Genomic DNA, 59,441 nt, shown 5'->3' with positions numbered 1-59,441 from the left:
TGGAGGCTCTTAGTCTGCAAAGACCCCAACACAAAAGTAGGAAGAGCCCATAGTGGGACCTCTGTCCTCCTCCCTCTTCGGGGTCTCTTCTGTATTAACAGTTGCTGTTACATACAAAGGCTGATTTTAAGGCTTCAAGGGGTTTAAAAGTAACTCCTCTTTATCAAGTGGTTGGAGATCCCTAAACTTGGCAATTCCAATTCAGATAACATAATGAAAATAAATCAAAAGGTTATCACCGAAGTTACTGGATGGATATTTCCTGCTTTCACATCCATGTTATAAGCTTGAGGGCTGAAGAGAGATTTCTTAGGTTTTGATTTGTCCAAGTCATGTATCTGTAATCAGATTAAGGAATCACATTTTTAATGACTCAACTGTATATACTTGGTAGTTATGTTAGGGCACATTTTCCCAATGTGTTTCTAGATGATCTTGGGAAAATCCCTTAAATCTTTATTTAGGAGTTTTAAAGATCTATAATATGATAAATATCCCCAGATTAAAATGTTTTCTTACCTGGTTCATAGAAGAACTGGATTGTCCACAGTGGACATTATTGGAATGAGGCTGCTTTGCAGGTTTTGAAGATTCCTGACATAGTTTTCTGTTAGGCCTGTGGGCTGTCCTACCTGATATCAGTCTGTGGTCACTGATATCAACTTCTTTAGTTTTATTGACTGATTGTTGAAGTAGTTGGGAACCTTCCATTTCTGTGTCTGATTCAAAAATGTGTGGTCTTTTCACTTTTAGTGACTCATGTCCCTTTTCTGAAAGTTGTGCTTTATGTTTGCTTGTTAAAGTTTCTTTTCCATTCACTTGGCAGTCAATGGCACTTTTTAGCACACCTAAACTCTTATTTGACATCTGCAATCCTGAACTGTTAGGTAATCGCTTATTTCCATTCATACTCAAAGCTGACGATTTTCCGTTTGAAGGGAGATATTTTGTCACACTTTCTTTTACTTGCAGAGGTCTAGAAGTCTTCTGGTTTAAATCTCTAACTTCCATCTGAATGTTATAATTAGATCTTTTTTCTATAGCTGGATCTAAATTCAGTTTGTCATCCCGGATCACATTGGTTTTAAGTGAAAACAACTTGGATTCTGTAACAAGTGGTTTTCTTTTCAGGTTGCCAGGCTCTAAGACATTTTTATTCATCTGTAATGATCGAGTTTTGAAAATTGGTATGAATTTAGGGGCCATGTTACTTTGGGAGCTAAAATTAGTATCTTGAACTTGAGTATTTCCTCTGGTGGGCTTTGGTACTTCCAAATGTACTTGTGGTGCCTTGCCAGAGAGGGACTTCTTTCTGCTCTGAGCAGATTCTGGCTGGAGGTTCAGAGCTGAGAACATGCAGGTATTCTGCTGGCTGACCCAAGGCTCCACCTTGTGGTCTATGGCCACTGATCGTGATAAAGGATGGTGAGCCAGAGAAGGTCCTATGGAAGGGGCCTGAGTCAGAGAGGTCCTGAACATTTGTTTAGAGGTCAGATTTGGTGGCTTGACTTTGTTTCCCTGAAAGGATACAGATTAAGAATTTTAAAAAATATAATAATGTCTTTAATGGAAAAGAAATGATATGAAATACCATCAAAATAAGCACATAAAGTAACACTACAATAGCTACACTAATAAAAGAGAAACATGCAAATTAACTGTCACTCCACTATGCCCACAAGCCATGCCCACAAGCCAATCAGGAGTGAGTATGCAAATTAACCCAACCAAGATGGCGGCCGGCCATGGAGCTGGAGCAAGCAGGAGGCTTGGGTTGCCCCGGCTATGGAGGAAGCCAAGCTTTCCACCCACCCTGGCTGGCCCTGGCCTCCACTCAAGAGTACAAAGTTTCAATTACAGAAGATAAATAAACCCCAACAAAAATGGTGGCGGCCACAGAGCCGGAGCAAGCAGGAGGCTTGAGTTGCCCCAGCAATGGAGGAAACCAAGCTTCCCGCCCACCCTGGCCGGCCCTGGCCTCCGCTCAAGGCTACAAAGTTTCAATTATAGAAGATAAATAAATCCTAGATACTTGCCTCCAGCCCGCCCCGGCCTCTGCTCAAGGAGGCGCAGAAAAAGAAAAAAAGAAAAAGAAAAACAGGAGGGGCTGGGACCTTGGGTCGCCAGGGGGTGATCAGGCCAGGATGGGACAGCAGGGGCCGTTGGGGGTAAGCAGACCAGCAGGGGGGCCAGTTGGGGGTGAGCAGGCCGTCAGTGGGGGTCAGTTGGAGGTGATCAGGACAGCGGGGGTGGGGGCAGTTTTGAGTGAGCACACCAGCAGGGGGGCAGTTGGGGGTGAGCAGGCCAGTGGGGAGGGAAGGTAGGGGCGAGCAGACCAGCAGAGGGGGCAGTTGGGGGTGAGCAGGCTGGCATGGGAGGCAGTTGGGGGTGATTAGGCTGGCAGGGGGGGCATTTGGGGGCAAGCAGGCCAGCGGTGGGGGGCAGTTGGGGGAGAGCAGGCCGGCAGGCAGAGTGGTTAGGGGCAATCAGGCAGGCAGGCAGGTGAGCGGCTGGAGCCAGCAGTCCTGGACTGTGAGAGGGATGTCTGACTGCCAGTTTAGGCCAAATCCCTGTAAACCGGCAGTAGGTCATCCTTATGGGGTCCCAGATTGGAGAGGGTGCAGGCCGGGCTGAGGAACACTCCCACCCCCCATGCACAAATTTCGTGCACTGGGCCATTAGTATAAAATAATAGCACATTAAATACAATAATAGCAAATGGCAGTGAGAAATGGTTAAGTATAATCATAGTAAATAGTATTAAAGAAACAGTGACCTGAGAGAAAAATAATTATATCACAACAGATTAGGTGGTTCACCAGAGGAGGCAAGAGATCAAGTAAGACAGGTGCACAGTATGTCTCAGAGAACTTCAGAGGACACGAATGTCTTACCTGTATACTTGGTTTAGTTAGTTCTTGTGTGGAATAGCACGGTTTTGTTGTCATCTTTATGGGAAACCCACATATATGGGGCAGTTTAGATTTTAAATCTGAAAGAAAACTTTTCAACACATCTTCCAAATTTACCCTTGGAAAGTACTGTATGGGCTGACTTCTGATGCAACTGAGAGGGTATGTGAACAATGTTAAAGAACAATGGAACAGTTTTATGGAATAAAAAAAAGGATTAAATCGTTACTGTTAAAAAGACACAACTAAATCCTAGCTATTTTATATGGTGCTTATTTATTCCAAGATAAATAATTCCAACTTCATAATCCAAACCTAAAAAGCATGTTTTCTCACAGGGATAGTAATTACTTCTATCTTAATATCCACAATCAAAAGAGCTCATTGGATCCTTATGACATGGCTTTCCTTACAGGCTGGCAAACTAAGACATTCTAGAAATGATTCATAAGGAAGACACTATGACCTTTGTGGATTTAAAATAAGTATTTATAGTAAACAATAAGCAGGTTGCAGCTCCAAAAAGCAGTAAAGACTCAGTACAAAGAAACAAAACAGATTTCATTTAAGCTCCAAAAGCAGTTCTTTGAAAAAAGCAGTTAATTTTCCGATAAAAGGTATTCTGAAGATTCAGAATAATGACTTGGCATCTAATGAAAGGGAATAATGGATATCTATGATCTTTAATTTTATATTAAGATTTTGGTTAGGAAACAAAATACAGAAAGAACATTATGGCTCTTCTCTCTTCATTTTGAAACTCCAGCTCATCAGAATACAAAGGCCCAGGAGATCCGTATTAAAACTGAAGAGTTTCACCACAGCACTTGTACTCTTGTGTGTGTAGATTTTAAAAAAGAATGTTAAGATATTTTTTAAAATCAATGGGGTGCATTAAGTGCAAGTTAAATCCTCTAAATTTTGCCTGTAAAGCAATCTTCCAAAAATAAAATTCTTTGTTAAACTAAATCTAATTCCACCCTTTCAGTTATATCCAAAATGCCACTGGAGGGAGCCCTTGACTAAGGAAACTCATGACTTTTTCTTTATACTAGAGATCATATAAACATATTTTTCTATCTACTGTAAAGTTTCTTTCCTGTCTAATTGTTGCAGAAGAGTTTAAGGAGAGAAATGCCATTACTAAATTAATTCTCAAGTAAAAATGGGAAGAAAAACAAAATACTCATGCAGATAAAAAGTAGAGAGGAAAGTAGTTACATTTAGACAGAGAAGGTTGAAAATGATGATGACATCAGGGCAGGAGAGAGACTGGGTCATAAGGTGGGCAGAGAGCACCCATTAAAGGTGGTGTGTAAAGGATATGTAAAGATCCTTTCTCTTATCATTTTGAAGTAGATGTTGCAGTATATTTTAATATTTCCACCATCTTCTGGAAGTTTGTAGCCATACTAAAAATTAAGAACAAAGCTGAAATTCTCTTGAGAGACAGCTAAACTTAGGTTAAATTATAAGTAGTAAAATCAAGTAACTTCCTACATAATATATATTTCTATTCCTTACCAGGTCGTCCCATTGCATCTGGAAATCTTTATAGGAGTGAAAAGGACAGTCAGGAGGTATGGTATGAAGAATACTTAATATCTGCCCCATTTTCATACTATGAAAAATAAGAATTTGGTAAAATATCATGAGCCAGTGCTTAGATATGTTAACTATGGTATTTAGAAAGCATTAAAAAAAGATTTAACAACTATCTACACATAAGTAATAAACTAATCATTTGTTCCTAGTTCCAAGCATTGTATTAAATCTTAACAACTAGAATTGTTAATAATAATTGAATTGATGCAAACAACGTGCCAGTTATAAAGATAAAATAATGACTAATGTTGCCAAACATAGGTATTCCCGGTAACTGTTATACTTTAGGGAAAAGTTTAAGAGTTGAATGAATCTGAGTCATATCTATGTTTCCCATCTAAGCTGTATCCTTTCCTGCATGGTTAAATTATTATGCATATGCTTACTAAAGTTCTTTTTTTGTAAAACAAGTTAAAATTTCATCCCGCTGAAACCGGTTTGGCTCAATGGATAGAGCGTCGGTCTGCGGACTGAAAGGTCCCAGGTTCGATTCCGGTCAAGGGCATGTACATTGGCTGCGGGCACATCCCCAGTAGGGGGTGTGCAGGAGGCAGCTGGTCGATGATTCTCTCTCATCGATGTTTCTAGCTCTCTATCCCTCTCCCTTCCTCTCTGTAAAAAATCAATAAAATATATTAAAAAAAAATTTCATCCCAAGAGTCCTATTTATGTTATTAACAAGCCATAATTTACTGAATATAGTATAAACTTAAAATTTAGCTCATATCAAATAATGAATCATTAATTATGAGTTTACAAAATTTTAAGATTATAATAGTTGTAATCTCATGAGACCTAGAAATTTACTTAAAAATAGATCTAATAAATATGTCTAATAAATATATATTATACATTTAATGTATAATAAATTTATTTTCATCTGATAGAGGAAGTTGACAGTTTCTGTAAATCTGACAATATTGCTGCAGTATGTTTTTGAAGTTATAATTCAGTTTCAAAAGTTCACAAAATGATTTATACTTTTGCACATCTCAATGTTGAAGCAAAATTAGAAAAAAAATGGTATATTTGAACGTCCCCTAGTTACTAGAAATTGAAATCTCACCTTGGCAAAACGTAGCACCAGTTGCTTAAAATTGAATGACCCTCTATGACAGCATTCTTGTGAGTATCAAAGTCCTTTATAATACTTTGAGAAATATCAAATTCTTTTAGCTTTCAATAGAAATAAGATTTTAATCTGTAAGTCCTCAAAAGAATTTCACAAACAAAAGACACATACTGTGTTTGTTAGACACATACACATACACACACAGTTATAAAGTAATTTTAAAGGCTCCAGTTATATTGGACCAACTACGTTCCATGATGTAAGTGATGTTTCAGCTCACCCTGTCTCTTCTCTATACAGTATAGCAACAGCTTTACTACTTTCCTTCTTAACTCCCAAATGAAAACTCCTATTCTGTACCATTTTATAGACATATTTGAATTGCTATAGTAGTCAGGTTGTGAAAATGTCCTATCAAAGTGTAAGAAAAGTGAGATTTAGAGGAGCTGATGACAAATTATAATTTAGAAACTTAATTTAAATGAACTGAACAAGTATGTACTGAGTGTATAGTATTGAGTAGAAAAGAGAAGAGCATCTTCTGACTTGTGTTTGCTCCCATGTTGATAAAAGCTCTGCTATCCTGATGTCACTGTGCCCCTCATTCACTCCTCTCTAGAGCAGATGAGGTGACTTAAAATTAGGACAACTCCTTCCTCTTCCTCTTGGGAGCTGGCCTGCTGGCAAAAAGTGGTGGTGTGTATTCTCTCTGTCATTCTGGGACTGGTGCCTGATCTCCCAAGGCAGCCTGTGGATTTCCATCACTGTCATTCATGGGTGTGTCAATCTACCAAATTCTAGGTTCAGATAGGCCACATTCCCCAGTAATAAATAGTGTGACCATATGTCTGTTAAAATAAAATGGAGACCAAACCTGAAAATTCTTAACTCAGACAAAACCAATTAAGGCACATAAGCAAAACTTAATTTACCTTATCCTGCAATGCAAGCAAAATTTAACTTAGATTATTTTTGTAAATGCCTCAAGAATCCATAAGTGAAACTTAAACTGTTTTCCAAAATGGTGTAACAAATTTTCTATGTAAACTGTCCTGGAACAACACACCTCTGAGCTTCATTCCACTGTTGGCTTTAAGACTCCTGGTTCACGAATTGTTCTTTTATGTACCATAAACTTTTAACCACCCATTTTTAATTAATCTGATTTTATTTTTAACGTATTGTAGTTCATACATGTTGGACTAGTATCCGATTAGGCAAGTGTCCCTTTCACTCTCAAAAGTGTCCATTTTGGATAGTTACATTCTCATCCTATTAATAAAGGTGGTATATTGATCTCTATGTCTTACTCTTCTTTGTCAATCTCTAATTGGTTCAAATCTCAGGTATTTAAAACAGAAGTATCGTCTGTAAGAAATCAAAGGGCAGGTAAGGTACAATAATTAGTCCTCAAGAAGCTTATAGGGGATATACTAATGAGGAGTATAACTCTAGAAATACAAGTAAGTATGTGAGCATGGTGTAGAATAGCATGGAGGTTTAAAAGAGGCTGGAGATCACACTGGGTTTGGAGCCTTGTGAAGGTTCCTCATCATTACAAGATACTGAATTAACACCATGCAGCCCATTCCAGTTATTTATTTATATGCAGGTCAGCTTCCCTACCGGCTCACATAATTCTTGAGGATCAGAAAGTAGATCCTATTCCTCTTTGATTTGTTCTTCATAATAAAAAAAGTTAAACAGAAAAGTGAATGGAGAAGCATTTGAGCTGGCTCTTAAAGGATTAGCAGCATGTGTAGCCAATTGGGGTGCTCCCACCAAAGGCAGAGTCATCTATCCCATGCCTGGGGTTTCTCTTGACACTTTAGGCTGGATAAGTCTTTGTTGTGGCAGCTGTGGGGTTTTGTCCTGTGTGCTGTGCACTGTAGGATATTAAGCAGTATTTCTGGCTTCTATCCACTAAATGTCAGTAGCAACACACCCCTTCCCCTTTGTGATAACCAAAATTGTCTCAAGACATTACAAAATGTCTTAGGAGGAACAAAAGCACTCATTTCCCCCTTCACCTGTCTCTGTTGAGAACCACTGGCACAGGAGAAGGCACATCACACTTATTGAGTTAGCATTAGTAAGGTTCTATACTGGGTGCTATGAAAATAGCAAAATAAAAGACATATCCTTCAATTAAGAAGGCAAAAAGTATTACATGTAAAAAGTAGGCACGCACACACAAGCTACCAGAATGTCAATGGGGGAATATTACATTTACTATGGGATGAAACATTGCTTTGAATATTTGAAGGTATAAGAAGAGGAAAGAACTGGGCACTGAGGCAGGAGAGGGTTGTGGGTAGTCTTGAATGTCATTAAAAAGATTTTTGAGCAAGGGAATAATATAATTGGACCTGTGCTGAACTGACAATATTTTCTTTGGGTAACCAGATTTAGAACAATATCAATATACCAAGAATTTAATATGAATTTTGAAAATAAAAAATCTTATCACCCTTCTTATTAAAAATTAAAACCTACTGGCATGCTAGTAATAATAATAAGTATATTAAGTATGTAGTAAATAAAGTTAATTATGGAAATCAAATTTTGTGGTACCTCAGGTTGTGGCAGTCTGATTGTATAAGCTTCTATACTTAGACAAACTTGAGTTTCTGTTACATTGATGTCTAATGCTGAAAATAAAATATTTAATTATAAAATTTCTGGAATTACTACTCCATCCTATCAAATTAAGTATTTTAGAAACAAAAGAAATTAACTTAATTTATTCAAGTTAGAAACTCAAAATGGCTTTTTTTCTCGCACATGGTAAAAGTCAATCAACATTTTATCTGACAGTCACAGATGGCACATCTACAAGAAGACAAAGGCTGAATGAAGCAATGTGGATATGTGGGTGTGTATGTGTTGGGAGATGTCATAGGGCAGGGTTGCAATAAGAAAAATGAGGTATCTCACAGTTGAGAGGGAAACTCAACAAGTACCTTTTACAAGTCTGACATCTATTATATGTAAAAATGGAGACTGTCTTCTTAAATCAGGTGGTATCATGCCATGATTCTGACTTCAGTAGTCATTCACTAACGAATGCCCTAAAATATTCTGGCAGATATACACTGGATCTTATAGAGCCCCAAGGCTTCTACCTTGCTTTTTCGTAATTAAAAGTACTTAACAAGTCAGATACTGATTATCTTGGGAAGGGGTAATACCTGGAAGAAAGTAGGAGGAAGCTTGTGAGGTATTGGTAAATTTTCTGTTTCTTGATTTGATAACTGGTTATAAAAGTTTAGTTCGTGAAAATCCAATGAGCTATACCCTTCCAATTTGTCACCTTTGCTGTAGAATATTACATTCAGTAAACTAAGAGAAAAATTCTAACACAGAAGTAAAGAATTTTGCTCTCCTAAACGGTTATCTTTAATCTCTGATAGCTGTAGTCTACTGATAGTGTTTAGGGATTAAACTAAATTTAGGATCGAACCCATTTGTCCATAGCTAGAGTATAATGATTACCACTGTTCAACTTAAACATAAAACTAGTGCAAGGAGGGCAGATGAGCTCAAAGAGCTGTGGATTGATTAGTAATGCCTACCTGGGCTTAGGATTTCCACCTATCTGCTTTATCTGGACTATTGCTTAGAAATTTGTCTAACTGCAAATAGCTATACATATCATTGAAAGAATTAAAGTATATAATAAACTGTTATTTTAGATCATCTGTGTCTTTTCAGACTTTAAGGAGAAAAAGAATCATGTTTTCATAAGAAATAAAGCTTTTACTTGCAACAATACTGAAGAATTTCTTATGATATAATTCTGGAAACTATACATTAGAAATTCCTGTAAGAATTAAACTCCTTTATAATCATAATTTTCTTTAAGTAGAGAAGTAAAAAACATAGATTTTATTCCAATAAAGATAAGTGAATTTTTCTCAATTAGGTAGGCTAAATATTTTGAACCAGAGTTATTTTCCCAGGTGAAATTGTGATTATAACAGCTGATTAAACTTCAATATAACCTAATCACCAAGAGTACAACTCAATAATTTGTAACAGCTTAACTGTTGACTAGATTAATGTTTTTATCTATTGACTTAGGCATTTTTACTTACCAACAGCATTTTGCTTTCCCATCTGAGAAAGAAATTCTCTTCCTTAAAAAATTGATAGAATATGCCATGTTATTATAATCTATAAATCATGCTATTATCAAAGCTACAGAAAATGCTTTAAAATGCAGTTTTATACAAAAGAGTATCTGATGTCAGCTCAGAGAAAAAATATAACCACTCAAAAAGTATCTCTTCAATTAAAAGAACAGAAATACTCAATTATACCCTCAAATATTTATTTCCTAGTATAAAATGGTTATAAAAGGTCAGACCTCAACACAAAATTCAGAATAGCCCTTTGGTACCAGCAATATTGATAAATTCTGTTCATTTTACATTAAGACTCCTCACTTATATTTATTTCTAAACATCAAGTGTTATAATATAATAAACATATTTTCTTTTCCTTTGTTAAAAAAACATACTTTGTTTAAAGAAACATCAGCAGGCTTTGGATATAATCCCAAAGTAAGGAGATGACATTTATGTTGTTGTGGACTTGCTTGAGAATGCTTGGTTGGGGCTATGCTTTAAAAACTATTTCCTAAATATATATTGAAATTAAAAACAGATGCAAATAGTAGACGTAATGAAGTCAGAAAGCTACAGTGCTGAAAAACATAGTGTTACCTTGCACCAAGAGATGGCCAGTTTTATTCCAGGCTGGAGCAAGTCTGGCTGTGAGTGAATATGAAAGGCAATTTTGAAGAATTACAGGAATTACTCTTCGTGGTGCCTCCACCTAAAAAGATCAAAGGATAAAATATAAGCAAATTACACCAATCAGTATGTCCCTATAAGCTACCAGAACAAGTCTGTCTTTAAATCACCACCTAGCAAACTGGGCTATTCTGGGTGATAGTTCTAGTCACCATAATCCCATCTAGTTCTAAAGTTAAAGAAGTATTGGGAGAAATCAAGATGGTGGCATAGGTAAACACCTAAATTGCTACCTTGCACAACAACTTTAAAATTACAACTAAAAGACAAAACGGACATCATCCAGAACCACAGGAAGGCTGGCTGAGTGGAAATTCTACAACAAGAAGGAAAGAGAAAAGCACACTGAGACTCAGAGGAGCTGCAGAAGTTAAGGCAGAGGTATGGAGGCACATGCGCTGAAGGGCTGGCAACTGAGTACGCTGCTGTCTATTTCAAGCAGGAGGGAGACACAAGCTCCCGACTGCTCTGAACTCCAGTTCCTGGTGAGACTCTGGGAACCCAGACTCATATGGGGAGAAACTGGACTGTCTGGCAGCAGGCAGAACTCGAGGGCAGCTTTCTCTCAGAGGTGCTTGTGGCTATTACCAAGGGACACTTAGATCCGGGGGCCTCTTAGGACAGGGCTCAGGGCTGATGGGAAGCCATTGCTGTTTGCTCTGCCCTGAGACTCTGCCCCACTCCAGCTGTGCACAGAGGCTTTTGCATATGAATGACCTGGTCTTTGAAATCTAAACTTACCTAACAAACTGCAGCTGAGTCAGTGAGACCCAGAACATTCAAAAGAAGGCCCAAGGCCCCACAGCAGCTTGCATTGCTTCACAGCTGGGCCTCATCTGGGCACCTCCAAAACCCAAACAAAGAACAGGAATCTGCAGATCTCTCCATAGCTCCTGCTGGGTGGCCTCAGGCAGAGGCTAAATTAGCACCTCCCTGGAGATCCAAGAGCCAGTGTACCCAGGAGGCAAAGTAGGACCATCCAGATTACAACTCCTCAGATCCATAAGGGACACACTCAGGGGGCAGACTCAGTGAGCACCAAAGCTCCACTGAAGCAAGCCTTGCCTCATAAGGGTGTTTCCAGCACAGAAGTTCTCACATCGTAGACACAGCTGATTTTCACAGCCAATTGGCCTGGAGGTCAATTCCTCCCAGTGATACCAACAACAATCAAGGCTTAACTACAACAAGACTGTGCACACAGCCCACAAGGGGGTGCACCAAGAGTATCCACCTCAGGTAACTAGGGAGGCTGAACCACTGGGCCCTATAGGACAGCTAGCACACAAAGCCACTCTATCAACTCAGGGAAGCAGCCAAAATGCAGAGACAAAGAAACAGGTCACAAATGACAGAAATGGAGCAAAGCAAATGACTGGATATAGAGTTCAAAACCACAGTTACAAGGTTTTTCAAGAATTTTCTAGAAAAGGCTGATAAATTTAGTAAGACCCTCGAGGATATGAAAAAGGACCAACTAGAAATTAAACATACACTGACTGAAATAAAGAATAATATATAGAGATCTAACAGCAGACTAGAGGATCGCAAGAATCAAGTCAAAGATTTGAAATACAAAGAAGCAAAAAACACTCAACCGGAAAAGCAAAAAGAGAAAAGAATCGAAAAATATGAAGATAGTGTAAGGAGCCTCTGGGATAACTTCAAGCGTACCAACATCAGAATTATGGGGGTGCCAGAAGAAGAGAGAGAGCAAGATACTGAAAACCTATTTGAAGAAATAATGACAGAAAACTTCCCCCACCTGGTGAAAGAAATAGACTTACAAGTCCAGGAAGCACAGAGAACCCCAAACAAAAGGAATCCAAAGAGGACCACACCAAGACACATCATAATTAAAATGCCAGAGCTAAAGACAAAGAGAGAATACTAAAAGCAGCAAGAGAAAAACAGTTATCTACAAGGGAGCACCCATAAGATTGTCAGCTGATTTCTCAACAGAAACTATGCAGGCCAGACGGGAGTGGCAAGAAATATTGAAAGTGATGAATAGCAAGAACCTATAACCAAGATTACTGTACCCAGCAAAGCTGTCATTCAGAATTGAAGGTCAGATAAAGAACTTCACAGATAAGAAAAAGCTAAAGGAGTTCATCACTACCAAACCAGTATTATATGAAATGCTGAAAGGTATTCTGTAAGAAGAGGAAGAAGATGAAAAAGGTAAAGACAAAAACTATGAACAACAAAGTGACAAGAAATACATATCTATCAACAAGTGAATCTAAAAATCAAGTGAATAAAAAATGTGATGAACAGAATAAACTGGTGAATATAATAGAATCAGGGGCATAGAAAGGGAGTGGACTGATAATCCTTGGGGGGAATGGGGTGTGGGGGGTGTGGGAAGAGAGTGAACAAAAATCGTACATCTATGGATGAGGACAGTGGTGGGGGGATGGGGCAGAGGGTGGGGTGGGAACCGGGTGGAGGGGAGCTATGGGGGGAAAAGAGGAACAATTGTAATAATCTAAACAATAAAGATTTATTTTAAAAAAAAGTGTTAAACCATTTCCACTCTGAAACTATGATTACTGCCATCTACACTAACAAAAGAGAAAGTTGCAAATTGACCGTACCTTCACGATGCCCACCAACCAATCAGGAGTGAGTATGCAAATTAACCCAACAAAGATGCCAGGTTAATTTTCACACACAGGCACCCAGCGGCCGGGGCAGGGCAGGATGCTTGCGTCGCAAGCGTTCCGCACTGCCCCAGTTGCTCAGTGACTCTGGGCAGCATGGGAAGGTCAGGCCGGAGTGGAAAGGCGGTGCTGGCAGCCAGGGAAAGGAAGGCCTATTCTTGCACAAATCTTCATACATCAGGCTTCTAGTGCTATAATAAGAGCCCAATTCCACCTGCTTATCCTGGCCCAAGAAACCTAAACTTTTATTGATTTTTTTTTTTTTCAGAGAGGAAGGGAGAGGGATAGAGAGAGAGAAACATCGATGGGAGAGAAACATCGATCAGCTGCCTCTTGCACACCTCCCACTGGGGATATGCCCGCAACCAAGGTACATGCCCTTGACCGGAATCGAACTTGGGACCCTTGAGTCCGCAGGCCGACGCTCTATCCACTGAGCCAAACCGGTCAGGGCTGAAACCTAAACTTTTAGGGCCTCTGTGTTACAAGCTTATACTTTACTTAATATTCTGCTATACACAGAGCAGAACTATACTGTAACATTTTTCATAATTGTTCACTCTAGTTCAACATCAGAAAACAATGAAATACTTACATGGGTACCAGCAAAGAATCTTTCCTTGAAGAGAATTTTTAAAAATTAGAACTTCTGATCAAGGGGAATAATAGGATGCAGATTTATCCTCCCATTTGAGACAAAGTACAAAATGGGGCAAGTTCTATGAAACAATGGTTTACAGGACATGGGATATCAAGCAACAAACAAAAGCAGTCCCTCAGAGACAGGAACCTATGATCACCCCAACATATTGACTGTAGAGGGTTTCCAGGCTTTATGCTTGGAGGGCAGTCCTGTAGGAGCCAGGGGACTCTCTGGGTTGCAGAGTCAGAGTTGAGAGTCCAGGGTGAAAAGGGAAGGCAAGCTATGGGGGCAAAGAGTTGGCGATAGGAGAGCTGTACAGAGAACAGACTCTGAGACCAGGGCTGGGGACAGAATCAAGGCTGTTTGTTCTACAAACATCTGTGCAAATACAGTTCAGAAGAAAATGCTGCCACTTCCTCTACTACCAAGACATGCAAAAAAGTGTTAGCACCAAGGAGAACTGTCTCCCAATATTATCCACCCTCATTTTCATACCATTTTGGCTTCGGGTAAATTCTCTCAGGATGTAAATAATTAATCTGTTGGCGAGGAACAAGACCAAATCTGTTCAATTGTCTCACAGATCATTTAAGTAAGGCTACTATCAACAGGACTCCAACCTGCAGCGTTGACTTCACACATGTCCCCATGGTACAGGACCCAAGCAGCTGAACAAATCCCGTAACTTTCAGGATCTACCTTATAAAACCAAATGGCTTTCTCCTTGATTCTGTGTTGACTTCCCCTTGGCCCGAAGTATTAACCCAGATACAGCAGGATATACCAGCTCACATTCAGCCATGGTATGCAAGGAGGAAGTCTGGGCCAATTCTATCATTCATAAACATCTTGACTGGTCACCTGGATGCCTTCCAGGGCACAGATGGTATTATTGATCACTTTAGCTATAGTCGGGGGCAAGTTCTGTACCACATTTTCTCAGTAACTGATACAGTAGGTAGACATAAAATAAGTGAGAATGTAGTACCTTAACACTATCAACTAACATGATCCAATTATTATGTCTTAATAAATTCTAAAAAATTCAAGTTATACAAAATGTGTTCTCTAGTCATAACTAAATTAGAAAGCAGTAACAGAAAGATCCCTGGAAAATCCCCAAATATGTGGAAACTACATAAGAAACTTCTAATTTATTCATAGATCAAAGAAGAAATCAAAGAGGAATTAGAAAGTATTTTGAACTGAGAAAATAAAAACAAAACATGCTTGCAAGGACATTTATAGCAAATAAATATGTCTATATTGGAAAAGAAAAAGTTCTTAAATCAGTGAATTCACCATAAGAAACTAGCAAAAGAGCAAACTAAACCTAAAATAAGCATAAGAAAATAATAAAGAGCATAATGAAAATCAATGAAAAGCAAAAGAGTAAAACAACAGAGAAAAATCAATAAAACCAAAAGATGTTCTTTGAGATCAATAAGATTGTTAAGCCTTTAGCAAGACTGGTCAGGGAGAAAAAAATTAAAAAACACACATTATCATATATAGAATGAGAGAGGTGACATCACTACAGACTCTATAGCAAAGGAAAATAAGGAAATATTATATGTAATTTTATGCCAATAAATGTGACAACTTAGAGGAAATGGACATATTCCTTGAAACAGATAACTTAAATACTCTATTATCTATTTAAAAAAATTGAAATTATAGTTTAAAACCTTCCATTAAGGAAAACTCTAGGCCCAGATAACTGTATTGGTGAATTTTACCAAACATTTATAGAAGGAATAACAAAAATTCTACACAAACTCCAAAAACTTAAAAAGGAGAAAATTTTTTCCTACTGTAAGATTTCTGAGAGAAGGGAGTTTATGTGGTTCACAGCTTTAATTCCAGAAACAGGTAGAGTGCTCAGGATATGCTAAATGTTCAATAAATATATGCTGACTATAATTACTATTATGCATAAAGTATCCATAAAAAGAAAAGTTGAGCAAAATCACAAAGGCCCAAGAGGGTAGGAAAGTCAGGCTGGAAGAAAGCTAATGAATATCGAGGCATCTGGGATCTGGCAGTCTGGTGAAGGGGCCTAAGTAAGTTTACTTAGTAACAATGAGGAATTGGGATTCATAAAAAAAGAATGAGAGTACAAACAAAAAGATTTTAAATATTTTGACATTGGACAACTTTCAGTGATACAGTCAAAGGTGTAAATTAGAAAACTAGAAGAAAATTAATCAGAAAGTGTGTTTTTATTAGTGTATAAGGACTATGGGAGATGTGTTTATTAATTTTTCCTTTTTAAAAAAATATATTTTTATTGATTTCAGAGAGGAAGGAAGAGGGAGAGAGAGATAGAAACATCAATGATGAAAGAGAATTATTGATTGGCTGCCTCCTGAACACCCCACACTGGGGATTGAACCTGCAACCTGGGTATATACCCTGACTGGGAATCGAATCTGTGACCTCTTTGTTTCTGGGTCAATGCTCAACTGCTGAGCCACACCTGGCTGAGCTTCCCTTTTTTTCTGATAATCTTAAGATATATATAAAATGATATAGTTGGTATAAATATACTTTTACTAAATCAATACTGAAATGCTATATATTCTTGTGCTAAAAAATAACTGTTTTGATTCTTATAATTCATTTCTAAAATCGTATTGTATCTATTCTTATAACACATTTGTCAAAAAACAATACAATGTTTAGCTTTAAGTCAATATATTAATAGAAGTATTAAATTCCCCAAAAGTGGGACAGTAAGACATCAAAGGAGTCCCCACAAAACCATTAAGACATTTTCCACAATAAAGGACAGAGTTTTGTAGGGATCCCTGGTAGACCTAGTTTCTAGTTCTAGGTAAATGATATACCGTAAATATGGTTCTCATAGTTCAGATTTGTCTTTGCCAAAAGATTAAATAATATAGCTTTCCCATAGATTGTGACCGACAGCTGAAATCAGCTTTCGGGTTCTTCAGAGATTTCTTATGGAGTTGCAAAGCACCTTCGGGTATTGTTGAGACCTTATAATCCTCCTAAAACCGAAAAAAAGTATCTAATCTTGGAGCTGACTGGAAACCTCATTATCCCAAACCCCAGTTGATCAGCCTGCTGGAATAATCCAGAACACAGTGCACCTCAGAGAAACATGCAGACATGAAGTGAGCTCTAGCCAAGTCTCCATGGTCTGAGTAACTGAGACACAAGAGGTGCTCAACCCAGGTATTTATATTTTCCTTGCTAAGATCCAGAAATTCATTACCATGTAGAATACAATTTACATTGTTTTGTGCCTCTGCTTATAATATTTTTGTTTCTCTGGGTTTCATTTTCTTCATCTTTAAAATGGGAATATTCAGTTCTTGGAAGTTATGTATGATAAATAGTATTATGCCACGTAAAATGCCTGCAAGAAAGCAATCAACAAAAAAAATAAGCCTCTTCCCTTCTGTCTCTACTAAACGTGCACAAATTAATTGCTTGAGAAAAATTGTCCAGGTCTTCCACATGCATAGCAACAAATTATGAGAAAGACACTCCAATTTTTGTTGGCTGATAAAAGAAGTTGAATACAAAATCAATATAAACAATATCTGAAATTATTATCTTTAAAAAATAAAACGTACCTTAGCTCCATATTTTTCAATATAGGCATTAAGTTTTCCAGCTTTATAAAATGGTATCTATAACAAAAATCCACATTTATAAAGATGACTTAACATATATTAAGTAAAGCAATACATAAAAGACTTTAAACATTACACAGCAGAGAGCACAGAATCAGGCCATTATCCTGATAGCTTCTATGCTTTGGAGAAGCGAGTGATGACCAATCTCTCCTTGAAATAGAATCTATGGATATATTCTCAAAATGAGGAAAGTCTTTCTGGGGGTGACATGAATCCAGAAATCATATGAAGAAAGAGGCCAATGAATATTTAACATCTTTCATAATATACAGTAAGTTATTATACCTTAAGAAGGAAAATGGACATAGTGGAAGATCAGAGAAAGTTCAAAAGGCCAAGGTGCTTCAACTCACCAATGAAAGAAATACAAATAAAAAGAAGGTATTATTTATAAGCTAAAAGATTGGCAGGTGTATAGAGGTTGCAAATATCCAGTATTTGTGAGAATGTGGAACTATAGGTTTTTACATACATAATTTTAAAAAAATGTAATCTAGAAGAATTTTTCAGATAGCAATTTTGCAGTATCTAGATTATAGTTAAAATGGGCTGCAATACCACTTCTAAGAATTTAATCCATAGAAACTACCAAACAAAAATTATATAATTTCAGTGATGCTTTCTGAAGCACTGTTTGTAACAGCACAACACTAGAAACTCAGATATGCATAAATTATTGTATAGCCATACAATGAAATATTTCACAGCCTTAAAATCGAGAAAGATACATGTGTTGACAGAACAGTATACAAGAGAGGCTGTTAAAGGGAAAATGAAAGGCAAGCTTTAAAATAGTATGCATAATAATTCCTTTTTAAATAATATTGTAATTTTTTATAGCATGTAATATATTTGTAATAAAGAAAAACATTTTTAGATGGCTATTCTAAGATTATATATTTGAATTTACTAGAATGCTAAAGAACAATCTCTTCCTTATTCCATAAAATTTCCAGGTAGAAAAACACACACAATTAAGAGGTATGAGTGTCTACTTGTTCACCAACAGCTTGTCTTTCTTGAAAACGATATTAAGGATGAGAAGGGAAAAAAATGAACATATAACCTAGAAGGAAAATTAAAGAACTGAAAAATTTGTATGTTTTATCAGCACTGTTAAAAAATGCTGCTTTTAATAAATTCTGGGAACTTAAAATATCAGAATAAGGGAATTTTCAGAAAGATATTTGACAAAAATCTTAGGATGGTATGATTTTTATGAAGATTTCTGGCCCTTCATTATAATTCCTAGTTATATACAGCACAGGGAAATGTTTCTTGTTCTAATTTTACTAAGTGTAAATTTTTTTTTGGTAATTTTCCAAATTTAAAAAAATGATGATCTAAATTTTTTAAAAACAATTGGAGATTTGATGGAATGAGAAACTTCTTCCTTTAGGTTAAGTGTAATTCTAAAGAATAAAATATGAGAAAAGGATTATATCTTTAAAAATTCTGCAGTAACATATTAATAATTATTCATAGTCTTCATCTTAACATTTATGACACAAAAAACTAAATATGATATTAGAACCACAAAAATAGATTTCGAATGTCAGATATATCAACGTTAAAGTCTGCTGATGGTTCAAACTTCAAAACAGTATAATTAGTCTTCATAAACCATCTTCAATTTGAGCTATAATTAGTATCTGAATTACTGTTTATCAATATTGTCCCAAATAATTAGTAAGAATACTTTATAAAATGTTAAAATACTAACCGCCATCACCACCCAAATTTGGCTAAATATTCCAGACACAGGTGATACAAGAATATCTTCGTGCAAAAACAGCAACTGCCTGTTGAGATAAAATTATTCATTTTAAAGTGGACTTGCCCAATGTCTGTTTTTTCCTTTAACAGAACATTTTAAAATCACTTAGCTCCAATTAGAAGTTTAAGTCTCTTCCAGGCAAAGATTGTGTTATAGATTTCTGTATCTCTCCCCACACTTAGCATTACCTTGAATACTGTAGGCACTCAGCCAAGATTTGAATTAAGGAAATTATAAATTACAGATATTAATATTAATTTGTAAACTTGTCCCTGCATCTGAGTTTCTTAACCTCTTTCATCTGTGAATATGAATTCCTCTTTTAAAACCCCATTTCTACCCTCAGTGTAGAGTTAAAGAAGTCTTGACACTGAAGAATCCAGCTCTTTTAACTTCTGTTTCGTCCATTTTCCTTTGTTTTTTAAGTGGTGGTTGGGGGAACAGGGGCAACAGTCTAAGGACTCAACTATCAGTGAATTTATCAACTACTTCAATGTTAGAACTAGATTATTTTCCTGCAAAAATGAAAATTTTGTCCAAGTCAGAATGACATTAGTGGTTTTAGTTTAGCATTTAACAGCCAAATAAACTTAAAACAAAAATTGCTACAATTAAATTATCAATAATTTTGTTTTCAAAGGTCAAAGAAAAGGTAGAAAAACACAAAAAGGAAGAGTTGAAAATATAATTTTCCAAATTACTAATCATCAAGGAAACAAATTTAAAAAACCATGAGTGAGTGTGTATTGGGGAGGGGTTATCTCAAAAAGTAAGATGATACAAACCCAGTCTCATCTTTGATGTCAGAACCTGGGTACAGCAGGTACTTGCTTTTACAAGGCCTGCCTTTGTCTGAACCTCTCAGTTACTAGGAGCATGAGTAAAAACACCCCACTCTATGGGCATGGCCTCATTCCATTTGAGAGCAAACGAGAGAAAATCTCTCATACAGTTTTCTCCCTATTTGTTCCCCAAATGGGTCACAGATAACTGCTCAGGAGGTATCAAACTACACGTTAGCAGAAAGGGCACAGGCTCCTAGATGCACTTGGGTGGGAATATATACAATAGGGAGAAGAAAAGTTTTGTTAATAGGAGAAAAATGGAGGACACCCCAAGTGTCTTTCTTATTTCTGACCCCTAGCAATCTTAGAAGTGTTTGTTCCTCCCCAAGAAATCATACAGAGAGAATCTTGTCACATATTCTGAGTCTTTCTTTGAGTGCCTCAAACAAGTGAAAAGACTAGCACATGGTGAGTCCTCAGTAATCAGGGAGTTAGACTTTAGGCTTCAACTTTCCAAAGACTATGTTGGGTTAGACATTTCACAATAGTTGTTGGAGAAATATTCTTCAGAAATACTCTTATATTGACCCAAATATTAAGAAATTATATTAATCTAAAATGTTTACAGTATCTCTTAAAGTGCCTCATAAACAGAAGGTATTCAGTATTTATTAATTACTACCTCTAAGTTTTGAGGAACCTGATTTATTTCACCAATGTCTATAAACAGTGAAATATTCTATCTCAAGTATCAACAGTGAGATATTCTATTTCAAGTATTTTAAATGTAATCCTATATACCTAGCCCAAACAAAATTTATTTTAAAATTATATACACAAACTAAGTATTTTGCTTTAAAGAAGATACTTCTAAAACAGCTCTCACAGGTCTCAAAAAGTTTAGAAAGCATTAGTTATATATGTATTCTTACCTGCACATCTTAATTTGTGTACTTCTAATCTCAGTATCTGCCACCCCATTATGCAATATTATCTTGACGGCACAGAGTTTCTGTAAATCTGGAAGTGTGATGAAGAACAGCGACTGCACACTTGAATCATTCATATTTTCCTGTTGGCTAAATGCCTCAGCAATCAGGCCTTTAAAATCAAACAGACAAATAAACAGCAATAAAAAGGTAATAAACTATACCAATGCAAGAGAATTATTTGATAGTGTGTTGAAATCTATATAATTTATAGAATAAAAGCATAATATGCTAATTAGACCAGCTGTCTGAAAAGCAGAACAACTGTCCAGACGAAGCCAGGGCTGCAAAGGCCTAGCCCCTTGCACAAATTTCATGCATCGGGCCTCTAGTAAGATAAGAAAAACAAATAAAAAACTTTAGCAGTTAAATGTCACTGACATTTTACCTTTAAGGTTCTCTAATGATAATCTAGAATTGTTTGGTATATGTTGTTTTTAAATGTATATTGACTGATTTCAGAGAGGAAGGAAGAGAGAAACATCAAACACTTCTAAGATTGCTAGAGGTCAGAAATAAGAAAGACACTTGGGCAGTCCTCCATTTTTCTCTTATTCACAAAACTTTTCTTCTCCCCATTGTTTATGAGAGAATGATGAAAGAGAATCATTGATTGGCTGCCTCCTACACTCTCCCTACTGGGGATTGAGCCCCAAACCCAGGCATGTGCCCTGATTGGGAATAGAACCCTAATCTAGTTCTCAGGTTGATGCTCAACCATTGAGTCATATCCACTGGGCTGGTACATGTTTTAAGATATAATTCATCAAATAATACAATTCACTCACTTAAAAGTGTACAATTCAATGCTTTTTACTCTATTCACTGAGTCATGCAACTATCACAATTTAGAACACTTTTGTCACCCCAAAAAGATAATTCAGAATTTCAAACCTACAATTTTATACCACAAATAGAATAATTTAAGTACAAATAATAATAAAAATACTGTTTATTATATGCCTATTCTGCTCTAGGTACTGGATACATTCCCACCATATTGCCTTTATTTTAGAAATTCTCAATTCCTGGCTATTCTTAACTTTCATTTTGATCTTTCCTATGAAAATAATAATTTAAAAAGAATCAAAATATATAGCAAAGTTTCCTGCTGTTTTAGATTATATCTGTAATGTACTTCAAAGTTAAGGAATATATTTTCATCATTTTATACGAAAGAACATGTTTACTGAATGTCTAAATTATCTAATTTCCTTTTCCATTAATTATCTGGCTGTAAAATGTCTATTTGGGACACATTTTACAGTTCATAATTCACAGAGTATACCTTTGAAGTCTATCATATGTGTTAAAGAAAAACTGGAATTTAAGTTCAACTTCTCTAATGTGCACAACTACATCAGGGGGACAAAAAAACTGAGATTGTAGTACTTCAAACTTTTTTGACATCAACATATTTTCTCTCTTTAATAAGAAAAGTAACACATACAGCCTGAGAATCTGGAAGTGTGACTAGCCTTAAGTCCAGTCTCTGTAACCAAATACCTGTATGGTGGCATTTGAGCAAGACTTCATTCAGGTTGCTTCTCTTCACTCAAGAACCATTGTGTTTAAAGTTTTCATCATTGGAAATCACTTGGTTCTTTAAAAAGTGAAAGTACTTAGATCCCTTAACAAATTCACACAAGGTGTTCATGACCTAATGATTTCTGATATTGAAAATAAAAAATTATGTCCTTCTATCTGCTTTTCCACCCTCTTCTATGTAAATGCTTACTGTTGTGAAAAATTAATACAACATGAAGTACAAATGACTGTTAGCAAACACAACCTACTTCACAATTTTGCCTGAATGTTTTAGTAAAGGCATCAATAATGAACGAGGGGCAGCATAGACCACAGAACTGATTATGACTTGGGTCCAGAGATACAATTCTGTGTATTTTAAAGAAAATGTGTTACATCATTGTGGGTGAAAATCTGCGATGTCACTTTCATTTCTAAAACACATTTCCCACTGAAATTACTTTCTATTCATTTTCCCAATAAATACCTTGTAGCAGAGTTAACCCAGGGAATTCCTTTGAGGGACCCTCCCCTTGTCAATCCTCAAAGACTGATGAGAAAACTGCATGTAAACAACTCTGATCTGTTCAGGAATAGGCCAGAATTTACTTACTTTTATCCTTTAGAATCACCTTAACATTTTCCTAGATTGTATAAGCACATGGTGAGGCTCAAAACCTGGGCCGTAGCCTGATAAACACGTGGATGAAGCGTTAACACCTGGCTCCGGGAACAGCTGCCCACCAAGTTCTACACCTGAGGACTCAGAACCCAGACAGAACCTTCCTGCGGCCACTGAACTTAAGTCTAAGCAACTTCCGGCCCACCTGGCATCCCGAGCCTCCTTCACTTCCGCCTCCGCGGGGCCTGCTGGGAAAACAGGGACAGGAAATCCCTCAGGCTAGTTTCTTTCTGCTCTTCCCCTCACGTTCTCACCTACAGAAAAGGGGTTGGGCAGGAACATCTCCAAGGTCTTTTTCAGCTTAAGAAGACTATTTACAGGGTGACTCTGTGAATTACCGATAAATACGACGCCCTGAAGGTTGGAACCTGAGGGCCTTCGGGAAGGCAAGTTTCTCCCTCCCCTCAGCTACACCTGGCGTTTCCACACCGTTTCCACACCACACACGGGTGGGCGTCCTGTCCCATGTTCGAGCCCCCCTTCCCTACTGGACTGCTCCCCAACAGCAGTCAACCGAGCCCGCAAAACGCTTCCGAAAACGAAAAGCACTGCCTTCCAAGCTGACGCCTCCTGAGGCTGAGGCGTGGGCCTTGGAGGGGAAGAAGCCGCGAGGTGTGCGGCAGGACCTACAACGGCCTCCCTTGCTCCTTCTCCATCTCCCTCGGCAAATGTTCCCCGTCTGCCCTCACCTCTGCGGGGCCACTGTCTGTCCTCACCTCTGAGGGGCCACGGCGTGCAGTTCGCCCCCTGCCTCACAGCGCGCTCGCCTCCACTCCCAGCATGCCCTTCGCGCCACCACGCCAGGCCGCCCGCAATCCCAGCATGCCCTGCGCACCAACACTCTAGAACGCTCGCAATCCCAGCATACCCATCGCTCCGGGCGAGCCCCGCACACCGCGTGCTCCTGGCCTGCTCTGTAACTCACCGCACCGTGAACGCTGCCACAATCACCCACGCGCCCTTGCTTTCCTCGCCCACACCTGCCAGGCTGCCCTGGGGTTCCCTGAGAGAAGAGCTGGGGTTGGCGCCAGTGGGTCTGTCCAGGAGGCCCCTGCCTTCCTCGTCCTCGAGGGAGAGGAGCGCTGCATCCTTGCAGTAGGGCCGCTGGGGAACCGCGGGCACGAAGCCCCGCGCTGACTATGCTGGAGGGCAGTCCGGCCTCAGATACACAAGTCCACCCCTAGCGTCCCCCTGAAAGACCTGCGGCGGCCGAAATGTCCATGACTAGGACATGCTGCGGCGCAGTGTGAAGGGGAAACCTGGGGCAAGTGCAGAACAAATATTTACTAAGTGCCTCCTGTGTTCCGGGAGCTCGTCTACGAGTTAGTGATGGAGCATTAAGCCAACAACATTCCCTGCCCTCATGGGGCTAACATTGTATTTGGGGGTCGGGGGACAAATAAGATAAATAAGCAAAATATTAATATGGTAGGTGCTGATGGGAGAGGGAGCCAGGGAGTGTTGGGAGAGGCCGTTACAGAAGTCAAGAGGCCTCATGGACAAGGTGGCATGTAAGACGTGAAAGAGGGGGGAGGGGAAGACCATGCAGGTATCAGGGGAGAACATTGCAAGAGAGGCATTGCAAGGACAAAGACCGGAGGGAGTTGGCTGCAGTGGAGCTGGAGAGAGAAGTAGTGACTTGAGTCCAGAAAAGTTAAAACAGACAAACAGTATCAGGCCTGGTAAGACCCCTTACATTGTAAGAGAATGCACCCCGGCTGCTATGCTGAGCATAGACTGAAGGGTACAGAAGGACAGGAAGGAGAGCAGTTAGGAGGTAGTAGCATTTATCCAGGAGGGCGATGATGCGGTTTGGATCAGGATATCGGCATAGAGGCGGTGAGATGGCACGGGATAAAAAGGTACTTTGAAGTTACGTCTAATAGGCCTTGGGTATGGATTGATGTGGGGTCTGAGAGAGAGGAGTCAAACATGACTCCAAGGTATTTGCACTAAGGAGTTGAAAGAATGGGGTTGACATTAAGAGGAAGACTGTGGGGGGAACAAGTTTGGGATGGAGATCAGGAGGAGTTTCGGTTTTGGACATGTGGACATTGAGAAGTGAAGGGGATTCGTTCTGGGGAAAGATCTGTATGTGATAGATGGTATTTAAAACGATGAGTCCAGATCAGATCTCCAGGAGAGTGAGTGTGGATGGAAAAGAAGTCCAAACACTGAAACCTGGTAGACTCCAATGTAAATTCAGGGAGATGAGGAAAACACATGGGTGGAATGTCAGGAAGATTTTCCTAAGTAAGAGAAGATTTGGTACTTTTCAACGTTACATTTTACCAGGTTCTAGCAGTTATGTTGTGAAAGAATGAGATTTTGTATTGTGTTTAATGTTTGATTTACAGTAGAAGAGTAATTATTTTATTGCAAAAATAAATGTTGGCAAAGAGGAGTGTTTTCAGACATCCTCCTAACTCAGTAAGAAAGTGCTCAATCCTTACATATTGTTTGGTTACATATAATCACGGCTGTGAGATCATTGTAAGTGATTATCACAAGGTTGGTGAGCAAAATCAGCCTCCTATGATAAAATCAGCCTCCTATAGTTTACAATAGTAAGTGAACAAAATACAGTCTTCTCAAACGAACATTCCAACAAATTTAATGTCCTAAACTTAACATTTATAGTCTGAATGTTTTATATTAATAGTCATTGGAATTATTAAAACAAACCTTTGAAGATTATAGAAAAGCTCTTTATCCTACTTGGTACATTCACATAGGGAAAAACTGTATGAAGACAAACTAAAAAATAAATATAAAATTCAGGTTAAATTTGATGATAACTGTAGATATTCACTAGCCTTTCTTATTTATTTAAATAAGGGAAAAGCCAACTGTTCTTCATTCTGAAAAGCACGGGTCACTGCCTCATGTCCTGAATATCTCTGCAGGATTAAAGATAGTTGCAGTTTTTAATTATGCTCACATCACCAAACACCCAAATACTAAATAGTCCATTTCTATTCACATAAAAGGTGAAACATATGGGTCTTATTTCAACCTTTATTTGAATAAAAAAACTATGAAACAGAAATTTGCATACCAACTGTATATTTAGTTGTACTAATTATTTTATAGACAGGAATATTGCTTTGATAATATTTGTAAGACCTATGTCTCAGACATATAAATTGAAATATATATTTATGGGTGAAATTATATAACTGGAAATTGCTTTAGAATGATTCCATGGGAGATGAGGGTGGCGATAAAGAAGAAACAAAATTGGCTGTTTTAATAATTGTTGAAAATGAGTGAAGGTTTATATTACCTGTGCTTTTATGCATTTTACATAACATCCTCTCTACTTTTGTATATGTTTGAACTTTTATATAATAAAACGTTCTTTGGAAAAAAACCTTGCTTTTCAAAAGTAAAACAAAGAAAGTGAAGAGACAAGGTACAAATTGGGAGAAGGTATTTTCACATATCTACTCCACAAATGTTTAGTTTCCAGATTATATAAAGAATTCTTACAAATCAATTAGAGTGAAACAGTCACAGAAAAAAGCACAAAAGTCATGCCTGCCTGGGAATCAAAAGGTGGCCAATTAGATTCCTGGTCAGGGCACATACCTGGGTTGCAAGCTTGAACCCCAGTAGGCCATGCAGGAGGCAGCTGATGGATGATGTTTCGCTCTCACCGATGTTTCTCTCTATCCTTCTCCCTTCTTCTCTCTCTGAAAATCAAGAAAAACATGTATATATTTTTTAAAGACACAAAAGTCATGAAGAAGCATCAATTTACCAGGTAAATGAGTTACTTATGTTTCCCTTTATCTCATTCATAGGTGTTCAGGATGACAAAGAATCATCTTCAGGATTCCACCCACTGGTTTGTTGTTACATTATGTTGTCATATTTAAACTGTTGGAAAATGCAAAGATTAGGCTATATTTTGTAGTTGGGCAAGTACCCTATGAAAATGAACGTCTTTCCCAAGAAAGGCTATTTGGGGAAGTGTCAGATCCTTATACAGGAAACGAACTGTGATGACAAGACTTAGGTGGGGCTGCCGCAGGACTCAGCATGCACCTTAGCCTGGATGTTGAACAGTTGTATGTCTAAGATCATATTTATGGATAGAGTGTTACAGCTGTCCTCAAACATACAGAGGGAGGCTGGAACTCAGAAGGACAGGTCCCTAAAAAGGATCCTCACAATCACTTAAGGAGATTAGAGAATCAGATGGACTTATAGAATTGGTGCCACTGTTTCAATTAGTAAAGGTGAATAAACTGTCAGGCTCTAGAATAATAGTACTTGGTTCATTTGAATGTTCTGCTGTAAGAAAACAAAGAAAGAGCTCTTTATCCACACGTATGCCAGAGGCGCTGAGGAGAGCAGGTGGTGGTGGGTGGCAGGGAGTGATACCAGTACTCAGTGAAATCAGGGAAAGAAGGATGTAGCGGATGAAGTTGCAGCCTGGAGACAACTCCATCTCTGTGTCCCAGATTTCATTTCATTTTCAAGTTTCATTCTGTGACCTTTGACTAACCTCATTGTCCTTAGCAAGCATATCAAAGCCTTCTAATTGATAATTATTTGTGTCTTAAAATGTAGCCATAACTATTTTTCTTAGGCTGGAAGGCCATGACAACTAAGATAAATATCAAAGTGGGGATGGCATAGATTATAAACCATCATCTATCATAAGACCATCAGGAGGTATGACCCTTGGCACTGCTGCATTTTTTGTCCCTTTGTCTTGTCAGTCATTTAAATAGGTAGACTATTAAAAAAGCACAGTTGCCCTAACCAGTTTGGCTCAGTGGATAGAGCATTGGCCTGTGGACTGAAGGGTCCCAGGTTCGATTCTGGTCAAGGGCATGTACCTTGGTTGTGGGCACATCCCCAGTGGGGAGAGTAATGCTTGATTGTAGGACATTGTTAGGGAGAGTAACAATGTGTGCAGGAGGCAGCTGATCGATGTTTCTCTCTCATCGATGTTTCTAACTCTCTATCCCTCTCCCTTCCTCTCTGTAAAAAAATCAATAATATATATATTTTTTAAAAACACGCACAGTAACAGGAGTGTGTAGCAGGCCCACTGGGTTGTCTGGCTGCTTGGACCCTACATGTCTACAAGTACATTACCTATAATAAATTTTGTTGTATTTTATGGCATTGCCTGCTTCGGTTTTTGGTCTGAAGATACCTTCTTGTTCAGGTGGCCATTACACCTCTGCCCCACGAAGAACCTGTTGGAAGTTATTGTAAGCAGGTAGGCAGGTAAGCATGAAAAGCAGGTCTGGGGCAGTGGAAGTGGGGATAAACAGGAGAGCACTGATTAGAGAGGTGTTTAGGAGGAAAAACCTATAGGACTTGGTGATGGATGGTTCCCAAGTTTCTGACTTGGGTGACACCATCAACTGTATTTTATAGAACTTTCTGGAACCTGAACCCTTACAAAGTTAAATAGGATATCTGGAATTTTTCTTATCTACACCATTTCACTCTTGTTCTCTTGTGCTGGAGACAAGAGATTTAAAAAATATAATATTGCAACAATGTCCTACAATCAAACATTACTCTCCCTAATTACCTGCTCCTACTTAAAGATGGATATAGAAGGAAAATGTGCCTAAGGAAGTATTTACAATAAGATGTCCTGCACATAATTAACTTACTATCTGATGTTAACTGAGGGAAATTGCCTTCCTTCAGCAATGAATTTAAGACATTTGTATTAGCTTTGTGATCAGATCATATCCATTGCTCTCTGCTCCTCATTTCTGCCTCTGATTGATCAGAGATTCTCAGCTGACAGTCTGGTGTGTTATAAATATAAATGAGTAAAAGCAACTTCAAGTCATACATGATTAATTTTAAAATGAATAAAATTTTAATAATTGAGAAAATTTTGGAAATTATTACTAATAGAAGGGGAATTGTTTAGAAATCAACCAAGCTATATATACTACAGATATATAGGGTGTCACCAAAAATGTATACACACTTTAACAGTTGATAGCTCAATTTAAAAAAAGTGAAATGTATATTAATAAATATTGCCTTTATAATTCAAAGTGTGTGCATACATTTTTGGGATACCTTATAGATATTTGGGGGAGGATAGAATAACCTATGGTATCATGAGTTTTAAAATACATGAATATAATGCAAATTATCCATGTAGACATTTGAATTAGAGTCCATCTTTGTAGAAGTACCCATTTGTTGAGAGAAGCAGCTATTGTAACTATACAATAACAAATATAACTATTTACCTAAGTGGGCAGGAAAGAGCTGCTCATGTAAGTCTTGTGCACAAGTTGCAGAAGGAATTGGAAAATAAATTTAAAAATCTAATGTTTGCTTATTTTTGTCTTACAATGAAAGAGAAGGCTGAGTGCTTTCTACAGTATATTTTTACCTGAGGAATTTTAGGAGTAGAACTGGTTTTTTAAATGTTTATAAAAATTCATTTGCTGGAGGGGAAGTCAGGAGTTTATAAGTATTTGTGTTCCTTTACCAGGTTCGTTTGTTTCTAAATTTGCCTATGTTTACTTCACCTTGGAGCACCTGCCAGGTAGGATGTTTCCTCATGCCTGAATTTTAGAATAAGGAAATTTTGTTGAATAATAACAATAATAATAATAATAACACTAGTTAATTCTGTTGATTGCTTTCTGTGCCAGCCCCTGTACTATGAATGTTATAAGCAGTGGTTTAGAATAGTTCACCATCTGGCTCATGGTTATGCATCTGATAAATCACATCTGATAGGACCCAGATTGCTGGCACCAATGTTTTGTTTTTTATCACTTCTAGAGTTATTTGAAAGTGGGACTGAAATATGAAACAGCCTTGACATTGGATTTAGAGGTAGCCATCCACTCAAGATATGCATTGCTCTGTCTTGGGGAGATTTAGTAGTCCTGACAACTGTTTGGGAAATAGTATAATTATTTTTTACTATTTTTAAAATATATAGGAAATTTTAACATTAAATGCAAACATTAGAAAAAAGACAAAGTCTCAAATCAATAAACTTCCACCTCAAGAAACTAGAAAAAAAGCAAATAAGTAAACCCAAGGCAAGCAGAAAGATATAATAAAGACAGAAATCAATGACATTGAAAAAAAAAAGGAAAACAATAGAAAAAAATCAAAGAGCAGAAAAGCTGGCTCTTTGGAAAGATCAGTAAAATTGACAAACCTCTAGGAAGAATGACAACAAAAAATGGAATAAGTCACAAATTACTAATATCAGGATATCACACATACCCTGCAGACATCGAAGGATAGTAAGGGACTATCATGAACAACTATATACACATAGATTTAACAATTTAGATGAAATGCAGTTCCTCAAAAAGTACAAACTACCACAACTCACCCAGAATGAAATAGAAAATTTGAATAGTTCCATAACTGTTAATGGACATTAAACTCATAGTTTAAGACCTCCTAAAAAAGAAATCTGCTGGCCCATATGGTTTCACTGCATAGTTTTATCAAACTTTTAAAGAATAACAACAATTGTACATAATCTCTTCCAGAAAAATAGAAAAGGGAATACTTCTCAATTCATTCTATGAAGCAGTATTACTCTGATATCCAAACCAGACAAATGTAATGCATAAACAGAAATCTGCACACTATCTCATAAATATAGATGCAAAAACTCAACATATAATTCATCCTATATAATAAAAGGCTAATATGCGATGGAACCACCGGTTGCTATGACACGTACTGACAATCAAGGGGCAGAACTCAATGCAGGAGCTACCCCCTAGTGGTCAGTGCACTCCCACAGAGGAGCAATGCTCACCCAGAAGCTGAGCTGGTGGTGGGAGCCTCTCCCACCTCCGTGGCAGTGCTAAGGATGTCCGACTGCCGGCTTAGGCCAAGCTGTCAGTTGGACATCCCCTGAGGACTCCTGGACTACGAGAGGGCGCAGGCCAGGCTGAAGAACCCCTCCCCTCCTCCCACCCCCAGTGCACGAATTTCATGCACCTGGGCCTCTAGTTAATATATAACATTATTATATATCATAAACAAGTGAGGTTTATTTCTGAGATGCAGGGTGGGTTCAGTATCTGAAAAGCAATGTATTCTATTTTATAAAAAAGGCTAAAAAACGCTTGAGATGCTTGGAAAAATGTTTTCTTCTTGATGGCCATGCATTCCTATATAGGAAGTAAGGGGCAGGGAAAAGTAGGGATTGACATTCATCCAGGACCTAAAAATGGAAAAACTGTTCTCAGCCCCAGGGAGGATGACCTACACGTGCACCCTGTTGTATAAGTTCTTTTGGAATTAACTACTATTTCTGAAAAGGACCTTAGTAAATATCAGATGACTTTTTAATATGGTGGACTTTTTCTGCTTTGTTTTTCTCAATCATTTGTAAATCTTCATATGTACCTCCCAAAAGGCTGCTGGGAGGTATTTTTCCAGACTTTATTCCAAGTGCTATCCATCATTTAGGACTCACCTTAGCAATATATTACTGAGACAAGACAAAGATGCCAATACCAGAACTCGCCTAGCCAGTGGTCAACGACGGAGAAGTACTTAGAGGATACAAAAATAATCAGAACGTTTTTAAAGTGTATGTGTATGTATATATATATTTGATTTCAGAGAGAGTAAAGGAGACAAACATTGATTGGCTGCCTCCTGCACACCCCCTACTGGGGATCCACCCGAAACTGGGCTTGTGACCTGACCGGGATTGGAACCGTGAGCTCCTGTTCATAGGTCTACGCTCGACCACTGAGCCACCTGGGCGGGGCCAGAATGTCTTTGCTTTGCTTTTTATGAACAGTTCCCCTGGGTTTGTTTTCCCTGTGAGAACTGGGCAATTTGAGGGTGGGGTGAGGGAAGGGGTTGGTCAAGCGAAATTAGAGTTTGTTCTGGGCAGTACCCTTGTTTCACCCAGACTAAGTGACCGCACTGTGTGTTTCAACGTCCACTAGGCTCGTTTATCTCTCACGTAACGCTAACAAATTACCCGAGACTTGCAGTGGAGAGACTGTTAGAAATTAACCTGCTGGTCTGGCTGACCTGACTTGATTGGGAAATAGCGGCGATTTTGACGTGCGGTCGCTGCCCTGCACCGAATGGACTCTGCGCTGGCCCCTATGGACCACCCCGCCGGGTCGGTCCTTCCCACGCACGTGTACCTTCGCGTCACAGGGGTCACCCCCTGGCCCCAGAGCTTCCCTCTCCCGCTTCTGCGCAGGCGCAAGGAAAGCTCTGCAACGCCCAACCCTTCGCGCAATAGGGCATCTTCAGCCAATCAACACCCGCTTTGGGCGGGGCGCGCTGGGGCTGGTGGAGGGTGTCAGTCAAGGGTGGGCCCCTTGAGAGACACGGATTCTGGCCAATCATCGGAGGCCGTCAGCAAGCCGCCCTCTCTGAGGTGCCGCTTGCCCGCCCCAGGCGCCCTCCGGGACCGGGGGGAATGTCCCGGCACTGGCTTGTAGAGACGCGCTTTGCTCCGCCCGGCGTGGCTCCTGTCTGCAGGCCCTGAAGCTCGCCGAGTTCCGAAATGGCCGAGCCGTCGGACAAGGCCGTCAAGTACTACACCCTGGAGGAGATCCAGAAGCACAACCACAGCAAGAGCACCTGGCTGATCCTGCACCACAAGGTGTATGATGTGACCAAATTTTTGGAGGAGGTGAGTTGGTGAGACGCGCGGCGGACCGGGGTTTGGAGGTTCCCTGCTGGGACCTGTGGTTCGCAGCGCGGCAGGGTTGCGGTACGAGGCTGTGCGTGTGCTCCTGAGCCTGCCCAACCCAGTTCTGCACACCTGGGAGAGGTCTCCGCGCCTGCACGTCTCTGTGTACACACCTGTCTCTGCACACACACGGTCAGCCGCCGCTTCTGCGCCCTCTGAGTTTGCGTGCCGGTGTATGCACTCCTGGGAGCGCCCACTTGGGTGCGACCGGAGGCGCATAGGCCCGCGCTGTGGCGGGGGGAGCCGTGGCGGGGCAGGCGTTGCCTTGGGAGCCCATGCGCGGGCGTGTAGGACCGCGGCACCACCCAGCACTTAGTGGGAAACGAAGTCGCGGCTGGATCGGCTTCCTGGCAGAGGGCGCAGCTACGCGGGAGGATGTTGAAAGATCCCTATTTTTCCTGAGTTTGCATAAACGGGATCTTGATATAGAACGGGGTCGTCCACTTCTGGTATTCCCCGAGTGGATTCCTAAAAGGAGCAGGTTGGATGCTCCCGCCCGTGAGCTGTGGGGTTCTCTCCAGAGGGGACTCTGAGGTCCGGGGTGGGCGGGCCGCACCCACACCCACCCGGTGATTGTGAACTCGCCTGATGAGGACTTTGCTACGAGGTACAGAGCTGGACTCCTGGGACTGCGTGTAGGTGTGTGGCTGGCTTTGAAGAAGGAAGGAAGAGGGATCGAGCAGTATAAACGCTGCCAGTGGGACTTGATCCTAAAGCAACTTTGGACATTGTAAAACAACTTCGCTTACGTAAAGGAAAACATTCTTTTGTTAAGATTCTTTGTGTTAGGTTATCATTTTTGCAATAAATTCTTAGGGGCTTTTCTTTGCTACCTTTGGAGGTGTTTTATCACTGTGGGGGAGTCTAAGTCATAAACCTTAACAGTTAATTTCATTCCCCAGACAATAAAAAAGAATGTTTAGTGATGGGAATTCTTTACATAGTTTGAGGGAATAACTGAGATGGAGGCCTGGGCTTAGCTGGATTACAGTTTACATCAAGGGACTGGTTTTGCAGAGAATTTTAAAAAACTGTTTTAAAAAAGATTGGAGTTGATTTTTATCAGTAAGATATTTTTACCACGAACTTGTCAATTGGTGGAGTGCCAGAAGATAAAATAGTGTCCCATTTTTAGTTAGGAGTGGTTTTTAGTTGGAGTCACATCTGATTTTTCCTGCCCCTTATGCTGAACTACAGAGTTTATTTGCCATTAGAGTTTCTTGAACTAGAGTTTCTTGAGCATAGCATCAGGTGTAATTGACACTAAATGTCTACTTGGAACTGTTTCTCTCCCTATGGTATAAGTAATTCTGTAGTTTTAAGATCCAGTGTGTGCTTTCTTTATTCATGTCTATTAAAAAGGATAGCATCTATAAAAGATTAGTGGGCTGTTTTATATTATGAAGCATTTATCATTTCTTTCTTTTTCTGTGGGTTCTGACCTACACATTGTGTTGTACAGGAGGCCTCCCTCGCCTTCCCCCACCGGATGTCAGTCAGTAGCACCCCTCCCCCAATTGTGCCAACCAAAAATGTTCCCAGTTATTGACAAATGTCCTCTTGGGGAGAAAAATCATTCCTAGTTTGGAAGGAGTTCCTGCTCTGAAATGTGTTTTGCGTAACTTTAAGCGTACATTTCTCAGAAGGAGATAATAAGAGAAGATTATTAAACTTTACTCTAAAATATTTACTGTTACATTTCATTGTTTTGGGGCAGGAAGGGGGAATTAGATAATGTTTTTTTGAGTAAAACTGGAATAGCTCCCAAGTAAAATTTGGGGAAATTAGTTTTTATCACTAATGAATACTTATAGTGAGATAACAAGAAACTGCTGTTTATAGTGATTTAAATAAATCCCAGTTTACAGCAGTCCCTATACCAGTAATGGCGAACCTGTGACACGCGTGTCAGCACTGACACGCGTAGCCATTTCTGATGACACGCGGCCGCTGAGGCGGCCGCATGCCGAGGATGAAACATTTGCTGCTCCTGAGGATGAAACATTTGCAAAATAATGTTTTTTCCTCAAAGTGACACACTACCCGAGTTATGCTCAGTTTTTTGGCGAAGTTTGACACACCAAGCTCAAAAGGTTGCCCATCACTGCCCTATACACTGTACTTTTCTCGATTGGTACTGGTACTGTGCTCCCTGTAGTGGCGTCCCTGAGACTTGAGTTTGTGTCCCACTGTTCTCTTCGGGACCTTCCTTCTGATCAGTCGATGTGGTATTTGCTGAGTGAGCTCTTTTAGCCTTCATGTCTGTCAGGACACCGGAGCCCCAGAGGAAGCAGGAATACAGAAAACAATGTTGTGGACAGGAACGGTGACATAGCTGTATTCAGCCATCGGGAGTATCCCTGGAAATCTCACACGTGGGCTCTAGTAAATAGGGCCTCAAGTCAGTGGACTGGAGTGGAAAGGGCCTGATCGGCTCACAGCAGGGCTGGATTTAGGTAGAAGAGGGAGGAGGCTGATACTTCGGAAGTAGACCTACTAGAAGGAGCGCAGCATGCAGAGGGGAGGACACCCGCTAGCCTGTTCTAGCTGGAATCCCCAGCACCAGCTTTCCCAGGACATCCAATCCCACTTTTGGGGGAATGTCTTCCATTTGCCATCTTTACTCTTTGTTGTCACTCTCTGTGACATCTCTGCTTAAGGCAGGGTCCTAGTCTTTGGCTTCCCACCCCAGCAGGACCATCCTAGGATCCCTGCCCCTGGCTTCCTGCATCTTAAACACACACCTTCTCCTTCACAGGACTGCAGGATGCGCTGACAGGGGTTCTTCCTTCTTCCTCAGTCCTCCTGTTCCATTACTTTATGAAGCCATTGCTGAGTATCTCATCCCTACTTTTGAAACAAAGAAGCCCAGAAGATGTCTTCCCTCATTCTCCTTCCCCTTTCTTCTGTCATTTAAAAGCTCCAGAAATTCATGAAGACTTTGCATCCTAACGAAAGAATATTCTGTTTTCACTAACTTACCTAAATAGGGAAGGTTTGTTGGGAGTGGGTGGATGGGAAAGGCTTCCTACCTCTAAAGTGAACTTTTAACTATGGACAGGATTCTTTATCCTATGAATTCACCCATCCATGTGGACAACATGGTTTCCATGGCATCATTCAGAATACCATAGATTATATGCATGTCTATGTTTATGTTGAGAAAATGCATAGTTGATGGGTAGAAGAGGGTCCTGGTCTGCTGCCTATACTCTCTGTGCCTCAGATGCCTTATTTAAAGTAAAATGGGAAGATGGTAATAGTGCCAACTTCATGGGGTGATTATAAGAATTAAACAAAATAATGCTGGTAAACGCGTAACACGGTCACAGGCACAAGATCCGTGCAGTAATGCAGACTGCTACATCAGCCGGGTCAGGGTGGGGTGCTGGCTTTCTGTAGCATCGGATGTAGCTGAGTGCTAATATGAGATTTTAAGTAAAGGTGTATATCTGGCAGGTGCTATTGAAACAAGAGAGTGTTATTAAAAAATTATATTCTCCCAGTTAAGAACATAGGTGAAGTTTCTTAGTTGCACAACAGGCTCTGTCTCCTGAAACAATGGCCTTAGAAGCTGTTTTCATGTTCGAAAGGACGGTAGACACCTGAGAGGGCTCAATGTTAGTGGCCAGCTAAGTAGCAGCAGGTGTTGAGTTACTATCGGATACCAACCTGCAAGATTATAAACTTAGTTGCCTAAGTATTTTGAACTATTTTTTTTTTATCTTTCAATCCTGAGTTCTAGTTTTTTAATTTATACTGATGAAGTTGGGTCAGTTCATATGATTATATTATTAGTAAGGTTGATGAGTATAGAACATTGAAGGGACATTATTGAAATGAAAATGTAGGCACTTGAAGCCAGGAAAAAAGGATGGTTTACTTTTCTCTTTCTGTGATTTGGGCGGCAGCATTGACTCAGCTTTCGAAAGAGCCGTGAAGGGAGAGAAGGCGTCGCATAATCAATGACAGCCAGTAGACATTTAATTTGTGAAATGGGCATGTTCCTGAAAAATGTTATGAGCACAATGCTGTTGTGTCCAGTTGCCCCTCCTTTACATGATGCAGATGGAAATTGGTTTCTCTAGACTAGGAGTCCTCAAACTTTTTAAACAGGGGGCCAGTTCACTGTCCCTCAGACCGTTGGAGGGCCGGACTACAGTTTAAAAAAAAACTGTGAACAAATTCCTATGCACACTGCACATATCTTATTTTGAAGTAAAAAAACCAAAACGGCAAAAACACCCGCATGTGGCCCGCGGGGCCGTAGTTTGAGGACGCCTGCTCTAGACCATTTCTGGGGACCCTGGGGTTATGATGCTTTCGATCTGTGTCTTGGCTGATCCTTAGCATCATGTGCCTCATAAGGCTGCTGGCTCCAGACTCTCTTTTGCTTTCATCATCTTAGGCAGTGACTTTATAGCAGCTTTTGTGGTAAGGACTTACTTTTTGTTACTGTCCATTGAACATGGCTGCCTTCTTTGCAGAGACCAGTGGTTCTGAGCCTGGGGGACCTCAGTGCTCCTGGGATCCAAGAAGAGACTGTGGGTGCCCAAAACTCAGTGTCCTTAATTTTGAAAAACCATATATCTTAGCCCTTGATAGGGCTGTGGTATATAGGGCTAAAATCTGAAATGCCTTTGCTTTTCGCAAGGAAGTTTGATAACATTCTAAATCTCATACTACTACAAAGCCTCGGTTGCCAATTATTTAACCTATGTAGTTTGGTAAATAAAACTAGAAGTTATGAAATCCATAGGAGGAGAATATAAAGAGACTCTGGTGTTTAAGTGGCTCAGGCATCACGGGTGAACAGTAGCAGTCTCACAGGCCATTGGGGAATGTAAGCCTGTGGGCAGGGCTACTTTTGTAGGTTCTACATAATTTTTTTTTTCTTTTGGTAACTTTTTGCTACTTTTGAGAAGAGGTTTTTAATTTGTTTTTTTGTTTGTTTTGTTTTGTTTTTGGTTGCTTTTTTATTGTTTCAAAGCAAACACTCGAGATTGCCAACTTTTGTTTTTATGTATCCTTAAGGTAGATGGAAATTCTAAATTGAAGGGAGCACAAACTGTGCAGGCCGTTGTGGGTAACTCAAGGAGTAAATAATGCTCATTTCTCCTTAATGCAGCTATCTGTTATTCTAAAAGTTCTCCAAACCACAGAATATAAGCAATAAGTACCTTGTACATTTTTAAAATTTAATTTATTGGGGTGACATCATTTAATAAAATTTTACAGGTTTTAGGTATGCAATTTTATAATACATCATCTGTATATTGTAGTATGTTCACCACCCCAAGTCAAGTCTCCTTCCATCACCATTTATCCCCCCTAGACCTTCTGCTACCTCCCTCCACCTCCCCTTTCCCTAGGATAAAATCACCATACTATTGTCTGTGTCTCTGAGTTGTTTTTTGATGTTTGTTTGTTTTTGCTTAATCCTTTCCCCTTTTCCACTTAAGCCCCAACCCCCTCCCCTCTGACAGCTATCTGTCTGTTCTCTGTATCTAATGGAGTCTGAACAGCCTCTGTCCCACTAGTCAGTTGTGGGACAGTGTTGGATGGGGGTGCAGAAAGCTGGATCTAAATCTTAGATCTATTGTTGAGGTGATTGGAGCAAGTCAGATAAATTCTCTAAATCATTTTCTTCCTTCTTAAGCAGGGAGCATTCTGCCACCTGAATCTACCTTAGACTTGTGAACACTGGCAGGAATAATATATGTGAAAACACTTGGGAAAGTTTGGAAATCTTTTAAGTTAAAGTTTACTTATAAATTAAGTGTTTATAATTATGTCCCCGAGGTGCCCACGTCGGTCACACCAGTGACCACAAGGCCCACAAGGTAGCCAGGTCCGCCCTCCCAGGTTCAGTTCTCTGTAATACCTGAGAGGCTTGATTGATTTCCCACTTCCTCTCCTGAATTACTTGGGTGTGTATTTTTGTCAGAAGGGGAAATGCATGGAAACATTTTTTCCAGCCCCTTTAACATGTAAATTCTCTTAAAAGTGCAACTACAGCGAGTAATGCCTTGTTTATGCTAACATGAGCCACAGTTGTCAGCAGCAGTCCGTGTCCAGGTGCTCAGAACAGTGGCCAGAGGCAGCAGACTCAAGGGGGCATTTAAACAGCAGCGGCTCAGAGGTGTTCTCCACATCTTAGTGTGTGCTTCTCCCCCACCCCACCCACCCCCATTACCTTTGAACTTGTTTTCTTGGAAACATCCCGTTAAGTGTATTTATTAACTGGCTCCCTGTGTCTTTTATCAAGTTCCACATGGGACAGGAAAGTGAGTTGAAGACGTGGGTGGGAGAAATCAGGCCAGGTCAGTAGTATTTGGCCTGTGCAGCCTTGTGGTAAGTGACCTTTGGTTAGGGAGAGCTGATGTCTCATGGATGATGGCAAAAAGTCATGTTCTTCCATCCCCAGAATTGTGTTCTGGTCTGCCCATGAGGACGGCATGTCCAGAACAATGACATTGAACCAGCATTGATGGTGGGGAGGGAGGCGGGCGGCGTTTACCTCCCCTAGGGCCCGTCAGCGGTTTTCTGTGTCTGGCTCGCAGGGCGGGCAGCCTCTGTCTCTTCTGCAGTGACGGCCTGGATGTGCCTGTTTCTACCTGCGTCTTCCCACGCCTGCTGTTTTCTCAGTGGCAGACCTGAACAAAAACGGGCCAGGACACAATATATCCAGCCTGCTCCTCCGCCTCCCACCTTCTGCAGAAAGTATTAAATCACTGTCATTCACACTCCCTCCCTAGCAGAAATCCCCGGTGGGCTAATATTATTTGTGATAGCAATGGACACTCACTGAGCATTGATGGCCATTCCGTGTGTGCTAGATGGTGTGCCAAAACGCATAAAACCCCCTTTGCATCTGTACTGTTAATTCTGAAAATAAGCCTCTCAGGTGGGTAGTGGTGGTGCTGGTGCCTTTTTTAAGGAAAATATGGCTTAGGAGCCTCCGTTAATTGCTCAAATGACACAACAGGTGAGGATTGAAAGCCAGGTTTTCAATCCAGGACGTGGGACTCCCCAGTCCGAGTTCCTTTGCTGTCTCTGTGACACGGGCGTGAGACCGCAGGCATTTTTGAGATCACTAGCAAAACTGTAAAAGAAAAAGCCACCCTACCTGTACACAGATGCCATCATTTGCTTTGAGATTTTTCTCCCCGTATCCAGAGTTCTCTGTAGGAACCAGGAAGAAAGCAAAGGGAAGTTGTGAATGGAAAGATTTGAACATAAAGAGAACGCTTGGAAGGTAAAGAGGGGGCTAATAGTGCCTTTCTTCCCATCTGCTGTCATTTCCCGTGTTTCCTTCTAAAAGGTGAAGGAAATAGCCGCGGCAGCTCTTCACAGGGGGGTCTAGAAGGAAAGAAAGACCTGGAGGTCTTCAAGGCCTCCGTTCCTAACACAGGGCATCTGGGTGGTGCTGAGAGTCAGTGTTGTGCTGTTTCAGAAAGAGCTTGTTTGCATGTGTGCTGGGTGTCTGAAGAGGGCCCATGCTTTCAGGAGGCCTGTTACATCACTGGCCGGCTCAGGCCGCTCTGAGGGGAAGTCTGATGAGGCTCCTGCTCTGATGAAGTCCGTCCGTCGGTGGGCTCAGCTAGTGCTGGCCCGCCCCTGCCCACCCCCTCGCTGGTTGTGGGTCCTTGTCCTCTGTGGGTAACGCTCTCTCTCTCTCCTTGTCTGCCAGTGCCCCCATTCCACTTCAGTATCGCCTCCAGGCCCTGCAGGAAGTCTGTCCTCTGAGCTTCCTCACGCTGCCCTCTGTCTTCGAGTCCCTGCCATACATGTCAAGGACTTCTCTCCCATGTCAGAGCACGTGTCCTGACAGAGCCTTCAGGATCCCACTGCTTCCATCGCGCTGATGGTTGCTCAAGTTTTCATGTTGAGTGACATGTTATTATGACGTTAAAGAATGTAATTTCTGGAAGAAAATCAAAACAGCTTTATCTTGTGGAAACAGCTTATCATTTCTCTGCTTAGCTCCTTCCCTCTGCCTGGTGTATATTCCCTTGGTCACCCCCCTCCTTCAGGCCACAGCTCAGTGTCGCTTCCCAGAAAGGGGAATTTTCTGTCACATCATCGTCCTATTTCACTTCTCTGCTAGCACTTCAGGCAATGTTTGCATGTTTCTTGTTTGCTGGCTGCCATTCTCCACCAGACAGCAGCCGCGAACTTCTTCCTCACTGCCCTGTGTCCTGGCACATAGTAGCTGCTCAGTAAACATCCCTTCAGCTGGGAGGGGACAGTCCGGTGGAGGAACACAAAGCAACCTGTCCTCTGTTACCATCTTATTTCCCTTTTCCTCCCTGTTTCCCACACAACTGGCACATACTTGTGTTATTATGATGTGACCTTTTCTAAAAATAACCAAGAATTTTGCTTCTCTCTTTCAAGGAGAGAGAATTGTAATAGCATTCTGCAGAACTGCCAGCTCTCTAGCTCACAGCTGCATTATCTCTCTGTCCTCATCCTAATGGCCTCTAAAGATGACCCCCTGTAGAAAATGTCATTGTCCTTATGATACCTGTTTCTGTTGACTCTCGTCATTTGGCTCTGTGCCTCGGTAGAATCAGGCCAGTTGATTTAATCCATAGAAAAGCACTTGAAGATGAAGGTGGGTGGGGGTGGGACGAAGGGGGTGGTGCTGGATGTAGCCTTCAGCATTTCGGGTCAGGAACTGTACCAGGTCTGTACAGGTTCTTTGTGGCAATATCAGGTGGGGGTGAGGAAGAAAGGGAACTCGATATTACTCAAATGGCTATTATATGCCAGGCATTCTACTAATCATATCATCTACCCTTCTGTGCAGTTTAGGAGGAGGGAGTTCTTGATACTGGGGAAATGGACACTCAGAAGGATCAGTACCTTCCTGGGCCTCTCTTTGAAGACATGGCAGAGCTGCACCTTGTGTTCCTGGTCCGGTCCCGCCCAGCCTGGGCTTTTTCCATAGCACGGGGCGGGCTGGACCCAGAAGCTATGCCTACCGGAGAACAATCCATCACTCCTTCTAGAGCATGACATGGGAACCGGGGGAGTATAGGAAGGTGGGAGCCCATGAGGGGTCAGGCAGGTGTCACAAAGGGGAAAGTGCTTGCCGTGAGGTTGGGCTAATATGTGACTAATGAGGGGTTTCATGTAGCTTTAGATAAGTGATATGGGAAAGTGTGATTTATAAAGTAGTTGGGAGGTGATAATGTGCTTAATTCTCCTTTCTGATTGCCTCCCCTAATCCAATAACAACAAGTGAAAAAAACAAAACAAAAACAAAACTAACAAATAGTTGTCGACTGAAAAATAATACCGACTAGGTGTCTTGTCATCAAAAAGGGTTTATTTGGACTGATGAGCACAAACAGATCCAGAGACAGAGAAACATCGATCAGACCATCAAACCTCAGAGGTTTGGGGAAGGAAGGGGAGGGTGGGGGTAAGGGGGAGAGGTCAACCAAAGGACTTGTATACATGCATATAAGCCTAACCAATGGACACAGACAACAGGGGGGTGAGGGCATGAGTGGGAGGGATGTAGGGGGGGGGGGCGAATGGGGGAATAAAGACACATATGTAACACTTTAATCAATAAAGAAATTAAAAAAAAACTTAAGGAAATACAAAAAAAAAAAAGGGTTTATTTGGTAAAAAGAAAGAAAGGGTTGCAACCCAGAGCACACAGACATGGCAGCCAAGTGCACACTCTGGCCTGCGTGCCAGGCAGGAGAAGGAGGTTAAGGAAGGGGAAGTTAGGACTACAGAGCTTTACTATAAACATTGTTTTGTCTGTAGGGTTCCTGTGATTAGTGGAGTATGAGAACTTCTTAAGCCCAGCTCCTCCCACAGACCCTCCACACTCTTTGTGTTTGCTTCAAGTTCCAGTTGGTCTTCATCATGCATTTTTATCCCTGTGAAGTGGGTTACGCACAGCACCTGCAGTTCTCCAGGGTGCCACTGTGTTACTGCCTCTGGGTCTTTGCAATGTCCTTTCCTTTGTTAAAACGTCCCCACCCGCTCACCTGGTGAACAACTCCTGAACCTTTCCCACCTGAGCCTCTCCCTGACCCCCTCTCAGCCTCCTGCTCCAGGGCGAGTGGGTCCCTTCACCTGCTGTGCTGGCTCCTGTACCTGGGGCTGCTGTGTGTAGCTGCTACTTGTCTGCCTGCCTGTCTCTCCCCTGGACTGTAACCTCTAAGGCCAGGGCCGTGGCTTCCCCATGGAGGTAACAACCCAGCTGGCCAGGGGACTTTGCAGATGTTTCCAGCTGGGTGAACGCACACAAGGGCCTTGTTGTAAGTTTCATCCCATAATCTTCAACGTGAGACAGGGAGCTGATGCTCCCCAGCCTGGTCCTGAGCTTTGACGATTCAGCTCGAGGGGCATGCACAGCCCCAGGCAGTGCCATGCAGAGGTGCCCCTCTACGGAGTCCATGTGGGGGCCGTGAGCAAAAGTCTGGAGAACCCAGCCAGCTTCGAGGCCCTTCATTCTTTGCCTCCTTGGAAAAACAGCATCTGGAAATGATAGAAAACATGCGGTTAGGATACTTATTTTGTTCCTAATCTTTTTAAATCGTTCACTTTCCACACTCCCTTGAGTTGTTCTCATCTTTGGCTTCATTATTGCAAATAATCTCTGCGCACACATTGTTCTGCCTAGTCATTGTTTACCACACCTGTTTTGGCAGGGCTAAGTGTTTGGATTGAAAGGTACTCCAGAGTTGGTGGACTTTGGGCTATATAACAGTACAGCTAAGTGGAAAGGTTTTTATTGTCGTTTGTTTTTGCTTAGTTTAAGCAAGCTCTGGGGGGTGGGGGTATGGATTTAGAGTACATGGTGACACCGAGTGGACTTCTGCACACCCTTCTGCATTTTTCGGAGACAACCTGGTAGCCAGGTAGTTACCTGCACTAGGAGAGGGAGAGAGAAAGAGAGAGAGAGAAGAGAAGAGAAGAGGGGAGGGGAGGGGAGGGGAGGAGAGGGAAGGGGAGGGGAGGAGAGGGGAGGGGAGGAGAGGAGAGGAGAGGAGAGGAGAGACCTTTGAATCTTAGTGATTAAGGCTCAGGAAGGCAGCACAAAGTTTCTTGGTGTCTAGAAGAAGTGAGACAGATTTTCCTCTAAATTTCCAAAAGGGAAATGTATGAAGAAACTTTATTTCTAAGGCATCCTATCTAAAGTCACTTTGTTCAGAAGCATAAAAATGGTCATTTAATACACATGTTCCAAAAAGAAGGGGAGGCCGAATGAGGCTAGAAACTGGGTTCTGGGCCTGTTTCCTTCATGAACTGTCAGCTTGACGTTGGGCTTATTTTCTCTGGGTCCCCCATCTGTGAGTCTCTGAGGTTCTTTTAAACTCTGAACTTCTGGGATTTTAACCTTCGGCCTGCCTCAGGCCTGCCCTTTTGAGCGAGATCTCCAGCTGAGTGTCATGCTTTTGTTGCTGTCCCACAGAGGAGGTGGAGGCGGTTGAACTTTCCGGAAGGCTGCAGCCTGTGCCAGGGGGAGGGGGTGGGGATGGAGAGGCCCTGTGCTGCCCCCACTGGTCAGATGTCTGTCTGCACTTGGAGTCTGTCCCAACAGTGATCCTGTGATGTTTGAGTCACGCTGCTGTTCAGGAACTCCTTATTGTCCGCCCTTCCCCATGAGCTCTCACAGCCCTCCCTCATTTGGTTCATTCTAACCATCCAGCTGTGTTAGTCAGGGTCCTCCAGAGAAACAGAAGACAGGACACACACGATCCATAGAGTGTAAGGGATTTATTATGAGGAAGGTCAGGAAGTCCCAGGTTGTGCTATCTGCAAGCTGGAGACCCGGGAGAGCTGGTGGGCCACTCCGTTCAAGTCTGCAGGCTGAGAGCCAGGGGAGCCAATGAGGCAAATCCCAGTTCAAGGGCAGAAGAAGGTGAGATGACATGTCCCAGCCCTATCAACAAGGCAGGAAAAGAGGGACAGATTCTCCTTTTCTCCACCTTGCCTTTTGTTCTATTCAAGCTCTCCTGGATTTGAGGAAGCCCACCTAAAGGGGAGGTCACCTCGTTTACTAAGTTCTCCGATGCAAATGCTAATCTCATCTAGAAATAACCTCCCAGACACACCCGGAAATAACAGTCTGAGCATCCCCTGGACAGTCAAGCTGGCTCACAAAAAGAGCCCTGGCACAGCCTCACGTATTTTGCTTTATTCAGATGTACCTCTTCACTCACCCAGCTCACGAGCACATGTCAGCCCTTCAGCCTCATCCCTGCTCAGGTTCCTCTTGAGATTTCTCATCTGTATCTACTTTGTTCATCCAAATTCTAACCTATTTTTAAAGCTATCTATGAAGATAACCCAATTATTAAATATTGGATATGTTAAGATGGTCCCTTAATATTTCTTCAGTTGTTTAATGTATGTGAAGACCATTGTCCTAATTTGTTTTTTTAAGTTTCTCAACACTTGGGAATATGTTTATTTGCATCTTTTATGTGCTTTCAGGACTTTAGTGTCTGGCACATGGTATTTGACAAATGATGGATGTAGTAATTAGAATTAAGCTCAGAAGAACCACAAACAACTGTGCTTAAACAAGATAGAAGTTTGTTCACCTGTCGTGAAGAACAAGCTTTCCAGGTGTGGTGTGCAGGCTGTGCTCCATCAAGTCCTCAGGGCCACACTTCTAGCCCACTTCCTGACCATTTCTAGGGTCTGGCTCTCATCCCAAGTTCAGAGGCAGCCTCCGCATTCCAGACAGCAGAATGAAGAAAGGGGTGAAGAGAAATGGTAAAGGGGGCACACCACTCTAGAAGGGAAGGCTTCCAGAAGATTCTTCTGACACTTATACCTATGTTTCATTAGCTGGGATTTAATCACATGGCATACCCAGCAACAAGGGAGTCTGGGGGAAAAATCGCTATTCTACTAGTTAGTAGCTATTTCTCAGCTAGAAGTTTAACTGTTTGGGGAGGGAGAAGCTGACAGAGCTAAGAGCAGCTTGCCCCGCTGATGTGGTTTTGCACCTGGGTACCCCCTGGACTATGTAGATGTTGAAGCTCTTTGTGAGAAATTCAGGAGGACTTCTATTTGCCTGCAGAAATTCACCACTGTAGATTTTTGAGTAGGTACATGAAGTGGTCAGAATGGTATTTGAGGACGAATATTCTAGCAGATGTAGAAGGTGGTTAAAAACCATGAGGGTTGGAGAGAGGAAGACCTGTCCCATCCATGGCTGGAGCTGTGAACTTGATGGGTAGCGTTCCCTGCCCTTCTCCCCCCCCCCACCCCCCCGCCGGCTCTATTTACAAGCATGCAAGGCTTTCTTGCCATGTAAACAAGATCTTCCAACCATTGGCTTTGAGATTTTATCACTTGTTTTTTTCAAAGCCACTAAAATTAGGGATTCTAGGAGTTAAGATCAAAGACTAAGTAAAAATAGTATTCTGTATCAAACCTAAGATTATCTCACTTATGAAACTGTTGGGGCAGAAAAATAACTTCCTTCCACCTCAAGGTCCTTCTGACTGCTCTAATAATCAAATTCACATGAGACATTAGCAGAAAGAAGGCAAATTCAAGTTTAATAAGATGTATACCTTCTGTGTATATGATAAGAGACCCAAGAGCAGTAACTCGCCAAAATGACGGAAGCCAGCACCTTAAATACCGCTTTCACCTGAAGATAGAGAAGGTGTTGGAGGTGGTCAGTTATGGGAGGTGACAAGGAAGAGCACAGTAGACAAGAGTAAGATTATTATGTAGATGTAAGACCTGCCTTCTGCACTGATGGTGAACAGCCGGCCTGGTACTGTGAGGGAGACACCCTTACAGATGGAGGCTTCCCTTAAACATGTAAAAATCGTTTCACAGCTGTAACGTCTACTTGCTTTTCAGAGCTTCTCGCACATCTGCTGTTGCTTACAATTAACCAGTGTAAAATGATCAATATCCCAAAGAGGCATGTTTTGGGGTGGTAAACTTTGCTCACCTCTTTTGTATTAAAGGGGAACATAACTAGCAAAGGTGATGCCAAAATTATAATTTAAACTCATCTTTATATTTTGAATAGAGAATCTAAGGAACTGTAAAACGGCTGTAGAAATAAACAGTAGGAATGAAGAATGGGCCAGGAGAGTGTTTTCACTCAGTAATTAGTTTCTGAATTAATGTAGTTGCAGACTGTGTATTTGAGTGTGGAATGACTGATTTTATTCACATGTTCTGTCTCCTTAAGATTATTGCCTATATATCAAGAATTTGTTGAAATCATCTGCATCAGGAGTAGTATCTAAGTTTTTTATCTTGCCAGTTTTTAGAGATAATTTTTAGTGTACATCATTAAATATGAAATAGAATTTTCCTGCAATTTAATAAATCTTGGATGTGGTGGAATCTATAGCAATGCAGTTATTACTTTATTATTTCTCTTTGGCCTCATTCGAAACAGGATTTGAGGCACCACTCACAGTGTGTTGACTATAAATCTTGGTCTCTTCATACAGAAGTAATGTAACCCAAGACCATGATCCATCAAGTGTGCTTTCTCTGTATCTGAACCTGATCTGTTTGTGCTGGTTTGCTCCGGTGAAGCATCTGCTGCTATTTTAGTCTGATAGTCTTTTTTTTTCTTTTTTTCTGTGCATGAGAAATTGGACTCTTATTTTCATTTGAAAAGTGTTGCATGTTGCATATGTTACCTCTCTCGCTACTAGTTATACCGAAGTAGGTTAGAAGATGGGGAGCCGGCAACAGCCCTTTGGGGTCTGGCCTTCCTCGCTTGAACAGTTCAGATGTGACCTCAGTAGGACATGGGAGGATTGTCCATTGCGTTTGGGTCATGTTTTTTGTAATGACTTAGGGTATAAACCATTGAATTTCGTAGTGTTAAACGTAGGGCACCGTCTTCTCAGTGAGATTCTTGGAACTTTGGTTATGAATAAAGCTTATCATATGGTCTCTGAGGCGAGGCTGTGAGTGTGGGGCCAACCCTGATAACCTTGTTCTCTCTCCCGCAGGAAGCAGGAGAACAACACCTGCACTCAGTATTTATCCTATTAAAGCAAATTCTTACCACTGCAGTGTATTTCGAAAGAGGAAGGGTAGATGGGATCATGGCTCTGTTGGCTTCACAGGTGAAGAGGGACATGTTAGTCATTGGTTTTAAATATGTGGACTTTTCACAGCAGGTAACTCAACTGTGTTTACCGGAAACACTGTGGCACTGCTAATTAAACATGAAAGGAGAAGCTGAGCTTGTTCTGTTTATTAGCATTGTCCAAAAGGACTGTCAGTATTGCTTCATCATTATAGGTATTTGGTGCCCAGTGAAAAAAATTTACCAAGTTTATAATATGTTCTTCCTTTTTGGGCTCTTAGTTTTGTGTGTGTTTTTGTTTTTAGAAAACAGGGGATACACCTTTTAGATCATTGAGCCCCACACAGGCTCAGCGAGTGCCATTAATTGGAATGACCGACCAATCAAGAGGGAAGGGGCGACCTGCCCTCCCATCTGTCAGGCATTGGGCATATTGAGACATACAGTGAAGTCCTCAGGCCTTCCTTTGTTGCCTGTCCTTCCACTGGAAGGACCTATCCTTTTCTTGGCTTTATTGATACTCATTTACCACTTTTTGTTTTCTGCCTTATTTGCATTTCTCTCATTTTTGTATGTGTCTGATAGACACGTAACTTTAATAAATTCTCAAATTCACAAGCACAGTTACAACTATATTTCTCACATTACATAAAGTGTAACTGAAAAAGACTTTAAGAGACCACTTCAGACCTTTAGTGATTGTAAAAGGAGGACTAAAGCCATAAAATTATTCATTTATGTTAAATTAATATAAATAAACTGAAACCAGCTGCATCACTCAAGGCTTTATTGCATTGTCATTATACAGACAAGAACTTCTTATTCTTACCCTTTAACACCCCACGGTTGGCAAAATTGTAATACTGGTGAGACTCGATCCTGAGACCTGCCACACAGAAGAGTCGTCTGGTCCTTGGCCAGCTTCAGCTTTGATGTTGGCCACTCCTTGGATAAGTCAGTTGACAGAAACTTGACAAGGGGTGCTGTGGTGTGCCCTGTCTGTCCCTCACCATCCACCTCCTCATCTCCCACTGCCTCTCGCCTGCCCTAGGCTCTCATCACCCTCTGCCACCCTCGTCTACATAAGCTCACTGCAGTCTCCCAAATCCTCTCCTGCTCTGACAGCTGCTGTCCACGCTGAAGACAGGGTTTTAGTTTTTAAATGACACCTGATTTTGTTACCTTCCCTTCTTAGAGCCTCTCAATGACTTCTCGTTGCCCGAAGGATAAAGCTGAGAACCTCTGAAGAGGCCTGAGCTTTGTGTGCCCGCCCTGCCCTCTCCACCTGCCCTTCCTCTCTGGTTCTGGACCCACCTGCTCCCTCCTCTCTGGGAAGTTCAGACACACGGTCCTGCCCCTCACTCAGCCTCTTGGTGGCTGTACACCAAGCATGTCAAACTTGTGGCCTGTGGGCCGCAGGCTTTGTTTATTTGGCCCATGTTAGCCTTTGAGTTTGACATGCTTCTCAGAGCACTGGTTTTCACTTGAGTTGTAATCACGGAGAGTTTCTAAGCGATTGTCAGGAGCCCTGACATGGGCTCATGGTGGAGCCTGGCATATTTGTTCTGTGGCACGTGGCAATATGTGGTGTGCGTTGAGTACACAATAAGGCAAATGGCACATTATTTTCCCAAGTTCACATAGGGGGAGTAACCACTAGGCATACTGTCTCCGTACCATGTATCATCATCTGCTTTTTGTCTAACAAAGCTGTGTGCATAAGGTCACAATCACCATTTTCTTTTTTAAACTATTCACACATATGCATATGTATACCCAGATTTCTCTGGATGGCAAGATTATGGGTGATTTAGGTGATTTTTATTTTTTTTGTGTGCTTTCCGATTTTTCTGTAATGTAGATGGATAACTTTTATAAATAGTAGAGGAAAAAAATAAGTAAATTTGTTTAGCACTAGATATGTTTACACAAAAGGAGAAACAGGTTTCAAAACAGAATAATTGTCCACATTTCTAAAGTGTTATGTGCCTTTACATCTTCCATTATTGGGAGGAATTAAAACGAGACTGCAGTCAGTTGTGCAAGGGAGAATTGTTTTCTTTGGCTATTGGATACTTACAGGTGCTTAGCTCAAGGGCAGGTGAATTTGATCTGAGGTAATAATGAAACTCAATTTAAGAAAGTTTTTACCCCTGAAAAAGTATTTAGGATGATATAACCAAGTACTTTCTTTTTATTTGGCTGACTCCTTCCCTTGCCTTCACCCATATCCATGACTGGGCCCAAGTGTCAGTCTCCCCTTCATGACCATCCTTGGGTTTTGCCAATGAAAGCAGCTAAGAGCACTGAAATGCTTTGATTACACAAATGGCTCTTTCCACCCCTTCCCCGTGTAGAATTGAACTCCTTCCTCTTTGCTCCTGCTCCCTATCAATGACATGTCCCTATGGCAGCATCTTGAGCAAGTCACTATGATATCCGATTGCTTCACTTTTCCTTTTGACCAAAAGGTAAGTTCTGCAAGAGGCAGGGGACTCGCTTACCTGCCCATCATGCTATCCCCTCTCTGTACTTGGCAGGTACACAGTGTACTTTTCAAAGATGAATTACATCTAAGGTAATGGTGTAGGTTCACACTTAGACCTACGAGGTCAAAGGGACAGGACTCAAGAAAAATAGATTAGATAAAGAATGAGAAGAGCAATTTTGAGAGCTTTATGGAAAAGTAAAGAGGGCATTTGCCAAAGGATTGAAAATATCTGCCTAATGCTGTTATCGCCATGTGAATAACCCGGAGAAATGAACACCATTGGAGACGGGTTCTACCATACTTTCAAGAAGGTATTTGAATACAAGTGAGTATATTGTTTTCATCCACATTATGGATGAGTTATACTCACGCGTTGTCATCTGTGACTTCTGGAATAACCTATTTATTTAACCAAATAAACAGGCCACTTCCTTGATCTCATTTGCTTGGAAAAATATTTACTTATTCTTATGTCTATGTGTCTTTTGAACAGCATCCTGGTGGGGAAGAAGTCTTACGGGAACAAGCCGGAGGGGATGCTACTGAGAACTTTGAGGATGTTGGGCACTCGACGGATGCTAGGGAATTGTCCAAAACATACATCATCGGGGAGCTGCATCCAGTACGTGCTTTTTGGGGGCCTTTACTTCTTTTTCTTTAAGGCTATGGGTTGACATTACCCAAATCTGTAGACGTGCAGATTTAAAAAGGAGTAAAGTAGAACAATTCCTCCCGATTTTACAACACCATTTTTGTCAGAAACTAATTGCCTAGAAGTTTCTTTGCATTTCCCTGGTTGCATTTCCCATTGGCATTTAGAGTCAGAATCCTCTAACCCTGAGGCCATGCCCTGGGGACAGTGTGTCTCAGACCCTGAAGGGTCACAGAGGAGCAAATTTTAGAAAGTGGAGGGTATAAACCCAGTATAATTTTATTTTTTATAGTTTTCTTTTTTGACCAAAATATTTTTTTTGACCAAAATATTTCTTAAGAATCCCCCTTCTAGTTTCATTAGTTTGAGACTATTGTATTCTTAAAAAATTATTTTAATTTAGAAAAATCAGCTCTATTAAATGAGTAGACTCTGCCTTCTATAAAACTTCACCCCAGATCTTTGGGACCATCCCCGCTGATGCTGGTTCATGGACCGGCCTTGAGGAAACACTGGCCTTATTCAGCTTTTATATCAAGCCAGGGCTGTAATAGGAATGCAGGACCTTCAGTGGCATTTGTAAATGGCCATGTACAACTTCGCTAGTCTGTCCACTGAAGTTATCAGAAAAATAGCTGCAAACTTGGACAGCGTCCTGAGCAGTGGGCGCTCCTGCCTTGTGGTGCGTGAGTGAAGAAGAGGAGAGAGGAGGCTCTTTAGGGAAGCCTGCAGATGGGACCGTTGTAGAGCACTTCCACATTTCCATTGAGTTGGCAGGTGGGGTTTGTGGTGGTTAAGAGATGGTACTTGGAGAAAATAGGCTTCATTTGTCTGGAGATTTTATTCACCCACATACTTTCATCTTCATACTTTACCAAAGGGGGGCAGTTTTATGGTAATCAGTGGGGCCTGCCCTTAAAAAATGTTCCATTCTGTTCTTACTCTCTCTTCCAAAGCTTGTGAGGGTAGAGCGCTGGCTTTTTAGGCTGTGACAGCAGCATTTTTGTCTCTTCTGCCTACAGGATTCACCTGTGGTCCGTTTTAGATGCACTTTATTTTAAACTGACTCAGCCAGAGGTTTAAGTAGATTCTGACACTAAGATTGGGAGATTGCAGGATTTTACTAAGGATATCACACAAATTGTACACACACATACATATATATACAATGAATATACACATGCACACATACATACACATATATACACACAATGCATATACACATAAACACATGGATATACACACAATGTGTATATACATACACACATACATATATACACATGCACAAATACATATATACACAATGCATATACATATACATACATATATATACACAATGCATATACACATAGATATACACACAATGCATATACATATACACATATATATATATACAATGCATATACACATAGATATACACACAATGCATATACATATACACACATATATATATACAATGCATATACACATGTACACACACATACATGCACATACACACATCTCAAAGGCAATTTGAGAGGATGGAAGGGAGGAATCTGATTACTCAGCTGCTCCCTGAAGTAAAGATCAGAATCAGAGTCTAGTAAGTGCACACACATCAACAAATAAGTATGACTATCATAGATGCTGTTAGAAACTTGGAACTCTAGATCAAATACCTTTCAGCACTTAATCTGCTAACAATTTTTGCAGTCAAGTCAGCGGGATCAAACTTTGTGTTTAGCAGCCTAGATAGATGAACCTGAAAAGGTAATTACTGAACAGTAACATTTTTTAGAAATTGCAGTAAAATGCGTACTTTGGAAATGGCGCATTTGTAGACGTTTCCATTCTGTAATGTATCTTGTTTTTTATTGCAGGATGACAGACCAAAGATAACCAAGCCCACGGTAAGTGTAACTATCTTGATATCTCGGTGGCCATAGTTATTGCCACTGTATCTCATCCCTGAAAACTGGAGGGCAAAGGTCTCTTACTGACCTGACTGAGGCCAGCACAGGTGTGTTTCTAGGTTAAATGAATATGTAATCTGTTGGGTTGGCTCAACACACTTTTGTATTTGTATAGCCCAGTCATTATATTTCATTAGGATAGTCGTGTGTTCTTGTCATAAACTCTCAATACCTAAGATAATTTTCCCACCATGATTATCAGTGGATAACTTTTGAAGAGCTAGTTCCTTTTTATAACTCGCACTATGCCTCTGGAGTGAAAGATTTGACTCAGCCCTATTTTCAGAGAACTTAAAATCTGATTGAGCTGAGGTCTTAATGCTTAAACCTTTGAGGACACTTCCCATGTCTTCATCTCCACATCTCTGGGGCATAAGTAGATGTTCAGTAAATCCTGGATAAATTTAATGTTATTTAAATTAAATGATAACTTTTTGGTGCATTTTTCCTTAGGAAAGGAAAATAATTCTAGTGATACTAATTTTGTGCCAGGTTCTCTAGCCCTTCTCTCTGAGGTGGTCATCTCACTCATACTTGAAGATAAATTCAGAGTAAGAATTGTGACAACCGCCCAAGTCCCTGAAAGTTCAAGTGGGAAAAATAGTCCTGGGCCTGTAACTAAAGGACTGTGGGGGAAGTTTGCTTGAAACAAATGACAGAAAGTATACTTTTTCTTTTTTGGTTTATTTTCTTGGTTTTATTAGAGAGAGCACAACAGCAAGACTTCACAGGGCTCGTGTTAGGATCTGGTGAACTCATTTACCAGCTGCTACTGATAAGACATTGTCTAAATTTAATCTACAAGAAAATCAAGCAGTTAATCCAGCAGAGCATAAAGGGCCACGTTTACCTTGGCAATCCAGATAGTACAGTGAAAGTCTGCGTGATGCCGTTTCATTTATATTCTCTCCTTTCCCTATTCAAGGAAGGCTTAAGTTCAATGTTTTTATCTTTGGGAAGATAAAAAATGGACGTCAGACTTTGAATTGCCTCTGTAACAATTGTTTAGAATCCTTGCTGTTGGTTCATAAGGCTTTAGCACCTTTTTTGAGGCTGCTTTTTGGAATGCCGAAATTCTGCGGTGTATGAAGTTTTTGCTTTTTCTCCAAAGCTTGTCAGGGAAAAAGTATAATTTCTCCTGTTAAGCGCTCTGTATTGAGTAATCTTGGTGCGAATCATTTGGCTATAATCAAACAAGGATTTGCTAAGGCTCAGTACGTGAGCTTAGATCTAATGCAGGTCCAACCATTTCATGCCTACCAGCAGAAAGCACCAATTAGGGCTAAGGTCTCCCATTGTCACTGCCTTATTTTTGAAAGACAGACTCTTTTCTCCTCTGTCTGCTTTTAGAACAGATGTGGCCTTGCTTACATTAGAGCAGAACGAGAGGACTGTGGGACAAGAACTGGCTCTTTTTCTTAGAGGCTGAAAGCAAATTTCGTGAGAGGAAATACGGGACCACTGTTCTAGACTTGCCTTTCATGTGGTCTGGTTTGCCAGAAGAAGAGAGTGTCCTTAGATGATTCTTTTGTTGTGAGTGTCTGTATAACCATCCGTCTACCTCCAGACTGATAAATGTATGCTGTGGTCTGAATTTTTGAAATGTTGCCTGCTTAACATAGCTAGTTGAATTGTGAAATAAGATGAACCAAAGATTATGAGCTTGATTCTGCCCAAAGGAAAGTATAATGTTAAGTTGCCAAAAATAAGGTCTTTGCAGACATAGAAATGATGCATTTTAAATGAATAAATCTATATCCAATTTGCTTACATGGAAGATATTAGTAGTTGGGGTGCCTTTTCTTGGTTGTAGTTGTCAAAGCATTGCTGTATGTATGACTTTATTTGGTTCTCAGGCATCCCTGAGAAGGTGAAGATTCAGGTTCCAGGGAAGGTGACACTCAGACCTTGTCCCAAGTTTGACCTTGTCCAAGGTCGCACTGCAGCACCAGGGCCACCACCCATTTTAGGTTTGACAGTTGCAGATGCTTAAGCTTATGTAGGCTCTCGACTTCACATGAAAACCATTAGTCTGACAGTATTTTTAGGAAAGAGTTCCAATTAAGGAATTGGCTAAGTTAGAACCTATAAATTAGATGACTTTGATTTGCAAAAGCTTGATGGCCTTTGCATGTCTTTATATAGAGCTTATTATGTACTGTTTAGAAGTTGCTGGGAGGTAGCTTGTTAACCTGCTTGAAATTGAACCCCTCAAGGTCACAGAGTGAGTGGCAGAGCCTGTAACAAAAACCATGGTCTTTTCTCCCTGTTTGTGGTTGACATATTGGTTAGTTACATACCAAAGCCCAACTTAGTCCCTTCAGAGCATTGGGCAGGAAAGACCATTTCCTTTTTCATCAATGGGCTAATTGGTAATTCAAACTTGCTTTATTCTCAAGCATCCTGGGGTAAGAGCCTAACAGTTAACAAGCAATCAAAATCGCATATGATCTCTTAAAGGTCAGCTCTGTACAATTTCACTGTTGCTGCTGGTGGTGAGGAAGTCCCAGTGGTGTTTGAGCTCAGGCCGTGTGGGCGGAGGGAGGCCAGGCCAGCTGTGTCCACAGAGTTGCCAGCATGTTCGGTCAAGTGCATGTGCATGTGCTCCGTGTAACAAAGTAACGGATGCGTGTTTGCCTGCTGTTCACTATTTCAGGACTAACTTTCTGGTGTGACAATAATATTTTGCCTTAAATGAACTGTTCTGTTTCAGAGTTGATTATGTCTTCTAATAGCCAACTAATATTTTTGCATATTCCTCTTCTAAGAATCTTTGTTAACTTTATTTATGATATATAAAATTTGAAAAATCACCTTGCAGTAGTTGTGAATACTCGTTGTAGTCTCTAGGATTGAACATTGCTCAAAAAGATAAGAAATGTAAAGTTTACTTTTTTAATGATTTATTCCTCCCCTCCTCCCCCTCCCGTGTCAGGAATCTTAACGGCCATGTTCCCAGGTTGGTGGGTCTCTGAACTGCTTTGCTTGCTCATCCCTAACAGGTGTCCGCCCTTCGGCGGCAGCTTCAGCGTGCCTGCTGTGTGGAGCTTCGCCTCAATGCAGACCTGCACACTGCCGGTTGTGTTGCTAACGGTTTTTTGTTCTGCGCTTTGAGACCCTGCAGAGATGAAATGCTGCTGCTGCCTTATTTATGGCTTCCTTCCTCTGCAGTTCTAATGCTTTTGCTGGTGTGGATTTCAAAAGAATGCTTCTTAACACATTTGCAAGCCTGGAAAAGTTTCTGAGTCACGAGGCCTTAGTCATTCGGCTGTTTGGGGAAGTGTGCATTTTCCAGAGCCATCTCAGTTCACTTTCCCTGTCTGACAAGAACTCTCGGAAGCTGCTGGGAGGTAGACAGGCTAGAACTGTGACAGACCCCAGCACACAGGGCGTCCTGTTCTGGAGGATCTGGGGTGACAGTGTGAGGTCAGTCCCCAAGGCCTCCAGGATCTTTCTAGAACTGTCTTGTCAGAACAAAAGAAAGGTTGCCCAGCGTGTTACAATTTAAATGGTGGATCTTAATTTTTTCTTTTTGGTTGACACGTCCTTTTAATATAATTTGGGGACACTTTTACTTCATATAAGATTTGAATAAAATAAATGTTTTTATTGAATGTTTCATTCATGATTTTGAAGAATTAAACTTTCTTCCTAAAGGTAATAATGGGGTTGTGTGTGTGTAATCATAGCTGTTGTCCTTTTCTACATTAAACTATTCAGATATCTGTTGTGTACAGGATCTTTTTGTAGCCTATTAGTTTTTAACATTTTCTTTCAAATTCTCTAGGTTATGTTCATAAGTAATTTAAATGTAGATCATTCTTAAAATTCTTCAGAAAAAATGTTGAAATTAGGCATTTTAGTGAAAAGCAGTGTATGATGTAATTTTCCCTTTCAATATCTTTTTGAAGAATGCAGTAGATGAATGTGATCTTATTATAAAACCGGTTTTTCAGTCTGTTGTTCCCTTTAACTTATTTTACTTTTTCTCTGTGTTTCAGGAAACTCTCATTACTACGGTTGACTCAAATTCTAGGTATGTGGTAGTTTCCTCTTAAAATTATTGTGATCAGAAGGCTCCTAGAATCAGAGTTGGACTAGAGACCTGTCCCTGACTTCAGGGCCTCTCTGATGCTCGAACTTTCATGGAGCCCCCCTCAGTGGAAACCAGGGGTCACCTCCACTCAGCACCCAGCCTGCTCAGGGCATTCCCTCCTCAACTGCACAAGCTCACACCTCGAATCTCGCCCTCCAGCTGCTCCTACCCGAGGGGACAGACGGAGCAAACCAGTCTCCTTTCCCCACAGGGCAGTCCAAGGGCCACACAACCTTTTAATCTCCAGGCAAACATTGTATCTCCTTCCTCATTTGATGTGTGGTCAGTTCCTTAAACTGCAGTGATTCTATCTGTCTAAGCATGGCTCAGCTTTTCGTGTCCCTGAAATTGAACCCTGTCATCCAGGTGTGGCCCGAATCACTTGTTCCGTGGACTGGATTTCTTCATTTTAGTCCAAGATCATGGGAACATTTTTGGCAGGTCTGTCATAATTGACTTGTATAATTTCCACCATATAAATATATATTTTGGACCCGAGCTCAAAACCACAGATTTATGCCAATTTTATTTCACCCTGTGAAAGTTAATTGCCTGGGCTGTTGGTGTTCTGGTCCCTTCCTTGCCTCCGGGCAGTACCCCACCTTACTCTTCACTGCCACATTATTCCTTCCAAAAGGGAAACTGAAACCCCACCAAGATGAAAATCACACTTGTGATCCTTCTGCAATTGAAATCTTTATACTGACTTGGTCTTTGAATGGGTTGATGTGTGCAGAGGATTGAAGGATGGGAAATGTGTGGCAAAAAATGGACGTATACATAGGTATTATCTGGCTTTATTCAGATTCTAAAACCTATGTGTTAATTTCTGTTTCCTAAGAAATGATAGGTTCACATCTAAATTAAAGACCTCCCTAGCTCTGCCCCTGATTTGATCTGTAAGCTGTTATTTATAGTAGGTCCAAAATTCTCTGCCTCAGGACTGATCACTAGGTCAGTTAGTCATTTTTGTGAACTTACAACTGTGGGCCACATGTGGTTTCTTAACACGCTAAGTCTACTACATGCGTGTAAAGATTAGATTTTTCCAAACAGAATACAATCTTAATCACCCTATGGTTCAAAGCCCTTACCTTTCCTTCCAGCTCAGGGTGCCGGATTTGCCCTTGGCCATAGTGCTTGCCCAAGGCTCTCCCAAAAGGGGAACCTTGTCCTTCTGGTTCTCAACCTAATGCTGTTTTAAGTTCTTAATGAATGTCTGAAACTAGAATAAAACCTGTAAGGACTATTCCCTTTGTGAGCTTGTGACACGTAACCCAGAGTTGATGTCCTTTAGGTAAGTCACCAGTCCTAAATCGTAACATCTTTTCGGGGAGTAATTCATAGCTGTTTGTATACTTTTATAGAAGGAGATATAAGTGGAACTGGGGGTGGGGGAGGAGGTCATTAGTTTTCTTATAAAGCTAGAACTATAGTGGAATTGGCCCGAATGCCAGCTCACATCACTTTTAGCAACTCAGAGTGGTCTTTCATGGAGAGGTGAGAGACGATTTCCATGGTAACTGGAAGGTGCAGAGACTGTGTCACCTGCATCAAACACCATGAAGCATCATTGCTGTTCCTTTCCAGCTGGTGGACCAACTGGGTGATCCCAGCCATCTCCGCACTGGTCGTGGCCTTGATGTACCACCTCTACATGGCGGAAGACTAAACACCTCCACAGAAGCCAATGGAAGAAAAGGCTGCCTTGGATCAGGAAGAAAGAAGCCAGTGTTAGCTGCTTCGATGAACAGAAACCTTCACCTGAAAAATAATTTTAATACACCTGTTTCCCTCTCCTACGTTAGAAACAAGCCAAGCCAAAAGAACTGTTCTGTTCTGTCTACCCTTGAACTTTCGCATTGTGCCTTCTTCTTCATCAACTTCTTTTCAACGTCCCATGACTACGGGATTTACTCACTGTAGGCATGATCTTTCAAAAATGCACCTGGCTTTTCAAATATACCACCCTGTGTGCCTGTCGATGTGGGATGTAATTGTCTTTAATATTTCAAATCTCTGATTGTCTAGTGGAGTCATTTAATGTATTAATTAAATGAAGGTTGTATGACGTGAAGGTTTGTATGATGTGAGGAAGGGAATATCTAGTTGAAAACTTGGTATTGCATGTTTCCCATTTAATTTCTTTCTCAAGGAAATTAAGAAAGGCCCTGGATATGATAGCCTAAGGATTTCTAAAAATTATTCTACCTGAAATATATGATCAAAAGAGAAAGTGGAGACTTCTTCTCTGTTTTGATTAAAAAATACCAGTAACAAAAAACAAACTTGAGACCCATGAGAGGACATTACAGCTGTCCCTTCTCTCAGCTC

At 40.8% G+C, this 59,441-nt stretch overlaps 2 protein-coding genes across 2 annotated transcripts; one reads left to right on the top strand and one right to left on the bottom strand.

Annotated features, from left to right (window-relative positions):
- Positions 1 to 224: 224 nt before the first annotated feature.
- On the bottom strand, positions 225 to 21,038 carry LOC307107504 (uncharacterized protein C18orf63; the record flags this gene model as incomplete). Its single annotated transcript, XM_079784734.1, has 12 exons — positions 20,878 to 21,038; positions 19,107 to 19,185; positions 17,321 to 17,377; positions 10,317 to 10,428; positions 9,687 to 9,728; positions 8,164 to 8,240; positions 5,584 to 5,693; positions 4,437 to 4,533; positions 4,212 to 4,324; positions 2,895 to 3,066; positions 520 to 1,518; positions 225 to 338 (listed from the first exon to the last, which is right to left on the bottom strand). Exons 1-12 carry the CDS (start codon positions 21,009 to 21,011, stop codon positions 225 to 227), a joined length of 2,106 nt encoding a protein of 701 aa, XP_079640860.1. The 5' UTR covers positions 21,012 to 21,038.
- Positions 21,039 to 32,551: 11,513 nt separating this feature from the next.
- CYB5A (cytochrome b5 type A) lies at positions 32,552 to 59,178 on the top strand. The gene is made up of 5 exons (XM_079783845.1): positions 32,552 to 32,792; positions 50,901 to 51,029; positions 52,919 to 52,948; positions 57,013 to 57,047; positions 58,698 to 59,178. Exons 1-5 carry the CDS (start codon positions 32,664 to 32,666, stop codon positions 58,777 to 58,779), a joined length of 405 nt encoding a protein of 134 aa, XP_079639971.1. The 5' UTR covers positions 32,552 to 32,663; the 3' UTR covers positions 58,780 to 59,178.
- The last annotated feature ends 263 nt before the right edge of the window (positions 59,179 to 59,441 follow it).

This window comes from Cnephaeus nilssonii (assembly GCF_951640355.1).
Source record: "Cnephaeus nilssonii genome assembly, chromosome: 11".
In the NCBI taxonomy this organism is placed as follows: domain Eukaryota; kingdom Metazoa; phylum Chordata; class Mammalia; order Chiroptera; family Vespertilionidae; genus Cnephaeus; species Cnephaeus nilssonii.
This window is presented reverse-complemented; position numbering and strand designations above follow the sequence as displayed.

Excerpts from the sequence above, each read along its gene's own strand:
- CYB5A (XM_079783845.1), top strand. The coding sequence starts at position 32,664 with ATGGCCGAGCCGTCGGACAAGGCCGTCAAGTACTACACCCTGGAGGAG. Across the intron at positions 32,793-50,900 it reads TGACCAAATTTTTGGAGGAG|CATCCTGGTGGGGAAGAAGT; the intron begins GTGAGTTGGTGA and ends TCTTTTGAACAG. Across the intron at positions 51,030-52,918 it reads TCATCGGGGAGCTGCATCCA|GATGACAGACCAAAGATAAC; the intron begins GTACGTGCTTTT and ends TTTTTATTGCAG.